Source organism: Myotis daubentonii, chromosome X, assembly GCF_963259705.1.
Source record: "Myotis daubentonii chromosome X, mMyoDau2.1, whole genome shotgun sequence".
Classification (NCBI taxonomy): Eukaryota; Metazoa; Chordata; class Mammalia; order Chiroptera; family Vespertilionidae; genus Myotis; species Myotis daubentonii.
Genome location: NC_081861.1, coordinates 99,505,652 through 99,577,495, shown reverse-complemented (window position 1 = coordinate 99,577,495; position 71,844 = coordinate 99,505,652). Strand labels below are relative to the sequence as shown.

Here is a 71,844-nt window from a genome sequence, read left to right as displayed (position 1 = left end):
GATCATACACCATGACCAAGTCGGATTTATCCTGGGGATGCAAGGATGGTACAATATCCACAAATCAATAAATGTGATACATCACATAAACAAATTGAGAGATAAAAATCACATAGTCATATCAATTGATGCAGAAAAAGTATTTGACAAAATTCAACACCCTTTCTTTTTTTTATTAAAACTTTATTGTTTAGATTATTACATTTGTTCCTCTTTCCCCCCCCCCCATAACTCCCCTCCTCCCAGTTCCCGCCCCACCCTCTGCCCTCACTCCCCACCCACTGTCCTCATCCATAGGTGCACGATTTTTGTCCAGTCTCTTCCCGAATCTCCCACACCCCTTTCCCCCCCAAGAATAGTCAGTCCATTCCCTTTCTATGTCCCTGATTCTATTATAATCAACAGTTCATTCTGTTCATCAGATTATTTATTCACTTGATTCTTAGATTCACTTGTTGATAGATGCATATTTGTTGTTCATAATTTGTATCTTTACCTTTTTCTTCTTCTTCCTCTTCTTAAAGGATACCTTTCAGCATTTCATATAATCCTTGTTTGGTGGTGATGAACTCCTTTAGCTTTTCCTTATCTGTGAAGCTCTTTATCTGACCTTCAATTCTGAATGATAGCTTTGCTGGATAAAGTAATCTTGGCTGTAGGTTCTTGGTATTCATCACTTTGAATATTTCTTGCCACTCCCTTCTGGCCTGCAAAGTTTCTGTTGAGAAATCAGCTGACAGTCGTATAGGTATTCCCTTGTAGGTAACTGAGTTACTTTCTCTTGCTGTTTTTAAGATTCTCTCTTTATCTTTTGCTCTTGGCATTTTAATGATGATGTGTCTTGGTGTGGTCCTCTTTGGATTCCTTTTGTTTGGGGTTCTCCGTGTTTCTTGGACCTGTAAGTCCATTTCTTTCACCAGGTGTGGGAAGTTTTCTGTCATTATTTCTTCAAATAGGTTTTCAATATCTTGCTCTCTCTCATCTTCTGGCACCCCTATAATTCTGATGTTGGTATGCTTGAAGCTGTCCCAGAGGCTCCTTACACTATCCTCGCATTTTTGGATTCTTTTTTCATTTTGCTTTTCCAGTTGGGTGTTTTTTGCTTCCTCGATTTCAAATCATTGACTTGATTCTTGCGCTCCTCTGGTCTGCTGTCGGGAGTCTGTATAATATTCATTATTTCAGCCCGTGTATGCTTAATTTCTAGTTGGTTCCCCAATATAACGTCGAGGGTCTCATTAGTTTTCTTGTACATCTCATTAAGTTTATCGGCGGCTTCTAAACAGTTCTTGAGAGACCTTAAAAGTGTGGTTCTGAACTCTATATCTTCCATTGACAATTTTGTCCTGTTTCTTTGTCTCCGCATTTTGTTATGCTTCCTTGGTGCACCATCTAGTGGTCTTTGTTCGCAGTCTTATAGTTAAACCTTGATTGTTGTAGCTAATACCAGGGAGGGTTTGACCTCCAGGCCAAGTGGCTATGAGAATCAGCTGTGTCAGCAGTGAGAGAACTTCTGTCCTCTAGGGAGGTGCTAATCTAGCCTTTGCCTGAGGCTATCCGGCAAATGCCTCTGTGCAGGGCTTGGGCAGGGCGGGTTGCACAGGATCAACAGGGTGGGCCGGAGAGAGCAGTTATGGCGGCTCTCAGTCCTGTCCCCAGGGGCTCTGCCTCTCTGAGTCCCAGCACCCGCTGCAAAGCTGGGAGAGAAAGCTGCACTCGCTCTGACCAAAGCCAGACAGTCCCGCTTCTCCCGTTTGAGTCTGGGTCCCTAAAGACTCGCCTGGATCTGGAGCTCAGAGTCTGCGACTCCCTCCCGATTGAAAACGCCAACCGCGCCCTCTGCCACCAGCCCGCTCCTCGCACTCCGCACCTCAGAATTTGACTTCAGTACTGTGCCTCCTCTGAGTGTCCGTATGCGTTTCTCTTTCCTCCTAGTTGTAGGACTTCCACTCAGCCAGCATTCCTGTGGTTCTGGGTGATGTCCTTTCCGTCTTTTAGTTTCACTTTTGAAGTAGTGGTTCAAAGCAGCAAACTCCGGCGTTAACCTATGCCACCATCTTGGTTCTCCAACACCCTTTCTTGATAAAAACTCTCAGCAAGGTAGGAATAGAAGGATCATACCTCAACATAATAAAAACCATATATGACAAACCCATAGCCAACATCATACTCAATGGGTAAAAAGTAAAACGATTTCCCTTAAGAACAGGAACAAGACAGAGATGTCCACTCTCAACACTCCTGTTCTACATAGTACTGGAAATATTAGCCATTGTGATCAGACAAGAAGAAGAAAGAAATAAAAGGCATCTAAATTGGAAAAGAAAAATTAAAACTGTCCTTATTCGCAGACGACATGATACTGTACATAGAAAACCCTAAAGACTTCATCAAAAAATTATTAGAATTAATAAATGAATTTGGCAATGTAGCAGGATACAAAATTAAAGCCAAGAAATCTATGGCATTTTTATACACCAATAATGAACTTACAGAAAGAGAGACTAAAAAAGCAATCCCATTTACCATCACACCAAAAAAATTAAGACACCTAGGAATAAACTTAACTAAGGAGGTAAAAGACCTGTACTCAGAAAACTACAGGACACTGAAAAATAAGATAGAGGAAGACATAACAAATGGAAGAACATGGCATGTTCATGGATTGGTAGAATCAACATCATCAAAATGTCCATACTACCCAAAACAATCTATAGATTCAATGCACTCCCCATTAAAATACCAATGGCATATTTCATAGACCTAGAATGAACATTCCAAAAATTCATCTGGAATAAAAAAGGACCCCTAATAGCTGCAGCAATCCTGAGAAAGAAGAGCAAAGTTGGAGGGATCTCAATACCAGATATCAAGCTGTATTACAAAGCCGCTGTTCTCAAAACTGCCTGGCATTGGCACAATAACAGACATGGAGATCAATGGAGTAGAATACAGAACCCAGAAATTGACCCAAACCACTATGCTCAATTAATATTTGACAAAGGAGGCATAAACATACAATGGAGTCAAGAGTCTCTTCAATAAATGATGTTGGGAAAATTGGACAGACACATGCAAAAAATGAAACTAGACCACCAACTTACACCATTCACAAAAATAAACTCAAAGTGAATAAAGGACTTAAACATAAGATGGGAAAACATAAAATACTAGAGGCATCCACAGGCAGCAAAATCTCAAACATATGCCAAAGCAATTTCTTCACTGATACTGCTCCTAGGGCAGGCGTGGGCAATCCCTGGCACGCGTACCAAACATGGCACGCCAGTAATTTTTGCTGGCAAGCGAAACCCTCTCTTATAATCTTCCATTTACATTTTTTTCTTAATATCGACTTTTTTATTTTTCAGATAAATTCAGTGTAGGTGCATCTTAGATAAATAAATAATTTTACATAACAAGTTATCTTAAGGACCATAGACATGGATTGATGAGAGAGGGGAAGAGCAATTTCAATAGTGTCAAAAAGGAACTATTGAGGACTTGGAATGCCATACCAGAAAATTTTTTCTGTTAAAAAAACTTTGCAACACGTCAAACTACAGCGGGGAGGGTTGGGCCAGGGGTTAAGAGATCACCCGAAGAACTTGTATGCATGCATATAAGCATACCCAATGGACATAAGACACTGGAGGTAGAGGAGGCCGGGGGAAGGTCAAGAGGCAAAAAAAGAGAGAGACATATGTAATACTCTTTGTAATACCTTAAGCAATAATACAAATTAAAAAAAAAACTTTGCAACAGCATTACTCTCCATGTTTTCATCCACATACACTTGTGAATTTTGTTCTCAGTGATGAATTTTGTTAAGTTTCGTAATAGCAGTTGCCTGACGGATGAAAGTAGTAGCTTGTGCATATCTCTGAAAGTCACGAAATATAAACTTGATGTAAAATCTCTGTCATCAGTGATGCAGCAGCAAAAGTCCCACTGATAATATCAAACGGAGTCATAAAGTTTTCTGTTGGACTATCAGTGTACATGTATACATTAAAAAATAAATATATTTTTCATCATCATATACTGTGTTTTTGTCACTCGAATGAATTTTATTATTTCTTCAAGGTTCTTCACATACATACAACTCAAGAGATATCAAGTAGGCGTAACATGTTCTCAAAAAATTAGGGTTGGCACACAGAAGAATTTTGAGTCAGAGATTTTGCTGGTTTGGGCACACACTCACAAAAAGGTTGCCCACTCCTGTCCTAGGGCAATGGAAACTAAAGAGAAAAAAATAGGACTACATCAAAATAAAAAAAAAACAACTTTTGCACAGCAAAAGAAACCATCAACAAAACAAGAAAGCCCACTGCATGGGAGAACATATTTACCAATGTTATCACTGATAAGGGTTTAATCTCTAATATTTACAGGGAACTCATACAACTTAACCAAAGGAATATGAACAACCCAAGCAGAAAATGGGCAACAGACCTAAATAGGTATTTTTTGAAAGAGGACATAAGGAAGGCGAAGAGACATATGAAAACATGGTCAGTCACTAATTATCCAAGAGATGCAAATCAAAACAACAATGAGGTACCATCTCACACTTGTCAGAATGGCTATCATCAACAAATCAACAAGTGACAAGTGCTGGTGAAGATGCGGAGAAAATGGAACCTCTTGCACTGCTGGTGAGAATGCAGACTGGTGCAGCCACTGTGGAGAACAGTATGTAGTTTCCTCAAAAAACTAAAAATGGAACTCCCATTTGACACAGTGATCCCACTTCTAGGAATATATCTCAAGAACCTAGAAACACCAATCAGAAAGAATATATGCACCCTCATGTTCATAGCAGCACAATTCACTGCTGGGAGCCGGTCCATCCTTGTTGCTTGACACAGTCGCTGCAGGAAAGAAACATCTGCACAGCATATGTTTCAAGGGACCTGGCATATATGGCATACTGTTCTTAATATGTTTGCTCCCCTCCTTGGCGCTATGTGTTTTTAACCAAGGTCACCTCTCCGAGAAAGGTTGTTTCCCCAGGTAGGGATTTTCCCCTGAAGTTAGGGAGGGAACAAAACCCCTTAACTATGTGCCAGGCGGGTAGTTAATCACTTTAACTATGAACAATCACGCTTAAGCTACATAATCTTTACTCCCTGGAATGGAGATAAGAAATGCCCTAACCTTTGGAATAGAGATTGATAGGATTGGAATCAACTGGTATAAATACAGATGTAACAAGAAAACAGGACACAGAACCTAGAGACATAACCTAGCAAGAGAACATGGCAAAAGATCCTGGACAGAACCTGGCTACAGAACCAGTCTGGAGAACCTACAGAACCTGGCAATAGAACCAGGCAAGAGAACCCAATCATGCTGATCAACTGAACGCTGCCTCCGTGTCATGCCTTCTTTGCCAACTCCATCCACACCTTTGGGGACCCCTGGACCTGCTGGGGCAGGACCCCAGCAATTCACCATACCTAAGATATAGAAAAAGCCTAAGCGCTCATCAGCAGATAAGTGGATTAAAAAAAACTGTGGTACATCTACACAATGGAATACTGGGCTGTGGTAAAAAAGAAGGAGTTCTTACCATTTGCAACAGCATGGATGGAACTGGTTAGCATTATGCTAAATGAAATAAGCCAGCCAGAATAAGATAAATATCACATGATCTCACTCATTTATGGAATATAATGAACAACATAAACTGATGAACAAAAAATAGATCCAGAGACAGAGAATCATCAATTAGAAGGTCAAACCTCATAGGGAAGGTAGGGGAGGGTGGAGGTAAGGGGGAGAGATCAACTAAAGTACTTGTATGCATGCATATTAGTACCAATAGACACAGACAACAGAAGGATGAGGGTATGATTGGGGGGGTAATGGGGGGATAATTACACATATGTAATACCTTAATCAATAAAGAAATTTTAAAAAGAAAACAACATCAAAAAAGAATAGTAACTAGATCTCTGAAAAGCATTTCAAAAAATCACTAATAAATGTCATAAAGATTAGTAATACATACATTGCTTCTGCCCTCAAGTAATACATATATTCCAACCATCATCTATTCCAGCAATTTTCAACCCTTTTCATCTTATGGCACACTTAAACTAATTGCCACAATTCTGCAACACACTAAAAACTTATACTTGTTGCCAATCTGAGACAAAAAATTGGTATAATTTGATTCATTCACACCAATGGTTATTGTGCTGGCTGTTGCCATTTTTTATTTGACATTCTAAAGAAAAAGAGGTCAGTGCCCCTGACTAAATATTGTAGTCATGTATTATATGTTTAAAAAATTCTTGTGGCACACCAGTGTGCCTCTCACGGCACACCAGTTGAAAATTGCAGATCTAGTAGGAGAGATAAGATAAGAATATAAATATAACAGGAGCATTTACAATTTACTATGTTTCAGTTTACAGTTAATAATAATTCAGTTTAAGTTAATAAATGTTTAACATTTTATAACACCTTCTGAGGGAAATACCAATATGTAGCCCATTTTAAAGGTGTACATAAGAACTTCAGCAACTTGCTCAATATCACATAGCTAGTAGTTACCAAAGTCAGAACTTCCAACAGTTCTCAACCTGTGGGTCGTGACCATCGGAAAACACATATAGCATATCAGATATTAACATTATGATTCATAACAGTAGCAAAATAACAGTTATGAAGTAGCAACAAAAATAATTTTATGGTTGGGGGTCACCACAACATGAGGAACTGTATTAAAGGGTCGCGGCATTAGGAGGGTTGAGAACCACTAAGTCTGGCTTAACAATTGTTACTTTTTTCTCCTTTTTATTGAATTTTTTGGGTGATACTGATTAACAAAACTATACAGGTTTCAGGTGCAAAATTCTACAAAACATCATCTGTATAATGTACTGTGTGTTCACCACTCCAAGTCAACTCCCCTTACGTTACCATTTATTCCCCCTATATCCTCTTCTACCTGGCTCCAACCCCCTCCTTCTGACAATCATCACACTGTTGTCTGTGTCCATTAGTTTTTTTGTTTTGTTTTTTGCTCAATCCCTCCACCCCAACCCAGCCCTCCAACAACCTTCAATAACTGTCAGCCTTTTCTCTATCTATGAGTCTGTCTCTATTTTGCTTGTTAGTTCATTTTGTTCATTAGATTTCACATATAAGTGAGATCATATGACATCTATCTTTCTCTAACTAACTTATTTCATTTAGCAAAATGCCCTCCATGTCCATCCATGCTGTTGCAAAGGGTAAGATATTAGTTCTTTTTTGACACTAGGCTATTTGGGGTACTAACAGAAAGAGGTAAATGAGTAGCTGTAGGATTCAGAAGAGCAAATGAGCCCTCTGTGATGTGGAAATCAGGAGGAGGTGGCTTTTAGGAGGGTGGTGTCATGAAAGATAAGTAGGATTTCAATGGGCGAAGGTAGTAGAAGTCTAATTAGAGGGGGAAGCATGTATAAAACCCCTGTGGTGGTAATACTGGGGAAACAAAGCATCTGCTGTATAGACTGGTAAGAATTGGTTCTAACATCAGTCTTGATTTCATAGGAAATAGTGACTTCACAAGAGGCATAGCCTGAGCTGATGGGTGATTACTAAAGAACAACGTGGTAGTGGCAGCTGAGAGTGGACAGATTGTGCTCAGTGAAGTCTAGAAATGAAGGCCTAATTTAGACCCATGACAGCTGAGATAGAGAGGAGAGGATGGATTCAAGAGATGCTTAAGAGATAAAATCAACCAGAATTCAGTGACTGATTTCTGTGGAGACTGAGCAAAACAAAAGAGTCAGTGGTGACTTCATTTAGGAGCCTGATTGGCTGGTAATGCCATTAACTGATATGTTGACTCATTCTGGCTTCAGGAAATTGAAAAAGGCAGTATAACATTATCTGTATATCAGTCTTTTGAGCCTTGAAGACTATAATTCTGTTCACAGGCAAATTTGTTTCCTCGGAGAAAAATTCCTTTCACCTGTCCTCATAGATCCTATTTCCAACTTTTATAATCATTTTCCTTTGCTCTCCTATGGACATGCTCTAATTTCTGGCACTCTTAAAATGCAAGGCACAGACAGAGTGGTGAGAGTGTGATAGAGAGAAAGAGAGGGACAGCGAGGGAGAGAGAATGTGAGTATTGGGCTAAAGAGGCTATGGCATAGGGATATGACCTGAATTCTAACCTTTAACTTAAAGGAGACAATGACAGAAAGGACATGTGGTTATCTTACCTCATTAGTACTGAGATTCTCATGTCAGAGCCTTGTTCATGTTGACAAGGAATCAGAGAACAATAAAGAGGTGATGGACCCTTTAAAGACAAGGTACCCCAGTGGGGCTTAACTCCAACTCAACCTCATGTCATCTGAGGGGTCTTGGGAAAACCTCTTTCATTCCAGGTACTATCCTCTGCTGTAGATGATATTTTATTATGTTGAGCCATATCAAATTGCCAGTACTCAGCTAATTTTGACTGGCACAAACAGCAATATCATGTGATTCGACTTAGTACTTTCATTTATTGTAGTTGTGTACCTGCTTATCATACCACTTTCCCAAAGCATGCGTGTGTGTGTGTGTGTGTGTGTGTGTGTGTGTGTGTGTGTGTAGATTGGCAGCTCCTTTATGGCTGAAACATGTCTGGATCTCTGAAAAACAAAAAGATCTGGATTTGCTGTGGTTGCTGATTTCCATGGTAGAAATTATTTTTACTGTTGCCAATTTGATCTATCAATGTGATGTCACTGAATATGGAGTTGCAAAGGGATGAGTACAGCCTTAACCGGTTTGGCTCAGTGAATAGAGCGTCAGCCTGAGGACTCAAGGGTCCCAGGTTCGATTCTGGTCAAGGGCATGTACCTTGGTTGCGGGCACATCCCCAGTAGGGAGTGTGCAGGAGACAGCTGATCGATGTTTCTCTCTCATCAATGTTTCTAACTCTCTATCCCTCTCCCTTCTTCTCTATAAAAAAATCAATAAAATATATTTTAAAAAAGAGATGAGTACAATTGGCTCTTGAGGGCTGGTAAAACTCTACAATCTCTATAGCAGTTAACATATGATCTCATATTTAGCATGATGGCAGTGATTGTCAATTTGAAGATAGAGCCTCCTCCTGAAGAATTCAAGCAGCATAGATGATGCCAGAAATAATGACAACTATTTTGGCACCTTTTTATGTTTTATCAAATACTTGTCATATCCATATCACAGGAGGGAGTCAGGGCAGGAATTAATATTCTTACCTTATGGTTGAGGAATTTGGGGTACAGATAAGTGAGAGGAGTGCCCAAGGTCACACAGTCATGGGCAAACCACAACCAGGCAAATCTCTGATGTTACTTCCAGGAGATCAGGCAGACACTCCTACTACTATTGAACTCTATTCACTGGAGCTCTGCTCCATCTTGACCTATGGAGAAGATATTTCCTGATTCATAAGACAGGAGCTTGGATACTGGAGATTATTTTCACCAGCTGTCCACAATTATCCTGAATAGTGGCTGCCATGAACACAACCAGCTGGGGAAGAAGCCACATGAAGCCATCTGTAGTTGTGTGTTCTACTGCCTAAGACAGGAACATGTTCAGCCTTGGAGGGAGGGAGGGAGAGAGAGAGAGAGAGAGAGAGAGAGAGAGAGAGAGAGAGAGAGAGAGAGATATTGAGAGATTGAGAGATTGAGGAGTTGGGGTTATTATGAGGGTAAATTACTTTAAGTATAACTATTTTTCAAAATCCTAAAACACACACATATGTCAAAAATAAAAATCTAAAGCCATTGTGTCTGATGACTGGACTGTCACAGTGTAGGATCTGGCTGCTGGCAGGTGCAAATGGTTTTTCATAGGGTCCTGGCTTTATAGATGAGATGAGCTCATAGAAAGCAGACAACCCATGCCAAAGCATTTGAGTAATTCTACCACCTTGCATTTCTATAGACTTTTACAATTTTTAAAAAGTACTTTTACATTTAGCATCTGCATTTTCCAATATGATGGTCTCTGCTGGAGCATAGAATTGGTAAAAGGGAAGCTGAGTAGACATTACTGGCTCCATTTAGGAGGTGGGAAAACATGCTTAAGCCTGTAATAGACCTATTCAGATTCTCAAGGACTTGCCTATTGTATTCCTGGCTTCTCCCAGCACAGGCCTGCTCCAAGTCCTTTTTTATGTTACTTATAGATCTTTAATAAACATTTGTCTTTGATAGCAAAATATGGTATACATAAAGATGCTAAAATAATAGATTTTTTAAAATATAGCCATAAAATGCATAATGTAGAAATCCCATTAATATCATGAGAAACAATCGTAGTCCTCAACCCAAGCCACTTTTTTAAACGTCTAGTTAAGTGGAGTCTCTCTTTAGACTGGCCTACCACTAAACCCAGCCCTAGAGGTGGTATTATAAAAATTTTACAAATGCTTAGCTTTAAGGCTTGGCTGCTTTGAAAATAGCCCTCAAGGTAGGAACCCTGAAAAAAGCATTTTGGTGAGTTCTTTGTACCCTGTATTCAAATACAGCTTACTGGCCTGCACAAAAAGCTGTTAGGAACTTATAAAAGCCTAGTCTTGGTACCAAGTACCAGACACAGTTCTCTCCTTTCTACTCTCCTGTTTGGTCCCACTGTTCCTCATTTTCTCCTTCCTTTGCACCTTGGCTTCTTATGCCCAATTTAGGCTACTTATTTGGATGATGGTTTTAATCTTGTTGGTATAGCTCAGACCTTAGCCTGCTCTCCTAGGTACAGCCTGATAAAGGTCTCTTGGCTCTAGGCACTTGTAATTTCTGGTAAAAGAAAACCATTATAAGTCTCCATTTCTGTCCTCCTTTGGGGTGGGGCATTGTACCTTGAGCCTGAATGCTGACAGCCCTGGATTTTCTGGGACTCTCAGGTCCAGCCCCCAACAGATACAGTGCTCAATAAAAGAAGCATGAGGGGCCCATGTTTTTACTTGCCCAGCTGCTGAGGCCTCCACAGATCATGACTAGGTTGACTGGATTCTCTCTCACTACAGGGTACAAAGTGAAGATGGCCTATGTGCTAATGATACAAGCCACAATAATAGCTAAGATTGTCTACTATCTGGGCAGGGCCTACATAGGCCAAGCAATTAACAGAGAAACGTTAGACACATTCCTAATCCCTACAAGTTACGGATTATATCTCCCATTTTACAGATGAAGATACTGAGGCTTAGAGAAGGTCTCATTTATCCAGTTTCACATAACTGGTAGAATCATGGAGCCAAGAATAAGACACAGTTCTGTTTGAGTCTAAAACTCATAATACCAGTTAATCTCTTACAGGTTTGCAGGAGTAAAGACAAGTGCCTAGGTAAATTTGTCCAAAGTATTATACTTAGCATATTAAAATGAATGAAATTACTTACTCTATGGTGATGATTTTTAAACTTTGTTATTATTTTATTCCTAAACAAATGCCTATTTTATTTTATTTTTAAAGAGAGAAACACCAATGTGAGAGAGAAACATGAATCGGTTGCCTCCCATGCATGCCCAGACTGGGGATGGAACCCACAACCTAGGTATGTACCCTGACCAGGAATGTAACCAGCCACCTTTTGGTGTACCAGATGATGCTCTAGCCACCTGAGCCACCGGCCAGGGCACAAATGCCAATTTTAAATAGTTATTTGAAAATATCAAGTAAAACAGTGGCCCTACAACCTTCTGCCTAGGTTAAGACATCCTTGAGAGATCGTGTCTTGTTCTGGGACCCACACTTGAAAAGAGCCACAAACGTTTGAGTTTGTCCAGGAGGGAGTGAGAAAGCTGGGGAGGGGGATAACATCTAAGACATAAGAGGAAAGGTTGGAAGGAACTGGAGCTATTTAGCCTTGAAAAGAGACTACTCCAAAGGACATGAGTCAAACCATGTCATTCTCTGATCTCATCTAACTCAAAAGAAGAGCAAAGGTCTTTACAATGGTCTACAAGGCCCTTTCCAATGACCTCACCTCAACATTACCTCTGTGACCTCATCTCCTATTACTGTCCCCTCACTCACTCCACTACAGCCACACTGGACTCCTGGGTATTCCTGACATGTATTATCTGTTCTTGCCTCAGGGCTTTAGCTCCTCTCTAAAATGTGACCTACTTAATGAGTCCTTTCTTGACCATTCTACTTTATTTTTAAAATTTATTTTATTGAATTTAAAGGGTTGAACTTGGTTAATAAAATTATGTCTATTCCAGGCATACAATTCTACAATACTTAATCTGTATATTGTATTGTGTTTACCACTCCAAGTTAAGTCTCCTTCCATCATCCATTACACCCCCTTTACCCTCTTCTACGTCCCCCAACCCCCTTGCCCTCTGGCAATCACTATACTGTTGTCTGTGTCCATGGGTCTTTCTTTTCTGTTTCCTTTGCTTAATCCCTTCACCCTTCTCACACAGCCTCCCACCCACTCTGCTCTGACAGCTGTCAGTCAGTTCTATGTATCCATGCCTCTGTTTCTACTTTCTTCATCAATTTATTTTGTTCTGCATATAAGTGAGATCATATGGTATTTGTCTTTCTCTGACTGGCTTATTTCACTTAGGATAATAATCTTCAGGTCCATTCAGGCTGTCGCAAAACATAAGAGTTTCCTTTTTTGTTTTACAGCTAAGTAATATTCCATTGTGTAAATGTATCACAGGTTTTTTATTCACTCATCTACTGATGGGCACTTGGGCTGCTTCCAAATCTTGGCTATTGTAAATAACACTGCAATAAACATAGGGTGCATATATTCTTTTGAATTAGTGTTTTTGCTTTCTTTGGATATATTCCAAGAAGTGGAATTGATGTCCTAAAGCAGTTCCATTTTTAATTTTTTAAGGTAACTCTATACTTTTTTCCACAGTGGCTGCACCAGTCTGTGTTCCAACAAACAGTGCATGAGGGTTCCCTTTTCTCCACATCCTTGTCAACACTTGTTTGTTAATTTATTGATGGTAGCCACTCTGACAAGTGTGAGGTGATATCTCATTGTGGTTTTAATTTGCATTTCCCTGATTATTAGTGACATTGAGCATCCTTTCATATGTACTCTTTGGAGAAGTGAATATTCAGGATCTTCGCACATTTCTTAATTGGATTGTTTCCTTTATTTGATGTTGAGTTTTATAATTTCCTTATAAATTTTGGATATTAAGCCCTTATTAGATGTATCAGCAAATATTTTCTCACATTCAATGGGTTTCATTTTCATTTTGTTTATGATTTTCTTTGCTGTGCAAAAACTTGAGTTTGATGTAGTCCTATTTATTTATTTATTACTTGCCTAAGAAAATAAATCAGAAAAAAATATTGCTAGGAGAAATGTTTGAGATTTTACTGCCTATGTTTTCTTCTAGGATTTTTATGTTTTTGAGTCTAACATTTAAGTTGTTAATCAATTTTGAGGTTATTCTTGTGTGTGGTGTAAGAAGGTGATCTAGCTTCATTTTTTCTGCTTATATCTAATTTGCCCAACACCATTTATTGAATAAATATCTTTACCCCATTGTATGTTTTTGCTTCCTTTTTCAAATATTAATTTACTATAAAGGTGTGGGTTTATTTCTGGACTCTCTGTTCTGTTCCATTGGTCTATATGTCTGTTTTTATGATAGTACCAGGCTGTTTTGATTACTACAGCCTTGTAGTATAATTTGATATCAGGTAGTATGATTCTACCAACTTTGTTCTTTTTTTCTCAAGATTGTGTGGCTATTCAAGGTCTTTGGTAGTTCCATATAATTTTTTGGAATATTTGTTTTAGTTCTGTGAAATACGTTATTGGTGTCTTTTTTTTAAAATATATTTTTATTGATTTAAGAGAGGAAGGGAGATGGAGAGAGAGATAGAAACATCAATGATGAGAGAGAATCACTGACTGGCTGCCTCCTGCACACCTTCCATTGAGGGTCAAGCCTACAACCCAGGCATGTTCCCTTGAATCGAACCCAGGACCCTTCAGTCCACAGGCTGACACTCTATCCACTGAGCCAAACCAGATAGGGCATGCCATTGGTGTCTTGATAGGAATTGCACTGAATCTATAGATTGCTTTGGGTTGTATGGACAAACCAGATCCAGCAATACCTGAAAAGATCATACCCCATGATCAAGTGTGATTTATTCCAGGATATGAGGTTGGTACAATATCCACAAATCAATGAATATGATACACCACATAAACAAAATAAAGATAAAAACCACCTAAGCATATCAATAAATGCAGAAAAAGAATTTTATAAAATCCATCACCCATTTATGATTTTTTAAGATATATTTTATTGATTTTTTTTATAGAGAGGGAAGGAGAGGGATAGAAAGTTAGAAACATCGATGAGAGAGAAACATTGATCAGCTGCCTCCTGCACACCCCCTACTGGAGATGTGCCCGCAACCAAGGTACATGCCCTTGACCGGAATCGAACCTGGGACCCTTCAGTCTGCAGGCCAACACTCTATCCACTGAGCCAAACCAGTTAAGGCTATTTTATGATTTTTTTAAAAAAAAACCTCTCAGCAAAGGGGGAATAGAGGGAACATACCTCAATATAACAAATGTCATATATGACAAACCCACAGCCAACATCATACTTGATGGGCAAAAATTACAAGCATTTCTCTTAAGATTGGGAACAAAAAGGGATGTCTGCTTTCATCACTCTTATTCAGCCTAGTACTGGAAGTCCTAGCCACAGCAATCAGACAAGAAAAAGAAATAAAAGGCATCCAAATTGGAAAGGAAGAAGTAAAACTGTCATTATATGCAGGTGACATGATACTGTATATAGAGAACCCTAAAGATTTCACACAAAAAACAAAAACAAAACAAAACAAAAAACTGCTAGAACTGATCAATGAACTCAGTAAAGTAACAAGGTACAAAATAAATATTCAGAAATCAGTTGCATTTTTATACACCAATAATGAACTATCAGAAAGGAAAACTAAGTAAACAATCCCATTTATAATCGCTTCAAAATATACCTGGGAATAAATTTAACCAGGTAATGTAAAGGACCTGTACTTGGAAAATTACAAGACACTGAAGAAAGAAATTGAAGAAGACACAAAGAAGCGAAAGCATACACCATGTCCATGGATAGGAAGAATTAATATGATTGACCACTCTATTTTAAGTTGCAATCTTCTGTCTCTCCTTCCTTCATTTTTCCCCGTTGTACCATCACTATCTGACATACTATGTCTTTTACTGATTTATTTTGGTTATTATCTGCCCTCCGAAAATAATCCTAATGAGTATAGGGTTTTTATCTCTCTTGTTCACTGCTGCACCCTCAGCAACTAGAAAATAACCTGGCATATAAATGTACTTAATATTTGTTAAGTCACAGAATATCTCTCCTGTCGTATCCAAAAGGGCTGTTATAGGGCAAAGAGTGTAGACAGCAGACAAAATCTATGTGGTTCCCAGGGACTAAGCTAGGCTAATTGCAGCTCAATGTAAGAAGAGATATCTTATGCCAGTGAAGGCAAGCAGGAACAAGACAGACAGCATAGGACTAATGTAAGCATCAAAGGGGGAGGATCTAAAAAGGATTTAAGCCTGAGATTCTATGTTCTCCAACCTTCTCATTTATAGGTGAAGAAACTGAAGCTCTACGAAATTACCTGTTTTTTCATCAGTTACAGGCAAATCAGGGACTAGGATTTTGGTGTCCTGAAATCTAGGACAGTGAAATCATTTAATAGGCAGTATTTTTGTGGTGGTGTAATTTCTGTAAGTGTTCATGTTTGTTTGTGCTTGTTGTCCATCTATGCTCTGCCCCCATTCTTTTGCTCCATGGAAATAACCAGACTCTTGATAGACTTCTTGCAAGAGGGATTTCAGTGTAGAAAAACAGAAGCAGGCTGACGCCACTGAATCTATCATTCTTTTATAAAAACCTGAAATCCCCACTGAGAAGATACTGTCATAAAGAAAAAGAATGAGCCTTTGGAAAGGCCTGAGAGAGAAAATGAAGAGAGATTCCCAACATTCCCAGCCCCATCTGGAAAGGAAGAGCTCTTGAGTGTAGGGCAGAAGGAACTCAAGCTCTACTCACAGAAGTGCTTCAAAGATGGAGAGGAGATGGCTCTAATGTACCCAGAGGGAGGCAAAATCTAAGTCATCATGGCTTTCAGCTTTTCCTCCCATACTGACGGCATGGAAAATGAGAATCTCAATGGTGACTGTTATAAATATTAGTTGTCTTTGCCCTAATTTCTGAGTAGCACAAGCACTCCCTAGATTCCAGTGCCACTCTTAGGAGATCCCAGTCATAAATAACATAGAATTTTCTGCTTTCCTGTTAGGATGAGAAATTTGGAGCCAGAGGTCAAGGGGTAGGGAGTGCTGGGTGAAAAAGTGAAGGGATTAAGGAGAAACAAAACCTCATACACATACAACAGTATGATCATTACCAGAGGGAAGGGGGTGGTTTGAGGAGGCAGGAGAGGGGAAAGGGGGATAAATGGTGATGGAGAGAAATACGACTTGGGGTGGTGAACACACAATGCAACATACCAACAATGTATTATAGAATTGTATACCTTAAACCTACATAGTTTTATTAAGCAATGCCACCCAAATAAATTCAATTAGAAAAATAAAATAAATAAAATAGCCCTGGCCAGTGTGGCTCAGTTGACTGGGTGTCATCTCGTTCACCGAAAGGTTGCTGATTCAATTCCTGGTCAGGACATATGGCCAGGTTGCAAGCTCGATCCCTGGTAGGGGACTTGCTGGGGATTGTAGGGGATTTCCACTCTCACATTGAAATTTCTCTCTCTTCCTCTTCCTTCCTCTTGCTAAACAAAGAAACAAACAACTAAATAAAATGCAAATAGCAAAAAAACAACAAACTTACTTTAAAGAAAACAAACAAGGATTCCAGTCAAGATGCTGGCATAGGTAAATGTGGTAGTAGCATCCTCCCACAAACACATCAAAATTACACCTAAACCACTGAAAAACCATCATTCAGAACTACCTGAAATCTGGCTGAATGAAAACCCTACAACTAGAGAATTAAAGAAGAAGCCACAGTGAGACTGATAGGAGGGGTGGAAATGTGTAGCTTTTTTTTTTAATCAGAAGAGCTATCTCAGCTGGGGAGGTCTCCTGTGAGGAGCAAGAGGTCCCAGCCCCACACTAGACCACTAAGCACAGGGTTCCAGTGCTGGGAAATAACGTTCCCGTAACTTCAGGCTGTAAAAACCAGCGGGGAATATGGCTGAGTGACACATTCTTGCAAGAAGGATTTTACAGTGTAGAAAGCAGAAGCAGGCTTTCTATACAGAAAAGTCACACAGAGGCTGCTGGTGTCCCAGGCAGTTCCTTATAAAGGACCCATTCACAGACTTACTTGGACTCACTCCCTCTGAGCTCCAGCACTGGGGCAGAAGCTTGAAAGGATCCAGAGACATATGGGGAGAAACTAAATTATCTGGCATCAAGGCCAGAACTGGGGACAGCTTTCTCCCAGACAAAAGTACTGGTAGAGGTCATTGTTCTTTTGCTGAGACCTCCCTGCCACAGTGCTGACAGGCAGTCACCATATCTGAGTCTCCATCAACCTGATCTACATGTTCTCCTGGCCCTGGTTACTCCCTGAGACCCCACTCCACCCAATATGTACCCCACCTAAACTATTTGCAGTGGCTTTTTCCATATGAATGGCCATCCTAGCTCAGGCTTCAGACTTTTCTAAAATCTCTCAAACAAACAGCAGTTGGCCTCAGTGTGCCCTGTATCTCTCAGTAAGTGGGCCCAGGCCTGGCATTAGCAGCAGCCTGCCTTGGTTCACAGCTTGGCCTCTCCCGGGCACCTCCAAGCACAACACTAGTAGCAGCCATCTGCAGATCACTCTGTGGCTTATGCTAGGTGGTCCCAGGCATGGCATAGGCAGTAGCTGACTTTGCACCTCTCAGGGGGCCCCAGAACCAGTACACCCAATGGTCAGCTTCAGGCTGCTGCTAGAGGCATTGCTGGCATTCACACCCTAGCACCCATAATGTACAACTAACCAGCAGTCTTACTCAAGTGCAATGGAAAAGCAGGAAATCTGGAGCCCAGTGATCTGGCTGTGAACTTTGGCAAGGGTCTTAAGCTAACTGAGGCTCAGTTTTCTCATCTAAAAATGCAGGTAACAATGTCAACCTCATAGAGTTAAGAACTACAGATGATAATGTTAAAGTGTATACTGCCTGGAACATATCAATGATATTATTCATTCTGCACTTGGAGAATTATTAGCAGAAATCTTTCTCTTCCACCACCTTTTCCATCCCAACCTGCCCACCCTCTTTCTCTCATTCTGACTTGCAGTCAATGTTCTATATTACCATAAGCAAGTCATTTCACTTCTCCATGCCCTTATTTCCTCATTTGTAAAGCAGAGTTAAAATCATCTGCTTTGCTCACCTTTTTCAGGGGCCTTTTAGGTGAAAATAGAGATTGTCGACTTGAAAGTGATACCCTCAGGTCACTTGCACTTATTGACTAGGTGTTGCTCCTAGAAACCATGAAGCACAGTCTGTATCTAGGAATTATCTAGGGAGAGAACACAGTCAGTAGGGTCCCAAGCCCAGTCATGATGGGGGCAATGGAAACTAGCAACTTTCCCACAAGACCCTCCAAAAGGCTTTCACAAAGGTCTCTTATCTGCTGAGTTTACATCTGCTGTAACAGAAACTGAGAATCAAGGCAACCCATTTGCTAAGCACAATCCCAGCCCTCAGATGGACCAGCAATGGAGCTGACTGTGGTTGTTTTCTTGATGATCTAAAGAAGGTCTTAAGAAGTTTCCTCCACCAATGCCCCTTTCAGCTTTGCAAAGGACTCCCTTGGTGGCCACCAGTCACAGAAGAACAGGAGGCACTCTTACCCCTCAGCTCGTCCAGCAGGCCCAATGTATTAGTCATGTGGGGTACCACAAAAAAAGAACTCCACTCAGGCCAAATGAGTCAGAATCAGGGTGGACAATAGGTAGCTGAAAAAGTTTCATTGGTCTGAGTTAGCCCAATCTTCCAACTTGTTTATGGAAACTAGTGTAGTCAAATCTATGTCCATGCCACTCACATATTATTGATAGAGAAACTGAGACTCAGAAGGAGAAATGATTTGTTCAAGTCTCCATTGATTAATGAGGGGGAAAAATTAAGGCATAAACCCAGGCTTCCCTGATTCCAGAATTTCAAATGGATGTAATAAGACACCCCAGAAAGTGTTGCTCCAGAAGATCCCAAAGCAAACCTGACTTTCTTCTTTCTTCCATGAGCAGGCCATGGTAGAGTATTCAATTTCTATAAGCTATCAACTCCCCTCCCAGGTGGTTCTCTTGATAATTTGATTTATTTTGGCTTTGTTTGACTCATGAGGTCCTGGAGGCCATCAAGCTTCTTTGCTAGTCTGGGAAGGGGCCCCAGCCCTCGAATTGTGTCTGTGGCAGCACTGTCCACAGCACTTTCAAGCAGCTGCTATTTCAGGCCTTCTGGCTTTGACATGGCAATTAGGTGGAACTCAAGAAAGCCCACCATCAGGTGTCAGACACCCTTGCTTATCAGGGGCCAAAGACAAGAATCTAGATTAGAGAAACCAAAGCCATTAGCACAATCACCTTCTCCTGGTTGATGGCACAGGTATGGCTTCTTGATGATCTAAGGAAGGACATGATCCCAAGGTGACTGGGTTATTACTATGGTACACCTCTGGTGCCTACCAGATGAGATGCCCTCCAATAAGGGGCAGAAGCCACGTGCTCCCCACTCAGCCCCATGGCTGAATAGGTGAGGCAAGCAGCTGCCTGGCCAGCCTCTCATCTCTGTCCATAGCCTGGTGAAGGATGCCATTCTTATAGCTTGCCTGAAAGACCCACCATTAGACACATCCTTTTGATGGGGTCATCAGTAGGAGGTTCACCTCCTTGCTGCCTCTATTTCTCTTTAAGGAAAAAGCCAGAAACTATGGGACACAGGCATGCTGCTATGAAAAAAAAACACACAAGAATGCACTTTAGTGACTGGGGGGGGGGGGTCCCTCTTGAACCCAGTTTATTAGCATTCAGCAAAAAGAAGTATATGTTGTTACAAACAGGAAGTTCATAAAGATATCCAGATGTCAGTGAGAATTAGGATTGGAGAGGTCACAATCCAAGTGACTCCGTGATGTCTCAGGAATAGAGAAGGGGAAGCTAGGGCACATCTAGAGGCCATGCTCCCCTTTCTGCACTGTGAGGAGAAGACCTCTTATATCTGGGGGTGGGATTTACTGCAGTTCCTAATTTCTTCCCTCTGTCCCCCAGCCATTTTATTTAACATGAGCTAAATATACATTCCTGGTTTCTTCCCTCCCACCCCACCCCAGTATACAGCAGGGAAAATAAGCACCAATAGTAAACAGGAATAATTAAAGCCCCACCTCTCAGTAAGCCCAACCTTTATACATATACATGCCATATGAACTTTCTTCTTTGGAGTGACTATAGGATAAAAACGTGGGGATCAGGCCAGTAAACCATCACCCTGACAGTCACTATTTCCCAAAGTACCATCCATGTCTGAGCTGGAGGAGGGGAGGGGAACAGGAATGGTGGTAAGGGAAGAGATTCCCCCAAAGCAGCATGAGGGGTCAAGCAGGTCCCCAATGTCTCTTCTGGGTGAATGTCCCAATCAACTGAGCTCCTGGTAAGTCCTATGCAAGGGTTTCCTCAATAAGATGGCTAATTCTTGATGCTTCAAACATCACTGCCATCTGTCTCCCCCAACTTCTTGTGGAGACAGGATGTGGTTGAAACCCTCTGCTCTCCCCAATGAGTGGAGAATATTCCTGTCCCCAAAATGTTCCTTTGGAGAAACTCAACATGACAAACAGTACAACATGGGCACTCTTGTTTCAAAACAAAAGCACAGAGCATAAAGAGTAAAAAAGAGAGAGTGAGGCAAAGACATGAGTACTTTTAGGTCTACAAAGAGGAAAGGGGCAGGGTCCAAAAGGAAAATAAAATAAAATAAAGCCATAAAACACTCCTGGTTCCACATGCCTGGCATTTGTCTCAGTACCTGGGCATCTTCTGTTGCCCCTATCATGGAAGGAGGTGATGAACAGTGCGATACATCAGGGCTGGGGAGAGGGGGAGAGTGAGGGCTCTGGGCAGTTGAGATGCCAGCCCTCTGCACAAGCAGCAGCAATTTTTGTGTCATCATTGTTTTGTTTAAAAATGTAAACAGCACCGCTTAAAAATAAATCAGAAAAGAACGACTGATAAACATTGTTTTCCATGATTAAAAATGCAAATAATACAAAAATAGATAATTGACTTTTGAATATATATATATATATATATATATATATATATATATATAATTAAAAACAACTTGAAAGCAACATTGACATGGGTAAACTTGAAGTCTCCCTGCTAATCCCCCCATGCCTCCCTCTAGCAATTGGGTCTGGCCAAGGGCAGGTTGGGTGGTGGCATTGGCAAGGGTGGGTAAGTCGCTGGCAGCAGGATATGGGAAAACATACCCTGCATGTGAGAAGCTACCTTCCTCCTTGGTATAGCACAGAGGAGGGAGACTAGTGTTGACCAAAGCCTTTGGCCCAGGAGACTCATGAACTGGTTGGGCAGAGCAGACCCTATCTGGGCACTAAGGCAGGGCTTCCTCAAAGTGCTAAAGCACTGAGAAACTGACGGCCCTGGAGAGGCCTCCTAGGTGGCCTTGTCTATCGTCACTGGTCCCCAATGAACCAGTCTCTTTTGGGAATTATCACGATCAGAGCTGTCTGGCACTAAATAAGCCTGCTGGGTAGAGAGATGAGGGCAGCCACCTCCACTCAAGTCATATCTTCCCTTGAAGTCTCATCCAAAAGCAGTATCCCAAGACCTTGCAATGCAGACATGGTGTTTGTCTGGTCACAACCTAAGTATGGACTTGACATTGACACCTATATTCAGGGCATATTTGGTGTCAGCCAACAAGCACTTGGGAAGAGGCCTGGAGCTTGGCTGGCTCTCCCAGGGTCACCCTGCACTGCCATCACATGTCCCTAGCAGGTCTTTCTTCCTCTTCAACCTGCAGCTGGGATTTGGCCAGGAACTACTTAGACCCAGAATGAGATTCTAGAGGAGTCTGCTTCTGTAGCCATGACCTCTAACTTCCCCACTTCTTATAGTGAGGATCCTATCCCTGGGCTGGCCAGGACAGTGAAAAAACTTACAGGCAGCAATGTCCAAACCATAAGCTGCTACTCAGTCCTAGACCCCATTCTGTGGTATGCAAACTTCCAAAGCCCAGAAATGTATGCCTGGGCTATGATGGCTCCCATCAGAGGCAGCACCTCTTGCTGCCCTCTTGTCACTGAGGGCAACTCTCAGCCCCTGGCTAAATGCTGAGCACCTAATTTTTCTCTTCCCAGATAGGCTGATGGCCCATTGAGTTCTGGAGGCTGGTGATGGCTCTATTACCTGCTGTGGCTGCCACAGTCCACATTCAGTCAAGAGCTTGAGCTGCCCTAAAGCACAAGCAGAGACAGAGGAGGCAAGTGGTGGGTTTTCCCCTATTGTAAAGGCATTTGGTGAGTGTTTACTTCCTGCCAAACAGTCAGGTCAATTTCAGCCCCATCTTCCTAGGGAAACTTTGGTGAAAGGACAGGTTGGAATTTGGGCACTTCTCTGCTGGAATGCTGTGCTTGGTGTGAGGAGGGCCTTCCTCACCCTATTTCACTCTCCAGCTCCATAACTGATACATTTCTTCATGATGCAAAGTCAGCCTAGAGAGCTGGTCTGGGTCCCTTGTGTGGTAGTGTTTAATGCCATGCAAACTTATGTGATGCTTCTAGGGGTACAGCTACTACCAGCCAAGCCTGATTTGTGGGGAGGGGCACTGGGCCAACCCCAATCTGAGAAATGGTGACAAAGACCAGTACAAACATATCTCCTGGCAAAGGAGCAATTTGTGCAAAGTCACCTTTGGGACTGGAGGGGAGAAGGCAATGGCATCTATTCACAAGCCAAATTACCATCTCAGGAGCCCTGTTGACCTCTTCTCTTAACAGGCAAGGAAATGGGGAGGGGTAAGTGCAAGAACAGGAGTGGCCATGGGAGGAGCAAGGATCATAATTTGGGTCAACACATCCAGACAAAATATGTTCCATATGCTATTTCCAATAAAGAAATTTAAAAGGAACCCTCTCATATTGGTGATTGAGAGGCTGAGCCTGGTAAGATTAGCCTGTTGCAATGTCTTCCTGGCAGGACTTTTCCCCACCAGTATTTCTAAGCTAGTTTAACATTAGAATTGTGTGGATGCAGGAGAAAAGAGGGTGCATTCATTCCATAAAAGGCTGCAACTGCCATCTAAATGAGCATCCTGAAGCTTGGCAGAGTGAGGGCAGATCACAGTCTTTCCTATCAAGAAGCCTGGTCCTTTGATGATGCTAAGGACTTAGATAATTGGAAAATGAAAATTCTTGAGTCCAGAACAACAGCCTAGATGTCTTTGTTATCCGTTCTTGGGAGTGCTGTCCAGAGCCTCTTTACAGCATATAAATGAATGGGTGGGCAAGGCATAAGGAACTTTTTGTGTTTTGTGGGGGAAATTTTCCCTTCTAAGAAGCTGGGTTGCCTCGAGCTCTGCAAAATCTGAAATCCTCTTTCCCACTGAATAGGACAAATGGACCTCCATTTCCTATCCTTCCCCTGGAACCTGCAAAAACCCTAACTCCTATAGCCAAGCCTAATTTAGGCTGCTTCTCTTCTCATATCTCAATTAAAATAATGTATTCTTTGTGATGAAATTATGAAAATTTCCTTTGGAGGAAAAAAAGAACCAAAATTTAAAAGCACCTGCAACTTTGGAAGTCACAAGCTTAAGAGAGGAAAAAGAAAAAAATCCTATCATTCCAGAGCTCAAAACTTACAGCAGTGTCTATAATAGAAGCCCTATTTTGTCTTCTGTTTGCAACTGGATTAATTTGATCACTCCATTAAGGGGATTAGCATTTTTTTTCTTCATCCCAAGCTATGGCAGGCCAGATTTAAAGGCCCCATCTGGTTATGATGCCAAAGTCCACAGCAGTAAGCAGTGAAATATATGCTACATGATCCTTTCTAAGGACAGCTAGCTGGGACAAATAGATTATAGTCATTTGATATAATAGTGGCAGCTATGCCAAGACAGGATGGAGTGGGGGTGGAGAGGGTCTGTACCATAATTTCACATTGCTAACAGCAAACAAGCCCCCTGTCCCCACATAGAAGGCAGTGCAAATCTGGCTGTTCATCATTCACTGGGTAGTGGGGTGGCAGGGGGCACTAAGGGTTCAGCCTCTGTCAAGGATGCATGCTATATATAAACTCACTAACTTGGCAACTGGAATAGGCACAAAATTACAGCATCCCAAACCTTACATGGGTCACAAGAAGAAACCCTGAAAGCAAAAATTGGAGCACAGCAGCAGCACCCTCCTGGGGCAGATATACTGAGCTGAATGTGGCCACAGATGGCAGAAGAGGGAAGTGGGAAAATGAAGGTGAAAACTCATAGGAGTTTTTCTTGGCCAAAAGGATTTTCAACCCCCACCCTCAAACCCCTCTGCCCAATCCCTGATCCCCATTCCCATGCTCAGGCCCCATGCGCCCACTCCAGAATTGATGATGACTGCTCAGCTAGGTTTCCATTCTGGTGGAGAGGCACAATGCTCAGCCTTCTCCTTTGACAGATCAAGGCTGGAAGCCCCATAGTGAATGGGCTGAGGATGCAGAGGTTCAGGCTGGATCCTGGGCAGCTGAGGGATGCCATGGGTAATGCCCACAGGCTTGACCTGGGGTAGAGGGCTGGAACTGAAGCCTCCAGAACTGGAGGAGTAACTGGGCTCATCAGCAGACAGAAGCTTATCTCGAGGCCTGGCCCTTACACTTTGGGAGGCCTGTGGCTGGAGCTTATAACAAGGGCCCATGGGAAGGGGTAGGTGCGAAGGCCGAGCTAGTTGAGGCCCAGATTCCCCGGCTGCCCTTGACTCTGGCTCTGATACTGACAGCAATACTGACATAGCCACAGGAGGTACGCAACAGGCTGCTTGCCTATATGGAGACTGGCTAGAAGGCCCATCCAACTGGCTGGTACTTATCCAGGCAGGGGCTGTCTCCACTGGGAGAGGACAGGGAGCCCAGGAAGGCCAGTCATAGGCCCCGGGAGGTTCAGTATAGAGGGACAAGGGGCTGTCTCTGCCCCATTCTTCCTCGTCTTCTTCATCTGAATCTTCCTGTTGAGCCTGAAGCTCATCGGGGTCCACGTAGCCCTGGGCAAGGTGGGAATTGGATAGTTCCTGCTCCAGGGTCTCTGCAGTATCAAGGGAGCGACTCCTCCTGTTGAGGGCCATGGCAGCAGGTGGGGGTCGTGGGTGCATGCCAGGCAGTCCCAAGTATCGAGGGAGACTACTCACACCCCAGGGCAGACCTTGGTAGAATCGGCTGCGGTAGTTGTTAAAGGCATGTTTCTGGTAGTAGCCCAGTTCAAAAGCTTCCAAAGAGGCTGCAAGGTCCTCATCATTGTGTAATTCAGGATTCTCTTCACATTTGCCTTCCCCATCCCGTTCTACATCAGCAATGTCAAAAGTCACCATGGGGGGCAGCTCAGGGAGGTTTTGAGTAAAGGATGAGTCAGAGTCAGAGCTACAGGACATGCTGGAAAAGAGGTTCCCATTGCTGGTGAACTCCACAAGGGCTTGTGAGAAACTCACAGTGGCATTCCCTTCCTTCTCAACCTCTTCTTCCTCTGGCTCTTCAGGGGGTGAATAAGTAGGGTAGGCCCTCCTGGGAGATCCTCCAAAATTTGCTTCTTGCATGTCTGGCTCAAACATAGCATCACTCTGGAAGAGCTGCATCAGGCAGGTACTTTGATCTTTCTTGGAGCAGGTTCCCTCAAAACGCTTCTCCAGAGGACGGAAGTCCCTCCAGTCTGGCTCGCTGCTTGCAGTGGTAGGGAAAGCTGACGTGGTTCCTCGGTGTGAAGTCTGAGAAGCCCCTGATGCCCCTACCACCAGGCCCATCACTGATGGGCCTAAAGGTCTCATCTGATACTCCATAATGGGCTTCTCTTGCCGTACCTGGAGCTGTCTGACTTGGGCCTCTCGATCACGAGCCTTTCGGGCCTGGGCCTCCCTAGCACAGGCCTCTCGGGCACAAGCCTCCCTGGCATAGGACTCTCGGGCTCGGGCCACTCTCACATGAGCTTCCTGGGTATGGGCTTCTCGGGCATGAGCCTCCCTTGCATGAGTTTCTTGGGTATAGGCCTCCCTGGTGTGTGCCTCCCGGGCCTCTTGGGCTTCGAGCTGCTCCCGCCGAAGTTCCCAATACAACAACTGCTTCTGTATGGTCACTAGCCGTTCCTCTTCTGTCTCCATTGTCCCAGGTGGCCGAGAAGAAGAAAAGGGCTCAATGTTCAAGAAGGGGTCAAATATCTCAGAGCTGCGACCATGGAGGTCATAAAGGCAGTCATCCCCAGGTGGGGAGTTCTCAAGACTATCATCTGGCTCATAGAATTCATAGAGGGCATCTCCACTGTAGCTGTCTCGGGGCAGGCAATCCCTGCGGATAAGCCCCAGAGCCTCCCCTGAGTCATCCTCAAATCCAGGTGTGGTTGAATCATAATATCCCTCATCACTATTGGGGGCAGATTCTTGCTGGTCACTCTGAGGAGTCAAAAGGTCTCCAGGAGCTAGGCAAGGATAAGACCGAACTGGGTCAAACAGCATGTAGCCCTGGTGGCCTGGTGAAATGGTGGGATGGTAGCCCAGATTCATATTGGGTCTTGGGTACATCTGAGCACTTGCCCACAGATATTCTAAGTCATCATCTTCTGCTTTGACTTCTTCTTCCTCCTCCTCTAATTCAACATCCTCTTCCTCCTCTTCTTCCTCATCATCATCATCTGGCAAGGCCATCTCCTCCCCACCTCCTTGATAGGTAACCAGGCAAGAACTTCGCTTGGTCCCATCTCGGTTGGCCCTCTGGCCTCCAGAGGCCATGCTGTCTGTCATACTGTCCATGTCCTGCTCTGCTATGATGTCACCACAACCTGTCAGTGAGTCAAAACTTTTAAGGGATGTGACATCTCCAAAGAAGAGGCTCAGTTGGTCCCCAACAGGGCCATTGAGTAGATTTATATCCCCTACCAGCACCTTCTCCCCTGTTTCTAAGCTCTGAGGCTCTTCTGGGACACTTGCTTCAGGGGCAGGCTTGGACTCCAAGAGTTCTGAGGCACAGACCCCCATTGGTTGCTCTGGATTTTTACAGGTTGTCTTCTCAGTGGCTGCTGGAGAAAGCTCTGATGCTGAATAAACTTTTGGTCCAGGGGCATCTTGGGGTTTGGAATTTTCCTTTCTTGGGTCTTGAAGGGTTTCCTCAGCATGGGACAGAAGGGCTGAGCTCACGTTCCCATGAGGCCTGGCTCTGGCCTCCTCAGGTCCCTTGGCTCCTGGCTCACTTTGCTCAGCACCAGAGACCTTATTCTTCCGGTGACGGCGAATACTGCTGAAAAAACCTTTCAGGCCTTTCTTTGGCTTGGTCACAGAGGAAACCTTTTCAACCCCAGCTTTCTCTATGGCTCCAGCCACAGACATCTTGCATTTGGAACCTGTCTCCAAAGCCCCATGGGCACTCTGAGAACTGGGAAGTTGGCAGGGTGACTCAGGCAAAGGTAAGGAGAGGCCAGTTCCTTCACTGACAATGTCTTCTTGGCTACGGGCTGCTTCACTCAAGCCATCATGGGTCCTGCTCTTGCTAATACCCTTCTTGGAGCTGCTTTTCCCAGAACCTTTGCTCCGTCCCCCTCCAAAGAAACTAGGCAGGGTACAGATGCCCTTCTTGCCACCAAAGAGTTTCATGGCAGTTTTCTTCAGCCTACCTGGGCCAGATGAGGGTGGCTCTGACCCTGGCCCTTCTGTTGTCTCAGCTGCCTTGTTCTTGGCTCCTTTCTCTGACCCTTGGTTCTGGGTATCCACAGAGGCTGCTGCTCCCTTGGCCTGAGTAGCTTCATCTTTTCGGGTCTCCATGGTGATGGGGACAACTCAGGTATGTTCAGCTGAAAATGCAGCCTTCTGGCTTCTGGGCACTATTATAACATCATCAGTCAGGAAGCATCATAGTTGGGCCTGGAAGAGATAAGATAAAAACAGAGACACAGTATTGGTGAGCAAGCATCCAGGCAGAGTTTGTTTTCACAGGTGTCTGTGGTTTCAGACTTGAGTGGAACCAGAAAGAAAGAGAAAATGCAGGGCAAAACTTAATGCACTCCATGTGCTTGGCTTGCTGCCCCAACCTCCTCTGGGCCTCAAGACAGCAAAGCCCTACAGTGAGCAACAGGCAGTCATCACCCCTACCCTCTTTCACTGAGCAGGGGAACTGCAGATGTGAGAAAGGCCCAGTGGTGCTAGTGGATGTGGGAGGAGTTATCAAAGGGAGTATGTTAGGGAGAGGCAGAAAAGGCAAGAGGTAGGTCAGCTCTGATGACATAGAATTTTTGAAAAGCATCTGGCAAAAATAGCTCATTGAGTCCTCACTGAGCTCTGCGCAGTCCAGGCATCGAGTTCACATTAGCCCAGACTCTCACTGACATTTTTCCTGGGGCAGGAAAGACAAGTATACCTGAAGTTTCACCTTGTCTTCGCAGGCTCCCTAAACTGCTGGCAGGACCATGCTCCATGACCTTCAGAAACCCAGAGTAGGAGCCTCACAGACTCACATTCCAGAACTGCAATCCAGGATCTGCTAAGAATGCATGGTGGCCTTGAAACAAGGAATTCTCTGGGCTTCAGTATCCTCTTCCCAAGAAGCCTAGCAATATCGCCCCCATAGTGGTTATCTGTGGGGTAGGTCTAGGTCAGATTCTGTTGACTGTCCTGCTGGGAAGAGATTTTAATATGGCCCTTAGTCACTGGAACCCCAAATTCTACTTTAGAACCATGAGGCAGACTATTTCTTCTCTATTCTTCTCATTATTTTGGCCCCCATGTAGCTCCTCCATGTATAAAGGGAACTCCTTGAAGGCACAACTCCATATGAGTCATATTCCTGGCCTGGGAATCAGGCTCTCAACATGTATTTAAATAAGTAAACCTAGTGCAAGGCACAACTTTCTGGTCTAGGCTCACAATCCTCAAAACGTCCAAATTCTAGAGATGGAATAAAAAGAAGGGGAAAAACCTACCACCTACCCCTAGCTACAACACACGTTGCCCCTCCAGGACTGATGTATTCACTCCAGTCACTACAGCTGGGCAGTGGCTGGATCAGTGAGCAGTCTGCTAAAACCCAGTAACCCTTCCCTGAAAAGTCCCTCACCACTATGTCCCTCCTCTGTAAGTAGCCGTTAGCAGACAGGGAGCCACGATAAGGGAAGAGAGGCAGAACAGCTGCTGGGAGCCAGAGAGAGAGGTAAGCACCACTTGAAGTAGAAGCAGCTGTCTAATACATCATCCCTGTGATTGATTGCTACCATAATAAGAGTCATGCATTCACCTCCAGTGGGAGACAGTGGACCAGCACTGGGGGTGGAGAGAGCCTCTGACCTCATTAGAGGACCCCTCCTGGAGCCTTGATCCTGTTTGGCAAACACTAATTTTTTTAAAATATATTTTATTGATTTTTTACAGAGAGGAAGGGAGAGAGATAGAGAGTCAGAAACATCGATGAGAGAGAAACATCGACCAGCCGCCTCCTGCACATCCCCCACCGGGGATGTGCCCGCAACCCAGGTACATGCCCTTGACCGGAATCGAACCTGGGACCTTTCCGTCCGCAGGCTGACGCTCTATCCACTGAGCCAAACCGGTTTCGGCACAAACACTAATTTTGTACCTTGAGCCTTGCTTGGCTTGATTTGAATCATCAGTGTGATCAGGCTTCCATCAGGGGCACTCTGCAGAACTGAATACTAAACTTGGAGCAAGATAATGTCTGGCTATGCAGAAAATAAAAGAGAAAAAAAATTCATCTGATACCCTCTCTGCAGAAATTTGTATTGCCATCTGCTCAGGTTAGGGTATTTTTCCTGTGTGACATATTTTTACGTGACATTGTTCCAGTTTAATCCTGCAACTGAAAGCCCCAGTACATAGTGCAGCCCCCATCCTGCAATACATAATCATACATACACACACAATGACCCAAGAGACCTGACCCCAGGGTCTGATGGGTGTAGGGGCCCTATCATATATTTGATCCCCCTACTTCCCAAAGCAAAACCATCTGTTTTTACCTCAGCCCTGAAATTACTGTCATTATGGTGTGGGAATGAGAGATGGGGTGGCAATAGTGCAGTTGTTTGTGAAACTGTATTCCCCTTTGTGGAATTCATGAAACAAACCTCTACTAACATTGGTAAGTGATAGACATTGAGCACAGTAATGCAAGGCGAGACAAGAAGGGGGAACCCCTAGCCCTTGCTTTTGGGAAATTCCTATGCAAACTGGTAGAGAAATCTATATGTAACAATCTGAAAGCACAGCATGATACAGGCCTTAAGGAAAAGCCCTTATTATTTCTTAAGCTTTGGTGGAAGGTTATAATTCTTCATACCTTGTTATCATATCCCAGGATAAATTTGAAAGGCAAAAAGACAGACCCTGGGCTCAGAAAAGCTACACTGAAGAGAAGACATTCAATAAGAGTAGAAATGGCAGTGATTTAGGGGGAGATATGGGTGAGACTAGTAAGTTTGAATTGGCATCAAGGAAGACCACAGGCCAAGTGAAAAATAGTATGGGCCTAGATTTCCTTGTGAATCAAAGGCTGAATTGTCCTGCTGGGTTTAGGGCCATGGGGCAGTCCCTTTGACCTTCTGCTGCCCTTATTGCTGTGCTCCATTGGGGTAGAGGCCAGCCCACTGTTCTCTATATTGTCCTCTTCCCTGCCACAGGCATCTGTAGTATGTTTTGAAAGTAACCATGGGCCACAGACTGGTGTCCAGGCAATGCTAGGGGATCCTGAATAGGCCAAGGCAACCTCTGTGAAGTGGAGATCAAACCAGCTCTCCTATCTATCCCCCCTCATCTACCCAGTCCACTGCAGTGGTGTGGGGATTAAATGGGATAATGGACACCAAAAGCACTTTATAAACTGTAAAGTACAGTGCAAATGAGAAAGACCGGCATTTCTGATATTATTACCACCTTCCTGGTCAGGGCCCAGTTACTTAGGAAGTAGCAGACCATGTGTAAAAGGCCACTCCTTTGGGAGAGTCATTTACTGAAGGGAGCCTGAGGGACCACCTGTCTTGGCCCTCACTGAGGAGGAGCCAGGTGTGAGGGGATTTTAAAGACCTGTCTGGATTTGTACAAAGTCCTCTCCTAAGGGCAGTTTTAAAAACCCTGTGATTGTGTAGTGGGAATGAGTGAACTAGGCAGGATTGTGTCCTGGGACTGAGATTCCCACCCTCTAGCTTCAGGCCTTCTTCCTAAGAGGCCCAAGGTTGTCTTTGCTGGCAAGAGCCAGCCTTGAAATTGTGCTATCTCTCATTTCCCTGCCTAGTTCTTCTCAGGGCCATGTACTCCCCATAGCCACTCACAATGTCTCTGTCTGCTTTCCTCCAAGACAGTAAGACAGTAGGTGGCAGTAATGACTCATAGCTGGTAGCCTCCTAACCCAGTCCCACCTATCCCCTTTGGCTCCTTGCTACTTTCCTTGCTACCCCTCCAGGTCCTAATGCTGTCCCTCAATGGGCTATGCTGTCTTTACTTAGGGCCATACAGTTCAATGTCCAGGGGAGTGAAGTGGGTCAGAAGGCAACAGGGACAGCAAGAGACAGATTTTGCAGATTCCCCAGGCTGGGACTGACTCCCATCTTGGTTCCTGCCAAGAAAGTGGTCCTGCCAAACACAGGGCCTGTAACGCTTAGGTTTTTCAACCTGTGTGGCTGTCTAAATTTCAGGTAGACTGTTGGGTTAAGGGAACCCTCTAAGGTTAGTTTGTGGCCCCAGACAAGAGCTATTTGCTGCAGCTGCTGCTGTCATGGCAGGGAGTGGGCTATGCCCATCTCTGCTCCCAGGGCCAGCTTCAGTCCATTCTGGGACCAGTGGAAGGCTGGCTACTTGCACAGAGCTTCTTCCTTCCCCCTCCTCTCAAAACACAGGCAGAGCACCAACCACAAATCTGCCTCAGGGACCCTTCTTGGTGAGGAGGAAATGGCTGCAGCCTTGCACTTTCCAGCCCAGCTTCCTGGGGCCAGCTCAGCCAACTTAGAGAAGGCTGGGTTCAAGGAAGAAATATGTGGATTTATGCAGTAGCTTCAGAGGCATGGCCTCAATAAGCTACCATTCCTCAAAACTCCTCCAAGCAGTTTTCCTGGGGGCAAGCCCACACTGGGCCCACCCTATCATTGTGCATGGAGATGGGCTGAGGAAGGAATGGAGAGGAATGAGGAAGGAATGGAGCCCTGCCACTGCCCTCAACCCCAGAAACTCAGCCAGTTCTGCACTGTAATCAGTTATGCCTGACCTGGGAGAAATCAGCAGGTTCTTTTAGTTTCCTCAACTGAAAAATGAAGCTATTGAGATGTCTACCTCTTAAAGCTATTGTAAAGAACAAAACCAATGTACATTAAGTATCAAATACAATGCATTATATAGCAGAGGTTAAAAAACATAGCAATGAATTTTTAAAATATTTATTCAAATTATAATTGGACAAATTGTAGCATCAAATCTACCTCAGGCAGGGTTGAGTAGGGTGCTTCCCAAGGCTCTGTGGATAAGTCACCAAACCACCTTGGACCTCAGTTCCCCCAAATGGTAAATGAGGGCAACCTTACAGGAGGCTTTAGTTTCTCTTTTAGCCGAACTTTAATATTTAGGGACCAAAAAGTAGCCCCCAGTCAGCTACTGGCTAACAACTCTGGATTATCTGGGAATTTGACTAGCCCAGGCCAGAAAGGTCAACAATTCAAACTCAGCTAAAGTACCAATATCAAAGGAAATGCAAATTAACAGATATCCTGCACCCAACTCAGGGTACTTACAAGTTTATAAAGTGCTGCCCACTCCCTCACTCACTATTTGCCCTTCTCAGAAATTCCCCTGATGGGGGATGGTAACTCCTTGTCACAGAGAAGGAAACTGCCTAGGCTTGGAAAAAGATTTGCCTAAGGTCATACAGTGGGATAGTGATAGAGCCACACCAGCTCCCAGGCCCCTTGAGTTCCATCCATGACATTCTGTGCTGGCCCCCAATCAAATGAGAAAGACTGAGAGCAAGGATTGTGCAGGAGCACGTCACACAAGAGCCATCATCTCCTCCTCCCCTCTCATTCCTGTCCCAGCCCAGCTGAACCTTTTCTCAGAAACATTTCCAGTTGTCACTGGTTGCCACTGTTTTGGCCCCATCTAGCACATTCCAAAAAGCCTGCTGACCAGAATCCAAGGGCTGCCAACCCAACCAGTGGCCACTCTCCTCATCAGCAACTCCTCCACCCCCACCCTCACTACCAAACCATGACACATGTTCCTTTACTCCGTTTCCCTTGGGAAATAAGCTTGAGGGACCAAAACAAAGATTCAAACAGAAACCTGCCAACTGGGATAAAGATGCAAAATATGAGCTATTGTTTAAAGAAAATGATCTATGAGAATATATGAAACTTAATCACCCATTTCTAAAGTCCACAGACAAGGTCCACTCTCAAAACATTGCTCAGGGCCTGAAGGAAGGGCTGCCTAGCTTGGCACCTTTTGGCAAAGCTGTAAAGGCTGCTGGCAGAGCCCCACCTAAGCTATCCCTGCAATAACCCCTCCACTAATTTTCAGCCTTTCTGTTGAGGGGCACCTCCTCTCAAGAAGGCATCCCACCAACTCTAGAGGCAGCACAGACATCTACTGGACCTCTCTCCCCTGCTCCTACTCATCCACCATCAATCAGTCTCTCAACTGAGTTATTAACATACTCACCCTTGGGTAATTCATTCTGAAAAGCCTCAGCCTGCCCAGTCATCTCTTTGGGATGGACCCTCCTTTATCCTGTATTCACTACATCTAGCACAGAACAGGAGCTCAAACAACACTGGTTCAGAAGAATTCCAATTCAGCAAAAGTTTGTTAGCCCAGAACTAAAATGCCAGCTTTACTCCTTACAGGCTGTGAGGTTTGAGAAAATGGTCTAACCTCTCTGAGACTCAAATACCTTATCTATAAAATGAAGAAAATGCTACCTATTATGCAACGCTGTGGTAAAGATTCAAGATGATAAATGTAAAGGGCAACTGGCTGACTACATACTGAACAGATGTTCAATAAAAGACCCTGGTGATGGAGCTTCTTGCAGCCACTTTTGGACTCTAGCTCCTCAGCTGCTACACCAATCCTCTAAAGATGACACAAGCCTTTTAGCTGGTCTCCCTCTGGTCACACTGCATGCCACAAAGTTGAATTCCTACCCCTTGCCTCCCCGCTTCCATCTCATCCATCCTGCACACCCTTGCCAGATTCAGTTTCTTATAACCCTGATTTTAGCACATCACCCTGCTACTTACCAAATTATTTCACATTGCCTACAAAATTTGGGCCAAACCCCTTTGCCTGACCTTCAGGATTTGCTCTCCCTGCAGCCTCCTCCAGGTTTCCTGGCTTTACTCCTCTGCCCCTTAGGCCCAGCCCCCAATACACAGGGGCTTATTCATTCTGGGAGATATGGTCACCCCAATATCACCTCTCCCAAGAAATGGGCCTTCCTGTGTGTCTTCTTGGTGCCCCAACTTTCTCCTCAAGCTGCTGAGGTTCCCTGCCCAGCTTGCCTGGAACAACAGGAACTCTTCGGGCGACCTACTTGCCACTCCCCTCTCAGGCTCCCAAATCTCCTTAGAGAGGAATGTATCTGAGATGGATGCCTTGCCTGCAGAGTAAGGCTTCCACTACATTAGTACTAACACAGCAATAGTAATACTGGAGACTGGAGATGGGCACCAACCACCCCCATCCCAATTCAGATGAAAAACAAGAGAGCAGTTAACCTTAGGCAAACAGATGTGATGAGGCAGCCAAAGGAAGCCTGCAGAGGAGAAAATAGGCCAAGTGAACAATGGAGACCCCTGACTTTCCTATGTATCCACTCCCACGTACAAACCATAAACTATGTGAGAGGCCAGTTAAGGCAACTGAGGCTTGACAGGGGACCAGGATCAGTGTGTTTTGAGGAAGAAGCCTTGAATTAGGGGACAGTAGCTTTGTGCTTCGGTGTAAATTGGGCAAATATCTTTTTTGTTCTGGGCCTCAGTTTCCCCATCTAGAAACGGAAGATTGGGCCAGGGGTCCACTTGCCCCAGGTTTAGTGAGAAGCTGGGGGAAGGGTAGTTCTGTGCCCACGTTTATAGCACCTGCTGAGTCAGGAGGTTTGATGGGGGCATGTGATTTTGGTGGTCTTAAGCTTCTCTGGGAGGCCTGGATCCCTGGCTCATTGAGCCCAGTCCACCACTTCAAGACCAAGATGCACTGTGGCCCAGCTTTACTTCTCACACCTGTACCCCACAGCTCTACCCAACATAACACTCTTTCAAAATTCACTAGGCCTGTCCTGTGAATATTTTATATTTGTCCAGAGAGGAGAGGTACCACAACAGGTACAGTCCAGCCCTCTTCTCCCCCCCCCACCCCTGAGAAAAGCTGCAGCCCTAATAGGGCAGGCTGAGAAGTGTTGGCTGCAGAAGGGGGCTTAGTATCTGCTTGGAAGCCACAGGGGGGGAAACCTGCAGGAGATGAAAGCTCTACAACAAGAAATGCAGATCAAAGGGTCACAAAGACCCCTGCAACACTATCATGCCTGCCTCTTATTCTACCAAGATTCCTTGAGCCATTTTCACCATTGCCCATATTATTCTCTAATCCCAAAAGGGGAGGTTCAGGGGAGCAATGCACCCTCATTCAGCTGGCACCTGCACTTCTGCAGTGGTCCTGGTTTCCCTCCCTGCCTTGCCAGGGATACACTTACACATACACAGGTTTGAAAAATAAGACCAAGAAAAGGAGATGAAAGGCTCTGTGATTATTTATTCAGAGTACCAAAGTTGGAGGTTGGAGAAATGGTTTAACACATATGAAACCTCCAATGGATTGTTAAGCAGAAGAGCAATGGTGCCAGTTGCCCTCAACTCCACCCCCAACACACACACACACCACAGTTTAAGTATAGCATGAGAGGCTCTGATTAGCTCTGAGAACTTCCTGGCAGCAACATGGGTAAGGTGATACAGGAAGGCAATGAAATACCACCTCTGGGAGTTTTACCTTTATCACCTATCTTATCTGCCTGGACAAGATTCGAAGCAGGGGAACTTATGGAATAACACTGGGAATGCCTTCTTCTAGCCTCAAGTAGCCTATTTGTAAGTGAGGGGGGCTGGAAGCCCCTTTTTCCTTTTTGGTTTTGTAAGCAAGCCAGTGACCTGCCAGGCTTCTGCTATTCTCCTCCTTCCCTTATTCCCCTGGAGCAGCCAGCTGAACAGGGCTGTTCCCTCCTCTACTCCCCCACCACACACACACACACACACACACACACACACACACACACACACACTTTCTAAGAGTGTACATGTAATAGTTCTTAAGGAATTTTTCACACCTCCACTATGCTAGAAGAGAATCATTGGACTGGCAATATCTTCCAACTACTTCCCTCCCCTGAAAGTTTTAACCCCCTTGACAGGCTGCAGACAAAGATCAAGAAGCACAAAAGAGTCATGTTAGGGGAGTAGGGGCTCCCAGATGGGGCCCCCAAGCTAACCCAACACCCCTTCACTCTTGAGGAATGGGTGAGGTGAGGTGAGGTGAGGTGAGGTGAGGTGAGGTGAGGGGTTGGTTAATGAGGTGTGTTTTGAACGGAGGCCATTGGACACAATGGAATAAAGTGGAAATAGCCACTGCACAGGAAGCAGAAGCCTATCCCCCTATTACTAAATGCTGTGTGACCTTAAGCAAGTCCCAGTTACTTTCCAGGGCTCAGGATTCCCATATTTAAGCACTTAAGTCCAAACTGGTACTCCATGAAGGCCTGTATAGTTGGAAGGACGGAGATCAGCAGAGGCCTGAGGGACACTTAGGCTCCACTCCGTTGGTATGTAGGCTCCAGGCTCTCTCCTTCCCCCTCCCCAACCCCCACAAGGCAGAAGGGAGACTGATACGGTTCAACTTCCCTCTAGAGATAGCCAACCCCCCCAGTTCTACTTCCAGATCCAAAGGTGACCTCTTACCTGCCCAACATATGACATGCTTCTAATCTTTGTCTAAGACTCCACACTAAAACCCCAATTTATTATGGCATATTTACACACACACACACACACACACACACACACACACACACCAAAACCTCCTAATTCCCCATTCTTTGATGGTCCCTTTCCCCATGATCAGATCCCCATTCAATACCCTGGCATCTGGGAACCCCCACCACCAGGCACCAAATATCTTGATATCTTAGAGTCATACAATCTCAACCAGAAAATACCCAGTCATCTCACTTAGCCTGCTTGCCAGCAACACCCCTCCTATTCCTAATATTGCTTATACCATTACTCTTTACCTTGCCAAACCCCTCTACTTTCTGGAAGCTTCCTGGGATAATCCTCCTGCATATAAAGATCTCCTATCTCACCATGTTTTGCTTCTAAACTCATGAGCCAGCATCCGAAAGTATGTGTGGTCTGGGGTCTGGACAGTCCAGATCCTGTGCTTGCTGTTGAAGAGATATATCATGATTTTTCTTCTTATAGTTTCAACCCACACCCTTTCTCTATCCTCATTAGGCATATTCAACAAATACCTGAGCCTTGAGTATCATTTCTCTAATCACTTTCATATGGGTCAGGACAAGTGCAAGTTGGAGTGGTAAAGGTCTTCTTGAAAGCTCTACAAAGAAAGCAAGTCCTTCTGGAGCATTTCTTAACTTCTTTGCATTGCTAAGCTTTGATGGGGTTGTGGCAGAGTTCCAGGTTGCATTTACCCCTCTGAGGGGTTATGAAAGAACTCAAGACATCCATGTTATCAGAGACAAAGTAGAGGCAGGGAAACTTAATTATAGTTTGCCTACTATTATAATTTAAGCCCCGAAATGCCCAAGAGACTCAGGCAGCTTGGAAGAGAAGTCATCATGGGTTGCAAGAGACAGGCAGGAAAGGCATTGAGAAGGCCCCAGAGCTAGAGCCAGAGAGGAAAGAGAACTTGGACATGTAGGGTGAGTGAGTTTGGGTATGGGGAAGAGAGTTAAATAGGTTGCATATGTTAGGTGGTTGTTGGTTGGAGGCAGGGCTGAGGGCTGGCCCAGCCCTGGGCTGAAGATGCCCAACTGCAAGTGAGGGGGTTTGTGTTGACACTGGTCAAGGTGGGAGGAGATGAGAGTAGTATGGTACCTGCATTACTTGCAGGTGTCAGAAAAGTACCCAGCTGGCCTTCCTCCCAAATGAGGGATTTACTGGGTCTCATTGTCTCCTCTCAAATGGTTCTCCACCCTCAGAGGTTGGTCAAAGGTCCATAAAGAGCCTGCAAAGCTCCTGGATTGCTCCCTCTTTCCTGCTTCTCAGGAAGGCCTAGAGTCCATTGCCAGAGGCACACCACCTGCAATGACTGGGCAGTGGAAGAATTAGGGAAAGTGCACTGGGGGTGTGGGACCTGCTGGAATCACCAGGTTTGGGGTGGGGATTCCAAAAGCTCAGGACCTTCCACCCACCCATACCCACCCAGATGCAGCAGGCTGCTGCAGAGGGAGGCCTTTTTTTTTTTTTTTTTTTTTTTTTTTTGGTGCAGGACAAGATTTACCTTAACCCTGCAGCCCAGGCCAAGACGAGCCTGGCCAAAAGGAGGCCAGCTCTGCATGGCCAGTACAGATGCCAACTGGGGAGCCTGGACTGTGGCTGCATGGCAGGCACAGCCCCTCCCTCATGGCCAGGGAGCCTAGGCAAAGTCGGTGGTTACCAATGTCAGAAATGTCTGCAGCAGACAATGACAGTGGCCAGGCGGGCTGAATATTTTAAGTAACTGTGAAGTTGGAAGGTTTGGCTGCTTCTCTAGATCTCTCACAACATTCAGACAGTGTTTTCCCTACTACAATAATTGCTTGCTCCGCCTCTGACACAGAAACCCCCTCCCAGCATCGTGCTTATCGTTATTTTTGAACAAGGGAGGCTGGAGAGAAAAAAACGAGGCCAGTGCCTACTCCCCCAACCCCCCAGTCCCCAGGGGAGAGGAGGCTCCGCGAGGGAGGAGACTAAAGGGCCTTGCAGTTCTAACCCAAGGACTACCTTGAGCTGCAGCTCTATTCCGAGGTCCAGGGAGAGCCTGATCGCCAGTCTGCTGTTCCGCCTGTCCCCAGGGGCGGGCGCCAGATGTGCCTAAGAGGCCCAAGAGCAGGGGGCACAGCTGGTTAGGGTCGCGAGGCTGAGCTTCTCAAGGGAAGTGGGCAGCTTACAGACCAAACTGAGCTCCCCCAGAGAGGATGCAAACAGTGTAGATACCCCAATCGGACCTAGGCCAGCGAGTCTGCTGGGTCCACAGAGGGAAGAGGGAGGAGATGCGCAGAGAAGGGGAGGGGAGGGGCAGCAGCCGGCTGCTGGAATGAGCGATACCCATAACCCAGCTGTTCCACCTAATGTGCTGCAACAAAGCTGCAGAGCTCCGGGCCTACAAAAGCACCTCTGGGGGTGCTGGCTGGCCGCTACCCTCCAGGGACTTGCACGGCAGCACGTGCGGGCCTCCTCCCCGCCTCCCAGAGTGCCTGGAGGCAGGGCCGAGGCTAGCCCGCCCGCCTGCCCGCCCTCTTCCCCCACCCCCCACCTCCTTCCACGGTGGCCCACGTCCAAGGGACTTTGTTCTGGCCCTCACCGGACAGTCCTCAAAGCGGATTCCAAAGGGGAGCAGAGAGCGGCCTGGATGCCGACCGGCCCAGCCCTAGAGCTCCTCTCTGGGCGGCCAGACCGGAGCACGCGGGACTGCACCACACCGCGGGCTGGCGGAGCCTCCTGGCTACCCCCACCGCTTACCCAGCCCGGTTCGTTTTCCAAGCCGGTTATTGTCTGCTGCGCCGCCTTGGCCCAGGCTGTATCCTCGGCTGCCGTGGCTGAGAGAGCAGCCACCGCTGCTTCTGCCGCCGCTGTGGCTCCAGTCACCTCCTGCACTGGCTCCCCTTCCCCAGACTCAGGGCAGCTCTCCATGCCCCCCTTCCCCCCAACTCCACAGCCACAGGGTGGGGCGTCCGCGCCCTGATTGGCAGGCGTGTGGTCCAATGGCCAATGTGGGAAGGCGTGCTTTGACCCGCCCACTGTTTTCTCCCTACCTTTCTCTTTAAATGCAAATAAGCCTGAGCTTGGTGTTGGCTGGGGACTAGGAGAGTGCAGAACCCCTCGCTGGGACTCCTCACTCTCGCCCCCAAGCCAGGCTAGTGGCTGCTTGGGACTCCGCGAGCTCCTGGTGCCGGTTCAGCCCCAAAAGGGCTAGCTGGAGCCCTGGAGCTCAGTTTCGGTTTTGTATGAGTCTCATTTCCGTGGTCGCAGTGCAATCCTTCTGTGGCGCCCTGGCTGCCAGCAGGCAATTTATTCCAAACCAAGAGACAGGCGGAGAGAGGCGGGTCGAGTGGCTGGGGAGAGCCAGGGGGAACTGCAGAGCCCTTTGGAACCTCGCCAGGCCCAACCTTAAGGCGTGGAGAAGGCCCCGCAGCCCAGGCTTCCAGGCCGCTGAGAGGAGGGACTCACCTGCCAGGAAAGCCAATTGCAGTGCCCGCGCCCCAGCTTCATCCGCCTCTTCGGCACACCAGGGCCTTTAGGGACCATCTAGGCCAACTTCCACCCGTTTACAAAGGGCCTGCTGCTGCCCAAAGTTGGAGAGGTGCATTCCCAAGGTCACCCAACACAACAGCGACAGGGCAGACTTGGAATTCAGAACTCGGGGCCCCTGCCGTCCAGGGCTGCTTTCACTTTTCTTCTCTGGAGAGATCTGTTTTCACAATTTGACCCTCACCTAAATTTCCCACCTTTCACAGAACTAGAGGGGATTCTCAAGGTCTACAGAGGCCCCCCTCAAACTTTTAATGGTAAGTCAGGCTTTGTACAGTTTCCTGTCCCTGGAAAGTCTGGATATTGAAAACAAAAAAAAAATCTTGTCTGAGCCCAAACTGGAGGTCTCAAGGCTGAGGGCAGACTGAGGAGGCCTGTGGATGTGGCAGGGAGCCAGCCTGAGCTTGGGTCTCTAACTAGCTTGAGGCATTAGTGCCTACCAGGGCCAGGTGAGCTGAGGCAACAAAGAATCCAGTTCTACTACTAGTTCAAGAATATCCAGAAAGCCCAGCCCTAAAAATCTGTGAATGTCTTAAAACAGACGTTATAAACTTATGCACAATAATAGATACAGAGGCAGAGCTGCCTCAAACTGATTGTCAAACTGCAGCAGGGAGGGTTGGGGCGGGCAGGAGGGAGGGGGGTAAGAGATCAACCGAAGGACTTGTATGCATGCATATAAGCATAACCAATGGACATAAGACACTGGGGGATAGGGGAGGCCAGGGGACTGTGAAAGGCTGGGGGGAAAAAGGACACATATGTAATACCCTTTGTAATACTTTAAGCAATAAAACAATTTAAAAAAAAAACAGATGTTGGGGAGGACATGCAGGGGGATTAGATGGCCTGCCATTTTTACATTGTAGGAGGAGTGTTCTCTGCTGCTCTACTGGGTCCTTTCTGACTTGAAAAGATCTGGCTGCTAAGAACAGGAACAAGACAGGGATGCCCATTCTCACCACTCCTGTTCGACATAGTACTGGAAGTATTAGCCATTGCAATTAGACAAGAAGAAGAAATAAAAGGCATCCAAATTGGAAAAGAAGAAGTAAAACTGTCCTTATTTGCAGATGACATGATATTATACATGAAAAAACCCTAAAGGCTCCATCAAAAAACTATTAGACTTAATAAAAGAATTCGCAATGTAGCATGATACAAAATGAACGCCAAGAAATCTATGGCATTTCTATACACCAATAGTGAATGTGCAGAAAGAGAGACTAAAAAAGCAATCCCATTTACCATCGCACCAAAAAAATTAAGCTACCTAGGAATAAACTTAACTAAAGAGGTAAAAGACCTCTTCTCAGAAAACTACAGGACGTTGAAAAAAGAGATAGAGGAAGGCATAAAGAGATGGAAGAACATACCATGTTCTTGGATTGGTAGAATCAACATCATTAAAATGTCCATACTGCCCAAAGCAATCTATAAATTCAACGCACTGCCCATTAAAATACCAATGGCATATTTCACAGACCTAGAACGTACTCTCCAAAAATTCATCTGGAATAAAAAATGACCCCGAATAGCTGCAGCGATCCTGAGAAAGAACAAAGTAGGTGGGATCTCAATACCAGATATCAAGCTGTATTACAAAGCCACTGTTCTAAAAACTGCCTGGTACTGGCACAAGAACAGACATATAGATCAATGGAATAGAATAGAGAGCCCAGAAATCAGCCCCAACCAATACACTCAATTAATATTTGACAAAGGAGGCAAGAACATACAATGGAGCCAAGATAGTCTCTTCAATAAATGGTGTTGGGAAAATTGGACAGATACATGCAAGAAAATGAAACTAGACGACCAACTAACACCATACACAAAAATAAACTCAAAATGGATAAAGGACTTAAATATATGACGGGAAACCATACAAATACTAGAAGAATCCAAAGGCAACAAAATCTCAGACATATGCCGAAGCAATTTCTTCACTGATACAGCTCCTAGGGCATTGGAAACTAAAGAGAAAATAAACAAATGGGACTACATCAAAATAAAAAGCTTCTGCACAGCAAAAGAAACCATCAACAAAACAACAAGAAAGCCCACTACATGGGAGAACATATTTGCCAATGCTATCACTGATAAGGGTTTAACCTCCAACATTTATAGGGAACTCATACAACTCACCAAAAGGAAGATAAACAATCCAATCAAAAAATGAGGAAAGGACCTAAATAGACACCTTTCAAAAGAGGACATTCAGAAAGCCAAGAGACATATGAAAACATGCTCAAAGTCGCTAATCATCTGAGAGATGCAAATCAAAACAACAATGAGGTACCATCTCACACCTGTCAGACTGGCTATCATCAACAAATCAACAAACGACAAGTGCTGGAGAGGATGTGGAGAAAAAGGAACACTTGTGCACTGCTGGTGGGAATGCAGACTGGTGCAGCCACTATGGAAGACAGTATGGAGTTTCCTCAAAAAACTACAAATGCAACTCCCATTTGACCCTGTGATCCCACTTCTAGGAATATATTCCTGGAAACCAGAAACACCAATCAGAAAGGATATATGCACCCCTATGTTCATAGCAGCACAATTCACCATAGCTAGGATCTGGAAACAGCCTAAGTGCCCATCAGTAGATGAATGGATTAGAAAACAGTGGTACATCTACACGATGGAATGCTATGCTGCTGTAAAAAAGAAGGAACTCTTACCATTTGCAACAGCATGGATGGAACTGGAGAGCATTATGCTAAGTGAAATAAGCCAGTCAATGAAGAAAAAATACCACTTGATCTCACTCATTTCTGGATAATAAAGACCATTATAAACTTATCAACAAAAATAGATACAGAGGCAGAGCTGCCTCGAACAGACTGTCAAACTACAGCAGGAAGGCCCGGGAGGGTGGGAGGGCAGGAGGGGGGTGGGTAAGAGATCAACCAAAGGACTTGTATGCATGCATATAAGCATAACCAATGGACATAAGACACTGGGGGGTAGGGGAGGCCAGGGGAATGTCAAGGGCGGGGGGAAAAATGGAGACATATGTAATACTCTTTGTAATACTTTAAGTAATAAAAAATAAAAATAAAACAAAAGAGAAGATCTGGCTGCTAGACTGGGAAGAGGAAGACTGCTATCTCTGCATATGTGGTGCTCTGGAACTGACATTGCTGCTAGAGCTGGGATCTGGCTACAGCTCTGCCTCAGACTTAAAGTATGACCTTGACCAGTCTATTTTCCTCTCTGCACCAGTCCATCACTCCATCTCCACAAGAAGAGGGTAAGACTTGTCAAGTTCCTTGATCTCTTCCAGCTCTGACAGTTCAACTGAATTCTTTCTATAATTTCCATAATGTTCTATGACCTTCATGACATGCTTTACATTCTAACAAAAATCAGCAATTTGAACATCAAACCTTCTAGTCCCAAGTCTAAATGAATGACAGGGAGGAGGGAGCTGCCACTGGATGGCTCATTGTGGGACTTTTTTTGCCAAGTACCTTCTCCTTCCTAGCCTGAGTTTCCTCAGATGATTGGCTAGACAATATTATTTCCCTGGAGCTCTGGTTTCTTGCTTTACAAAGTTCTGATTCTCAATTGTTGAACTTGATTTGGAGGTGTCCTTTTTCCAGTGTCTCTTTTATAGGCTTCCTCACTGCCTTGTGCCTCTGGTTGTTTTCCACCTGTTCATAATTCACCCAGAACCTTGATTCACTGAAATAGGCCAAAGATTACAATTTGGAGAAGATAGTTTCCAAATCTTAAGCCCAGGGAAACAGGTCCAGGATAGTGTCAGGGAGAGAGGTGTGCTAGTCAAGTGGTGGGCTTGAAATAATCCTGAGGTGAGGGGGCACTGTTGCACTGCTCTTGTCACAGGGGCTAGTCCTCTATGTCCTCTGCTCAGCTGCCAAACATTCTGCCACACCAGTCAGCTTTGGGACTGACAGATATTAAACATTAGGTTGTGCCTAAAAGAAATTGGCTTCAGAAAAAAAGAGAGTAGTCTTTGACATGCTAAAGTGGTCTCCCAACTGGTCCTGATATTTCTAAGTCTTGGGAGAAGATTATGTATGTGCACATTGTTGTGGAATTGGCGTGAAAGAAGAAACAGTTGAGCACTCAGAGGTATCAGGAAAGAGGCCTTTAATCAAAGCAGCACTGCTGGCTCAGGGGACTCAAAGATCCAAAGCCTGAATGGCTAATACAATAAGATTGCTCCTTATATATTCCCCCTAATTACTGGGCTTCTGTGGTGGGTTTTCACAGCTCCGCCTGAGTCAGTTAGAATGGGGAATTTAGATTGTATCTAAATGCCTAACCTGGATGGCACCAGTAACCTCCCTCTAGCTAAGCTGTTACATCCCTGGTTTATGGCCCTTATAAATTGGGAGTATTTAGGTAAATAGGTCTTGCAAGACCAGATAATTAAGGAAGGGGCAGTGACTTGATTATAGGCTAACAAGAATGTGCAGTAGGATACTGATTAACTAGGTACAGAGTCAGGCTGCTAGCCCCCTACATTCTTTCACAACATAAAGGGGGACAGGATGTGGGAGGAGGCACAGCTCCTTGTTTGTATGGCCCACTCCTCCCCAGGGGCAATAGGAAGAAAAACCAACTGTGGGCATAAACTTGTACCTCTAAATGCCTTCTTGAAGAGGGAGCCCTACAAGTCCCCATTCCACATTCTGACTGACACCTGATCAACTTCTTTGGTCACTGTTGGTGGGGAACAAGAATATTTTCTTAAGTTTTTTTCACTTACAAAATGAAGATAATCCCTCTGCTGCCCAGCATCTTGTGACTGCACTAAAAAGCCCATGAGAACATACATGCAGGCTATCTGGAGGCAACTTCATAAACTCAAGTAGACAGACTGATCCATATGACTACAATTCTCATTTCTTTCTTCATCAAAGATTCTATGGGCACCTTTTCTTTGCCAAGCCTGGTGATAGGCATTGGGAAGAGGGGATACAGTGGTAGCATCCTAGGAGAAGGGGGTGCTCTGAGGATGGAGTTGTGAAATGAACTGAAAACCCGACTAGAGGCCTGACAAAGGTGATCTAGACCATTGTGGATTAAGTGATTCCTTCTCCCCAGTTTGGGAGGGGAATCAGACAAAAGTTCCCTGGAGGATGGCCTTGGTGATTATGTCAAGTCAGAGAAATAGGGGAAGGATTCCTGCTCAATCCAAAGCCCATCAGTGTGAGAGGGTATGGCAGTTTGTCAAGACCTAGGATTCTGGACCCTTGGGGCTGAGTATTTGTATAGGGAGAGAGGAAGAGTTGGAAAAAATGGTAAAAAGATAGGCCTGGGGCCAAAGGGTAAAAGACAATGACTGTCCAGCTAAATTGAGGCTCAGCTAGCTGTTTGTCTTTCCCACGAAAGCAAGCAGTATAGTGTGGTGGCTCTGCTATCAGACTGCCTGGGCTGCATGCTGGCCCCACCACTTAGGAACGGTGTGAAGTGGGCAGGTTATTTCACGTCTCTCAGTTCCATTTTCTCTTCTGAAAAATACGATAAGTAATAGTATCCATGTCATGGAGTTGTGATGAGAATTAAATGAATAGTCCATGTGAGTGTTTAGCACAGAGCCTGATACATAAGAAGCTTTCAATAAATATTAGCTGCTGCTGCTGTTATTGTTGTTGGTCTGCTTATGATCCAATATAGAGATATTCAAAGTTATAGAACTCATAATATGACTTTGAAACCACCTTTTGATATAAACACACATGAGCCTGTGGTTCCTTATACACAGATTCCTTTTGATTGTGCAGAGCTAGACTGTTTCTTAGGGGAGAGCATCTTTATCCATCTTTGTAACCTCAGCACCCAACAGAGGGTTTAGCACAAACTAAGTGCTAAGTATATGTTTGCTGCACATAGTAAAACAGCGCATCTTCAGGTCTAATGTCATGCTTAGTTTCCAGCATCTACCAGTGAAGTGTGATGTTGCCACTGTTTGAGCTCCTCCTCTATGCCAGTGTTGGGAGCCATTAGAAATATTGGCTTAGACAAAGCCATCTTAAAAACTATAAGTTTCTGGTTCCTCCAGAAACTCCTAATTACCAGAAACCACCTGTGTCTTGCAAATTGGCCAGCAGTTAAAGATAAACTACCCTCACACAGCCCGTTAAATCACACATCCCCACTGATAAACACACAGCCATCCAGAGCCTGCTAAATCACACATCTCCACTGATAAGCACAGCCATCAGGAGCTTAATAAATTTCTAGTAATAGGTTACTGCCCATAGACCCCTTTACCCACTCCCCTTCCCTAAAACAGTATATATTCTGCCGCGGTGAGAATAAAGTTGGAGGCTTGATCAGGACTTGTCTTGCCTCCATTCCTTCGTGTTCCTTGTTTGTTTCATTCTCCTAGGGTGTCTTATTCTCCTAGGGTGTCTCTTCGTTCCCCCGTTGTTGTCCCGCGGGTCGGGACATGCCAGGCCCTGTGTTTGGTGCCACACACATAATGGTGAACTAGACACAGCTTCTGGCTTAAGAGCAGTCAGTGTGGTGGAGGAGGCACACAAACCATCAGACCAATGCCCTGCAGTTTCCAACTTGGGCAAGGCACTGGAGAGTGTGGCCATCCACTGAACTGAGGAATATAGAAACAGGATTAGGAAAACAATGATTAGAACATTCCGAGTTTCACTTGTCTGATATCCCACCTCTAGACCTTTGCACTTGCTGTGCTTTCTGCCTACAATGTTTTTCCTCTGAATACTGACATAGTTTGTGCCTCATTTCCTTCAGATTTCTACTCCAATGTCATTTTATTTTACTGAGACTATCCCTGGACACTTGTAATATAAAATAACAATCCCCATTCCTACCGCCTTCACTTTCCAGTCCCTTAATAGTCTTTTTTCTTATCTCTGGTAAATTTACCAACTTCTGGTAAATTATTTTTATTGTTGTTTATTTATTTATTGTTATTTTAATTGTCTATTTCCCATCATGATAATGAAAGCTCATGAGGGCTAACAGAAAATTAACAAAATACATAAATAAAATATACTAGTATAGTGTATCAGATGGTAATAGTTGGTATGGAGAAAAATAGAGCAGAAAAAGGATACAGGGAGTATTGGTCGGAGGGTGCTACTTTAAACAGTGTAGTTGGGATAGGCCTCACTAAAATATCTGAGGGAAGTGAGGGAGTAAACAATGAAAGTATCTGGAGAAACAGCATTCCAAGCAAGTGCAAAAACCTTGAGGTGAGAACATGCTAGAATGTTAGAGGAATAACAAGGCAGCTGGTACAGCTGGAGGAGAATGAGTGTGAGGGAAAGTGGTAGGAGAAGGGGTCAGAGAGGACATGGGAGGCAGATGGTGTATGGCTTTGAGAGTTATTTTAAAGACTTTAGACTTTGTATGATTTTGAGCTTAGGACTGGCATGCTCTTAGTGAAATGTCTAGGGGGCTATAGCAGCAAGGGAAGAAGAAATGAGACCAGGAAGGAAGTTACTATAGTTATCCAGGTGAGAGATAATGGTGGCACAGACCAGGGTGGAGGCAATGGAGGTAGCAATAAGTGGTTGAATTGTGGATATATTTGGAAGATAGAATTGATTAGTTGTTGGTGACACCAGGAGCCCACAAAAGCCCTAAGAGGGAGGGATTGCCAAAGTGAGACCTGAGCCAGGAGAGCTGGCTCTCCCAGAAGTCACGGGAGACACAGGTTTTTATGAAAGATGGCATTACCAAGATGTATGTGAAAGATACTGCCCATAAGTCCAACAATATAGAAAAGATGCCATTGGATGTAGATCTGGGAAGTCACTGGTGATGTGGGCAAGGCCAATAGGATCAGGGTTTAGGGCAGGGGTGGGCAAACTTTTTGACTCGAGGGCCACAATGGGTTCTTAAACTGGACTGGAGGGCCGGAACAAAAGCCTGGATGGAGTGTTTGTGTGAACTAATATAAATTCAAAGTAAACATCATTACATAAAAGGGTACGGTCTTTTTTTTCAATAGTTTTATTCATTTCAAAGGGGCCGGATTCGGCCCGCGGGCCATAGTTTGCCCACGGCTGGTTTAGGGTGTACACCAGACTGTAATAGGGTGTCAAGAGAATGGTCTGTGATAAAAGAGAGAATATATGCAGCCTGTGAGTTTGCTTATATGCTGATGGGGAAAATCAATCAAGTTTAAGATATAGGAGGCAATGTAACTGATGGGTGGGAGGCCCTGGGTAGGTGTTGGGGATGGAATCCGGAGCCCCTAGAGTTGAGAGGAAGGATCAAGACAAGAGTGAAGGATGGGTGTATACACTAAAGTTTGTTGTTATGGGAAATTAAAGATGTCATATCTGAAGACGTCTACCTGCTCTGGGAGGTCAGAAGCAAAGTCCCCAAAGTGAGAGGCAAAGCAGTAGTGGAGGAGTTTCAAGGAACCTTGTTAATATTGGACACAGTTTGAAATAGTTACTGCATAGAATGGACAAGTTGATAAAGGCTTAGCTGGGACGTCCCCCAGGAATGTACAGCAATCCCATTTAGTTACATGAGATCCTGATTTCTAGGTATGTGACCTTGAGTGAGTTACTTAACCTCTGTGCCTCAGTTTCTTCATATAAAAGTGTTCATGAGTAAAATAATGCCATTGAATTAAATGAGTTAGTCCATGCTCAGCAATTACTGAGCACAATGCTTGGCAGATAGTAAATGTTCAACGTATACTAACTCTTTAGATTTCTATGGTAATTAATTATTTCAATTTCTTCTATGTTGTTCATTAACCCGGGTCTTGGAGAGGATAATGGTTTAATCCAAAGTTATTTTGTTACTGGGTAAAAGATTGAAGTGATTGAATGAACACGGGATCAAAGATAGACATAGAAGGAAGTGAATACAGGGAAGTGGGGGCAATTGGAAAGAAAGCAGAGAATCATGTGGTGTCTGAAACACAGAGTCTGGCAGAAAAGGCCTCAATATATATCTGCTGAGTGAAAGAATGGAAGATTCTGCAGGATCAAACCACAGGGATTAGGAATGTCACTTCTGGAAAAGTAGGTAACTCTAGCTGGGAAAGGGACCTGCATATTCAGGTAAGGCCAAGGGGGTGTTGGTAAAATGGAGGGCACATGATGCTATGAGAGTCAAAACAGGGTTCTCCGGGGCTACAAAAGCAATGAAACCCCTGTAGAGTTTGGAAATAACCAGAAGAAGTAGGGAAAGGCAGAGCTATCCCACATGCCCAGCCCTTCACTCTGAACTTGCCCCAACCCCTTCAGCCTTTCCCCAGTGCCTGGGTCTGCCAACTTTCCCTGACTTGCCATATCACTCATTAGTGCCAACTCTATATTGGGGGCTGGGGCCTCTGACAGCTAATAGGATGCCACTCCTCTCAGTGAGAGGCATCCCGGCATATGCACTGCCCAAAGAAAACAGGTCACAAATGACAGAAATGGAGGAAAGCAAACGACTGAATATAGAGTTCAAAACCACACTTTTAAGGTTTTTCAAGAATTTTATGGAAACTGCTGATAAATTTAGTGAGACCCTGGAGGATATGAAAAAAGACCAACTAGAAATTAAGCATACACTGACTGAAATAAAGAATAATATACAGAGATCCAACAGCAGACAAGAGGATACCAAGAATCAAGTCAAAGATTTGAAATACGAAGAAACAAAAAATACCCAACCGAAGAAGCAAAAAGAAAAAAGAATCCAAAACTATGAAGATAGTGTAAGGAGACTCTGGGACAACTTCAAGCGTACCAACATCAGAATTATAGGGGTGCCAGAAGAAGAGAGAGGGCAAGATATTGAAAACCTATTTGAAGAAATAATGACAGAAAACTTCCCCTACCTGGTGAAAGAAATAGACTTACAAGTCCAGGAAGTGCAGAGAACCCCAAACAAAAGGAATTCAAAGAGGACCACACCAAGACACATCATAATTAAAATGCCAAGAGCAAAAGACAAAGAGAGAATCTTAAAAGCAGCAAGAGAAAGACAGTCAGTTACCTACAAGGGAGTACCCATACGACTGTCAGCTGATTTCTCAACAGAAACCATGCAGGCCAGAAGACAGTGGAAAGAAATATTCAAAGTGATGAATAGCAAGAACCTACAACCAAGATTACTTTATCCAGCAAAGCTATCATTCAGAATTGAAGGTCAGATAAAGAGCTTCACAGATAAAAAAAAAAAAAAAAAAAAAAAGCTAAAGGAGTTCATCACCACCAAACCAGCATTATATGAAATGCTGAAAGGTATTCTTTAAGAAGAGGAAGAAGAAAAAGGAACTCTTACCATTTGCCACAGCATGGATTGAACTGGAGAGCATTATGCTAAGTGAAATAAGCCAGTCAGAGAAGAATAAATACCACAGGATCTCACTCATTTGTGGAATATAATGAACAACATAAATTGATGAACAAGGACTGATCCAGAGACGGAGAGGCATTGATTGGACTGTCGAGCCTTGGAGGGAAGGTAGGGGAGGGTGGGGGTAAGGGGGAAAGATCAACCAAAGGACTTATATGCAAGCATATAGGCCTAACCAATGGACATGGACAACGGGGAGGTGAGGGCATGAGCGGGGGGTGGGGGGGTATAGGGTAACGTGGGGATAAGGACACATATGTAATATCTTAATCAATAAAAAATATATTAAAAATAAGTCACAGGAATATAACTTACAAAATGGTGACTACAGTTAATAATACTGTATTGCATATTGTTTTTATTGCTTAAAGTATTACAAAGAGTATTACATATGTCTCCTTTTTTTTTCCCCGCTTGACAATCCCCTGGCCTCCCCTACCCCCCAGTGTCTTATGTCCATTGGTTATGCTTATATGCATGCATACAAGTCCTTTGGTTGATCTCTTACCCACCCCCCTCCTGCCCTCCCACCCTCCCGGGCCTTCCTGCTGTAGTTTGACAGTCTGTTCGAGGCAGCTCTGCCTCTGTATCTATTTTTGTTGATAAGTTTATAATGGTCTTTATTATCCAGAAATGAGTGAGATCAAGTGGTATTTTTTCTTCATTGACTGGCTTATTTCACTTAGCATAATGCTCTCCAGTTCCATCCATGCTGTTGCAAATGGTAAGAGTTCCTTCTTTTTTACAGCAGCATAGCATTCCATCGTGTAGATGTACCACTGTTTTCTAATCCATTCATCTACTGATGGGCACTTAGGCTGTTTCCAGATCCTAGCTATGGTGAATTGTGCTGCTATGAACATAGGGGTGCATATATCCTTTCTGATTGGTGTTTCTGGTTTCCAGGAATATATTCCTAGAAGTGGGATCACAGGGTCAAATGGGAGTTGCATTTGTAGTTTTTTGAGGAAACTCCATACTGTCTTCCATAGTGGCTGCACCAGTCTGCATTCCCACCAGCAGTGCACAAGTGTTCCTTTTTCTCCACATCCTCTCCAGCACTTGTCGTTTGTTGATTTGTTGATGATAGCCAGTCTGACAGGTGTGAGATGGTACCTCATTGTTGTTTTGATTTGCATCTCTCGGATGATTAGTGACTTTGAGCATGTTTTCATATGTCTCTTGGCTTTCTGAATGTCCTCTTTTGAAAGGTGTCTATTTAGGTCCTTTCCTCATTTTTTGATTGGATTGTTTATCTTCCTTTTGGTGAGTTGTATGAGTTCCCTATAAATGTTGGAGGTTAAACCCTTATCAGTGATAGCATTGGCAAATATGTTCTCCCATGTAGTGGGCTTTCTTGTTGTTTTGTTGATGGTTACTTTTGCTGTGCAGAAACTTTTTATTTTGATGTAGTCCCATTTGTTTATTTTCTCTTTAGTTTCCAATGCCCTAGGAGCTGTATTGGTGAAGAAATTGCTTCGGCATATGTCTGAGATTTTGTTGCCTTTGAATTCTTCTAGTATTTGTATGGTTTCCTGTCATATATTTAAGTCCTTTATCCATTTTGAGTTTATTTTTGTGTATGGTGTAAGTTGGTGGTCCAGTTTCATTTTCTTGCATGTATCTGTCCAATTTTCCCAACACCATTTATTGAAGAGACTATCTTGGCTCCATTGTATGTTCTTGCCTCCTTTGTCAAATATTAATTGAGCGTATTGGTTGGGGCTGATTTCTGGGCTCTCTATTCTGTTCCATTGATCTATATGTCTGTTCTTGTGCCAGTACCAGGCAGTTTTTAGAACAGTGGCTTTGTAATACAGCTTGATATCTGTTATTGAGATCCCACCTACTTTGTCCTTTCTCACAATCGCTGCAGCTATTCAGGGTCTTTTTTTATTCCAGATGAATTTTTGGAGAGTTCGTTCTAGGTCTGTGAAATATGCCATTGGTATTTTAATGGGCAGTGCGTTGAATTTATAGATTGCTTTGGGCAGTATGGACATTTTAATGATGTTGATTCTACCAATCCAAGAACATGGTATGTTCTTCCATCTCTTTATGTCTTCCTCTATCTCTTTTTTCAACGTCCTGTAGTTTTCTGAGAAGAGGTCTTTTACCTCTTTAGTTAAGTTTATTCCTAGGTAGCTTAATTTTTTTGGTGCGATGGTAAATGGGATTGCTTTTTTAGTCTCTCTTTCTGCACATTCACTATTGGTGTATAGAAATGCCATAGATTTCTTGGCGTTCATTTTGTATCATGCTACATTGCGAATTCTTTTATTAAGTCTAATAGTTTTTTGATGGAGTCTTTAGGGTTTTTTCATGTATAATATCATGTCATCTGCAAATAAGGACAGTTTTACTTCTTCTTTTCCAATTTGGATGCCTTTTATTTCTTCTTCTTGTCTAATTGCAATGGCTAATACTTCCAGTACTATGTCGAACAGGAGTGGTGAGAATGGGCATCCCTGTCTTGTTCCTGTTCTTAGGGGAAATGGTGTTAGTTTTTGTCCATTGAGTATGATGTTGGCTGTGGGTTTGTCATATATGGCTTTTATTATGTTGAGGTATGATCCTTCAATCCCCACCTTGCTGAGAGATTTTATCAAAAATGGGTGTTGAATTTTGTCAAATGCTTTTTCTGCATCAATTGATATGACTATTGGTTTTTTTCTTTCAATTTGTTTATGTGATGTATCACGTTTATTGATTTGCGGGTATTGTATCATCCTTGCATCCCTGGGATAAATCCTACTTGGTCGTGGTGTATGATCTTTCTGATGTACTGCTGGATCCGATTTGCTAAGATTTTGTTGAGGATTTTGGCATCTATGTACATGAGGGATATTGGCCTGTAATTCTCTTCCATTGTGTTGTTTTTACCTGGTTTTGGTATTAGGGTGATGCTGGCTTCATAGAATGAGCTTGGAAGTGTTGCTTCCTCTTTGATTTTTTGTAGTAGTCTGAGGAGGATAGGATTTAGTTCTTCCTTGAATGTTTTGTAAAACTCCCCTGTGAAGCTGGTCCTGGGCTTTTGTTTGCTGGAAGCTTTTTGATGACTGCTTCAATTTCTTCCATAGTTATTGGCCTATTGAGATTTTTAGATTCTTCCTGATTAAGTTTTGTAATGTTGTATTTTTCTAGGAATATGTCCATTTCCTCCAGGTTGTCTAGTTTGTTGGAATAGAGTTGTCCATAGTATTTTTTAACAATCATTTGTATTTGTGTGGGATCCGCTGTTATTTCGCCTCTATCATTTCTGATTTTGTTTATTTGGGTCCTTTCTCTTTGCTTCTTGGTGAGCCTGGCTAGAGGTTTGTCAATCTTGTTTATCCTTTCACAGAACCAGCTCTTTGTTTCATTGATTTTCTGTATTGTTTTTTTTTGTCTCTATGTCATTTATTTCTGCTCTAATATCTATTATCTCCTTCCTTCTGCTCACTCTACGTTTTTCTTGTTGCTCTCTTTCTAATTCTTTGAGCTGTAGATTTAGATGATTTACTACCATTTTTTCTTGTTTGTTGAGATAGGCCTGTAGAGCTATAAACTTCCCTCTCAGGACTGCTTTCATCGTGTCCCAAAGGTTTTGGATTGTTGTGTTTTCATTGTCATTAGTTTCCAGGATGTTTTTAATTTCTTCTTTGTTCTCATTGGTAACCCAATCAATATTTAATAACATGCTATTCAGCTTCCAAGTGGTTGAGTATTTTGAGTTGTTTTTATTGTAGTTTGTTTCTAATATTACGCCCTTGTGGTCTGAGAAGATGCTTGGTATGATTTCAATCTTCTTGAATTTGGGGAGACTTTGTTTGTGACCCAATATGTGGTCTATTTTTGAAGATGTCCCATGAGCACTTGAGAAGAACGTATATTTTGTGGCTTTGGGGTGAAGTGTTCTGAAGATGTCAATTAAGTCCATCTGATTTAGTGAGTCATTTAGGATTGCTGTTTCTTTGCTGAGTTTTTTCTAGCGGATTTATCCAGTGATGTCAGTGGTGTATTAAAGTCCCCTACTATGATTGTATTGTTGTCGCTCTATCCCCTGATACCTTCCAGGAGTTTTCTTATGTGTGTGGGTGCTCCTGCATTGGGTGTATATATGTTTATCAGGGTTATATCCTCTTGTTGTATTGATCCCTTTAGTATTAGGAAGTGGCCTTCTTTATCTCTTGTTATGGCCTTCACTTTGAGGTCTATTTTGTCCAATATAAGTATCGCTACCCCAGCTTTTTTTATTTCATTTCCATTTGCCTGAAAGATATTTTTCCGTCCCTTCACTTTCAGTCTGTGTGAGTCCCTTCTAATGTGGTGGGTCTCTTGTAGACAGCAAAGATATGGGTCATGTTTTTTTTATTCATTCAGCCACTCGATGTCTTTTGATTGGACCATTTAGTCCATTTACATTTAAAGTTATTATTGAAACGCTCTTGTTTGTAGCCATTTCTATTTTTTTGTGGCTTTTTTCTTTCTGGGCTTTTTAGTTCTTCTTTTTACACCAGTCCCTTTAGCATTTCTTGCATTGCTGGCTTGGTAGTGACAAACTCCCTTAGCCTTTTTTTGTCTGTGAAACTTCTTATTTCCCCTTCAATTTTGAATGATAGCCTTGCTGGATAGAGTATTCTTGGATTCAGTCCTTTGCTTTGCAACACTTTGTAAATTTCTGTCCATTCTTTTCTGGCCTGATGTGTTTCTGTTGAGAAATCATTTGATAATCTGATGGGGGAATCCTTTGTAGGTAACTCTCTGTTTCTCTCTTGCAGCCTTTAAGATTCTGTCTTTGTCTTGTACATTTGCCATTGTTATTATGATGTGTCTTGGTGTGGGTCTTTTGGGGTTCATCTTGCCTAGGACTCTCTGTACTTGTGTAACTTTTTTCTTCCCCATATCTGGGAAGTTTTTTGACATTATTTCTTCAAATAGATTTTCTAATCCTTGCTGCTCTTCTTGTCCTTCTTGCAGCCCTATTATGCGTGTGTTACTTCGTTTCATGTTGTCCTGAAGCTCCCTTAGGCTCTCCTCCTGCTTTTTAATTTTTTTCTCCAGTTGCTGTTCAGATTGAGCTTGTTTCTCTGCCTTATCTTCTAATTCACTAATTCGGTCCTCTGCTTCTTCTAGTCTGCTGTTGAAACTTTCCATGGTGTTTTTGATTATAGCTATATCACTTTTCATTTCTTCCTGATTCTTGCATAGGTTGTTGATTTTCTCTTCCATCCAGTGAATGAATTGTACAACCATTATTTTGAATTCTTTTTCTGTCATGTTGCATGCTTCAACTTCATTAATTTCCTTTCTTGGCGACTCCTCATTGTCTTTCCTCTGGGTGTTGTGTCGTCTCTTCATTCTGATTATCTCCCGATGGTTCAAACGTCAAGCTGCATGGGCCTGGGCCGTGTGCAGTGGGAGCCTCACTCCACCCTAGTGTCACTGAAGAGCTCTGACACTAAGATGTGTGGTTGTTGTGGGTTGGTGGGAACCAGGCTCGCTCAGAGTCAGTGTTGTCAGCGCTCAATGTGTCCTCGTACGTGCCCTTAGAAACAGGGACCCTGCCTGCACCGTGCTGGAACAGAGACCCCCCCAGAGCATGTTGAACACCAGAGCCCCCTAGCATGCGCCAGGAGTTAGAGTTCCCCAAGAATCCAGTATCAGAGTCTCTGTTGCTTCGCGCAACCTTGCCTTGAGAATCAGGGTCCCTGTGTGCCCTTGCACCAGGAATTGGAGTCACTGGCTCTTAGTATGAATGCACAGGGAGTCAGGATCTCAAGCGCAGGTTATAAGAAACACAGTCAAGTCACTGGTGCTTGGTGCTGCCTCCTGCCCAGAGATTCGGGGTCCCTGGGCCTTTGCTACACGGGACAAATTCCCGGTGTTCGTGGGATTGCTCCCAGCCCAGGGCTTCTGGAGCAGGCAGTGCGAGCAGGACCAGTTTCCAGTGTTCGCACGATTGCTCCCAGCCCAGGGCTCTGAAGCCGGCAGTGTGCGTAGGATCAGTTCTCGGTGTTTGCACGTTTGCTCCCAGCCCAGGGCTCCTGGAGCAGGCAGTGCAAGCAGGACCAGTTTCCAGTGTTCGCACGATTGCTCCCAGCCCAGGACTCCTGAACCCGGCCCTACACGGGATCAGTTCCTAGGTGCTTGCACACTTCCAGGCTAAAGTTCCTGGAGTGCTGAGGCCCCGCAAGGGCTGCCTGCAAGCCTGCGGGAAGGGGGGATGGGCTCTGTTACTCATGGATCTGCTGTGGGGATTTCTGAACTTTTGGTGTCCTCAGGTCTGTAGCTGTGGTCATAGGTCTCTGTCCCCAGTGGCTGTAGGATCCTGGTATGCGACTGAGATCAGACTGGGTGGTGCTGAGGCCAGGATCCTAGTCTCAAGCAGCTCTGTTTCCCAAGATGGCGTGGTCGCGGTGCCTGTGCTGGCCGCCCAGGAGTGTCCGCGCAGGGAGCGGGACTCCGCCGCCTAAACCTGCCCAGTTTAGCAGCCCCTTAGAAGACCTGCAGAATCTAACTGTCCCTAGCTCATACACACACACACCACACGTCCACACACTCCTCTATCACTTCCTTGCGCTCTCACACTCTCTCCTTCCCTACCTTCCTGCTGGTCGCCATTTTCTCCTCCTCCTGTATTGCATATTTGAAATTTGCTAAGAGTAAAGATCTTAAAAGTTCTTATCACACACAAAAAAATTGAACTATGTATGGTGCCATATGTTAACTAGACTTATTGTGATCATTTAACAATATATATAAATATAGAATCATTATGTTGTACTAGTATAATGTTATATGCCAATTATACCTAATTTTTAAAAAATGTAATGCTGCCATATCTGCCCTGGGAAATCAGAGAATGCATTTTCTGTGCATTCAGCAAGTAATTTCCTATTACTGTGCATACCCCACTGAAGAACTGAACTTTTCAAGTCTAAAAAAAAAATAGGGTATTTAGGGCCTTCTCCAGTCTAGTCCATGGCCTATTATTGTTCAAATACATTGAACTCACACCAACCTTAACTGGTTATCCAACTGCCCTGCTTTTTCCCACTTCTATGTCTTTGCTCACTATAGAGCAAACTGTAGAACTCTTTCCCAAAGAGTTCTCTCCGTTGATACATTTTCTTTCTTCTGTACTGTTTAAAACCCTTTCCACCATTCAATGCCAGACCAAATACCATCTCTTCCATCTTACTTTCCCTCAAGATAGCAGATGAAGGGTATTTCTCTGGTTTCTGAAGTCCAATAGACTATTTTGCACTTTGGATCTAGTCTTTAGGGGTTCCCTTTCTGAATAAAGGAAAATAATTTTGCCATTGCAAGGGATAATACAGACTGATCAGTGGCATGTGAAGAGCCGAGCCAGCCTCAGACTCATGGCAATGCCAGGAAGGAAGGGAGGGAGAAAGGGAAGAAACAAGGGAGGGAAGAAGGAAGGAAGGAAAGAGAGGTCAAAAGGGGACAGGGAGAGATGGAGAGAAGGAGGGAGAGAAGGGGCCTTGCTCACCTGAAAAGGTTAAGATTTGTCTTTTTCAGAAGCTGGTGAATGTGGTAGGAGTTGTGAGGGAGAGAGTAGGTTATCATCTGGGATCAATGCTAATAAGAGAGTAAAGGCCAAGGGAGAGATTTTACTCCAGGAACAGTGACATCACCTCTGCCTCCTCCTCACACCTCCTAAGGAAGATTGTCTCAGAGGATCATCAGAATTTGAGATGATCCTTTCCACCCCCTGGCCTATTGTCTGGATGGGAATGGTTAGACCTGGGGAGTGGAAGGGACTAAGACACCAATCCTTGAAGTTGTCTCTGCCCACCAGCAGCACAGGCAACTGGAAATATAATAGCTAATAACATGGGCACTTAACTTAATCAAGGTCTCATTCTGCTCGTCTGGGAAATGGGGATAAGAATTTCAGCTCTCCCTCTCTGTCTAGAATTTGGTATGCTCTTACATTTTCCTCAAGTGCAAGTCTTCTGAAATTCCCAGAATATCCACATGCGTTCATGGGTCAACCAGAGAATGTGTCCCAGATACCACAGGGGAGGCTACCCTGGCCAGGCCCATTTGAAAGATACACTTTCACAGGGGCCTAGAGCAAATGGGGTTGGTGAGGTTGACTCCTAATCTCCAAGGGCCTTGAATGGGGAGGACAAAGCCAGGAGAACTCACCTGTAAGAAGATAGATGGGGATGTCTGCCCTGAAGCCCTTTGTCTATGCTTACAGCCGAGTCCTTCAGTTCTCTTGCTCCTTGTTGATAAACAATTGCACTGCTCTCCAAAATACATAAGAATGAAAGTGTGGAAGTTGAGTGTGGCAAGACCTTGGAGATAGATGTCCAGTTCTCTTGCCTTCCTTCCTAAAGTCTCTCAGGCACGAGGAGCTAGGGAGAGTGGAGGAGGTAAGAGGTAGGAGACGCAAGTCAGTTCAAGCCCCCATTCCCTGCCTCCCTTCCCCAGTGATAGATCATGATGCGGGGAATGGGGGGAGGCTGTCAAGGCAGCTCCCATGAAAAGCTCTGAACATTTATAGTGTTTCCCAAAGTACAGATGGTCTGGGCTCTCCTCCTTCATTCCTTCATATTGTGTCTCTTTCACTGCACATTCACATCTCCATGCAGGTATCATGCAGGAGAAATATAAGAAGGTACTGTAGAAGGATAAAGAGTTAGCAAAATGAAGCTGCTTGGATTTGAATTTGCATAGTTATCTGTGTTGGATATGTTTTTCTCCTTCCCCTGCTTTTCTCCACATCATAGGGGACTGACAGTGATTTCCAGAATCCCTCATCAATCATCTTCTGGTTGGGTACAACCAATGAGAACACTGGTGGGAGGGTAGGAAAAATGGAGAAGCCAGGGTATTTAGCCTTTTTGCTTCTGGTGGTATCTGCTGTGTATAATCTATGACTCTGACTGTCATTATACTTCCAATTCTGCTGTGTGACCCCAGCTACTGAACCAGATCACACCATCTCCTTCCACTGTTCCTTCACTGCTCATCTTCCCCTAATCTGCCTTATATTTCAAGGGGCTAAACCCTGTGGGCTATGTTTCCCAGGCTCTCATATTAGTTCACTTCCAGTTCCCCCAATGAGAGAGACACTGGAGGCAGATTAAAGGGCAAGAATGAGGGAAAGGAGAAGGTATTTCTTCCTTTCCTATGGTTTGAGCAACATCTCTTTTCAATGGTTCTAGCACCTGTGGACAGGCTTTTGATTCCACTTTCCATCAGGTGACCCCTGTCCCTGGACTCTGGACGTACTTTCCCCCTCCCTCCTTCAGCTTAGGGATGGTTTTGGGCTCCTGGTTCCACTAATGGCTTGGTTACCTTCCCATTCTGCTCAGATTCTCTGCCTATCAGCTATGTAACCAATTTTCTTTTCTGCATTACATTGTGTCATAAATACTTGGTAGTTTATTTTCCCAGTTTGATCTTGATTATAAATTGGACTAGTGGGAATGCAGCCAATTATTTAAGGTTAATGAATGTGGGGCTCCTTGGTCACTGACTCAAAATAATAGGGAATTGGGTGACAGCCCCTAAAAAGGTGTCTTGCAGCAGCCAGAGAAATGGAGGCAGGTACAGGGCTGAGCAAGCTAATGCTACCCTTTTACCTAGTTTAATTCTTCAGGACTTTGCTACTAGAACAACACAACTCCAAATTCTCTCGAGAATGTTGGTGGGAAAGTGTGGGCCATTGAGTTAGTTTTCACTTTTTATCTTACACTGGTCAGAACTCATGCCTGTCAAATGCCAGACCATTACCATCCTTCCCCATGGCCAACCAGACCACTACCCCCAATAAACAACCCCCTCTACACACACACACAACAGACACCAGAATTTATTTTGTAAGTTATTTTATTGTAGAGGATAATACAGGAAAGCAGCTCCAAATGAGTGGGAGGAGCTATAGTGCTCTTCAGTTATCTGGGTCCTCGAGATGCTTTGGAGATATCATGGGTTTCTGGGTAGGTTGCAAGATTACAATTGGTGTTTGAGGTAGCTAATCAAAACAGGGGGAATATCCAGCTGGTCAATGGCTTGTGGCTTATTGGCCTGGCAGAAAGCTCTGCGGATAACTATACGGGCCTGCGACAGTAGTGTTCGTGGAGTGGCTGCAGCAAAGAGAAACAGGTCATGAGAAGCAATCCTCAGGGCAATTCTCCCACCCAAGGCTACATTCACACTTCCCTTGCTCTTGTAGCCCTAAATGTTCTCTTCCTTTTAAGAAATGTCCCCCACCCTCCTTTCAATGTACAGCACCAATAGGGACACACTGAGGACTAGAGAGGGCAGTGCCAAAACACGATACCAAGCTACTTCTATCTTTCTACCTTATGTTAGTGATCTTGACCCTAATAAGGAATATGTAACCTCTTCTCCACTGGGGCTCCAGTAGAGGAGGAAGATGGTGTTTTCTGCAATTCATCTCAGAAGGGTTGGCTTGGGGATAATTTGGGGCCCTGAGACCTTCATACCAGGACCCCTATAGGACTGGTCTGCTTGACACTCACCTCGGGCCTGTAACAGTAAGATGGTGCCTTTATCATTTTTCCTGTCCATGTCCAGTGGGACAGATGGAAGGTATATGTTAGCACCAAAATCAATTAACAGCTGAATGTACTCGGGATCACAATTACGGTGGAGGCAGTTTTCAAGGAGGGTGCGTGGCTGTGGGACACGAGCTAATAGGTACTGGTCGGTACAATTGTAGTTAGGATCTGCCCCATAGAGCAAAAGCAGGCGGAAACAGTCAAGGTGCCCATAGACTGCAGCCAAAAAAAGGGGACCAGAAAATGAAGTTATGTTTGACACCAAGACTGGTAGTTTAGCCTTGACATTCGGATCTGCACCATGGCCTAGGAGCTCCTGCAGGATGCCAACAGAACCATCACGTGCGGCTGTGAGTATGGGAGAGCAGTTGTTGTAAACACTTCCACTAGGACAAGCTCCAGCTTCCAAAAGCTCACGCACGCAATCCAGATGGCCATGGCTGACAGCGGTAAAAAGTGGTGTCTGTGCCTTGATATCCAAGCTATCAACGTCAGCACCATGGGCCAGGAGTACCTGCAAACAATTAAGGTGGCCATAAGCAGCAGCCAAGCGCAGGGGTGTCCCAGGAACACCCCAGCCACTCCTACTATTGATGAAACGTTTGTAACACTCTTGCCGCAAAAGCTGGTCCAAGGTATAGGAGTCATTTCTGTGTACTGCTTCACGGAGAGCCTGCTTCTCCCTTATGTTTGTGTCCTCTTCTTCCTTGTCAGGCTGCAAGAGGGAGAAGATTTTGCTGATGTCCATGAAGTTCATGTTGGCTTATTAGAGCAGAACCATTCTCATTATGAAGAGGAGAATATGCCAGATCTGTGGGTGCCAAAAACAAGAGACTGACAATCCCCATCAAAAGCCTGGATACCAGCCCTTGCCCCTCACCCTTCACCATCAGGCTCTTCACTTATGGGTCCCCTGCTTATAACACCTACTCTATCCTATTTCAGGCCATGGAGATGGCTGACAAAACAAATGACATATTTTCACAGCTTGGTGTCTTTGCCTTCGCTGTTCTGCCTGCCCTTCAAATTCCCACTTCTGAGAAGCCCTCCCTAATCTCCTCCTCTGCTCAGGGTTTCCAAAGGCTTATAAGTAGACTTCAACTATGAACTTTCTCACCACATTTTCACTTATATGTGCTTCATTACTGTGTAAACTCTAGGTTGAGGACCTCTGTATTCACCTTGTATTCCTCCATTTCCAGTAGAATACACATCATGGCTGATAATTTGGTAAATGAATCTTCCTTAGTTTAAGATGTGGGAACTAATGATGTGGCCTAGGTCTGGCAGTTGCTAGGCCAACAGAATGGTGCTTTGTGATGTAATCTATGACACGCATGTCAGAGGTGACACGCAAACTCATTTTTTTGGTTGATTTTTCTTTGTTTAATGGCATTTAAATATATAAAATAAATATCAAAAATATACATCTTTGTTTTACTATGGTTGCAAACATCAAAATATTTCTATATGTGACACAGCACCAGAGTTAAGTTAGGGTTTTTCAAAATGCTGACACGCCGAGCTCAAAAGGTTCACCATCCTAGCTAGTTTCACATTTCAATATTTTCTCCACATTTTGGCTAAAATGATTCTTTAAAGATACACATCTTATCAGCCTGGATGCCTTAGCCTGGCTCAGAGGTCCCTTATGGGAAATTCTTGACCCACATCTCCAGCCTTACTTTCTACCAATCCTCTACTTATACCTCAGGATTCAGTGATAAGAGAAGAGAAATGATGGATCTCCATAAATATGTTTTCTTCCGTCACATCCATTTTTTTCTGATGGATTAGTTTCTTCAGAGTCTGTGCTTTTATACCACTATAGAAGTCATCACACTGCATTATAACTCCTTCTATATGGGTCTCTTTTGCTCCCATTGCCAATTGAAAGGCCATATAAAGTAGTGGTAAAACATGGTCTGACATTCTGATTTAATCCCAGATCCACCACTTAGTACTGTGTGACCTAAGGCAGATCACTTAATCTTCCTGTGCTCATTTCTTAATCTGTATAAAGGGGACAATAGTAGTACCTGCCTTAGAGGGTTATTGTTAGGAATAAATGAGTTAATACATATTAAGTGTTTAGAATAGCACTTGAATGTAGTACTCAGTATTTTTACTGTGATGTTGTTATCACTTCAGTCTTCTATGACTATTGGTCCCTACCTGAAGTCCCATAATTTCAGAGCTGTAATGCACCTAATAAATCATTTAATTAAAATTGTTAAATCTACAGATGAGAAAACCAAGGCTCATTGGAGAGCAGATATTTTTCCCCAAGGTCATATGGATGACATTGTCAATTGTTTAATTAGCAAAATACCCAGAATATACCTATAATCTTGTGATTTTCAAACTTATTTCACCACAGTGGAAGAGGTAATACTGTATTTATCCCCATTTTCTGGGTGGAGGAAACTGAGACCTGAAAAGATAAGGGGTTTGCCAGATGCCTTACAACAAGGCAATACCAGAGCCAGAAATAGAATACAGGCTTCCCTACTCCCCATCATGTTTTTCTATTGCAACTTGGAAAAATGAACACATGACTCTCCCTTGCCACAAGCAGATTCATATTGCAGTTCCTAGAATCCTAAGCTCTGAGGGCTATGCTGAATTCCAGGGACTTCATGGAATGTTTCTTTTCAAATCATTTTTTTCTGACAGACAGAAAGGATGCCCTTCTTAATATTCTGGAGGTGGGGCAGGAGTTGTGTTCAGGGAGATGGAGAAGGCAGGGAGTGTGGAGGAAAATTTGAAGCTCTCACCAAGGTCATATCATGAGCCCACAGCAGGGTCTATCTAATGAGCCGCTAGAGCAGCGGTTCTCAACCTGTGGGTCGCGACTCCTTTGACGGTTGAACGACCCTTTCACAGGGATCGCCTAAGACCATCCTGCATATCAGATATTTACATTACGATTCATTACAGTTATGAAGTAACAATGAAAATAACTTTATGGTTGGGTCACAACATGAGCAACTGTATTTAAAGGGCCAGAAGGTTTAGATCCACTGCTCTAGAAGGAAATCAAGCCATGGCTCCCAGCTAGCTTGAGCACTTGAATAAATTGTGCCTTAATAGATGGGATAACAAACTTTAACTACTCTACTTTTTTAACCTCACCTTGTTGTGTTTTATTAATCAATGTTATTATGTGATCTTTCTGTACAAGGATTTCCTTCCTGATCTCCAAAGTGCCAGGGATTTCAAGTGTGTGTGTGTGTATGTTATTGGCCTCTGTGGAAATCTGGTTAAATCTGGTCCCATTTCAGAATGAATTTTAATATATAAAATACAATACATAGGATTAAAGGAAACAAATTATATTGAAATACAGCTATTAAAATATTTTTAAAACTGCACGATATAGTTATAAATGTTCCTTATAATCACATTAAATAATAAGATCTAATAATTTCTATATTGGTGATAAGCATAAATGAAAATTCCAGAAATCTGCCACAGTTGCCACTGCTCTTGCCTCTATGCAAAGCACTGGGCCCTGGTGGGCCCTCCTTGGGGAGCCCCTACATAACTGTAATATGAAATATCTTCACTTTTTCTCATGACCAAGTTACATGAATTAGTAATACTATTGCCATTTGCTGCCCACATTCATCCTTGAAAGAAATGGTAAATTTCTAGTTAGAGATTTGGGGGATAAAAGGTAATTGTTTGTCCCATCTATGTTTTGGATCCTTTAAATTCTAAGGCCCTCTTGAAAGTATATTAATCCAGGTTAAGAGCTCATAATGGAGAGTGGCTAGTTTCTGTGGGCCCTAGAGGAATCCCCCGGGCACTATTAGACTATTTTTAAGACTCACCTTCCTCCCACATCCTGAGGAGCTCTGTCTGCCCTTCTGCCCTGAGATCACCCTGCTGCACTTCCACACAGACTCACAAATACCACACAAGGACATAAAGATAAATAGAAAAACTTCCTGAGTTGTATAAGGGCAATTTATCTAGGAAGTAGGTCTATTTATATCCCAAAGCTTAGGCGACACATCCCCTTAGGGCAGACACAGCAGGTAGCCATCATTGTATCCCTGGTTCCCTCTGCAGGCAGGGTTCCCTATAGAACTCCCAAATACCCCCAGAAACCAGACCCAGTAAGAACAACACATGAGCCTGCAGGTTCACTAATCCATGGAAGTGTTGTGGGATCCTAGGTTCCAGGTACTTACCGGGCTTCTGCCTGAAACTGCGCTGCCCACAGTTGCCACCACTCTTGCCTCTATGCGAAGCACTGGACCCTGGTGGTCCCTCCTTGGGGAGCCCCTACTGCCCCAAAGCTGGGTCAGGACAGACTCTCAGTTCCCACTGTTAACACTGCCTGAAGGCTAGGTGTTAGCCCCTGGACTGACTAGGTCCAGGGTGCTAATTTTAGGCTGCCCTCCACCCCCCAGGGCCGTGTTATCTTACTAGTGTCATTCTGGGAGTGATCCCAGCCAGAGGAGGTGGGGACATCCACAGGGAAGTCCTGGAAGGACTGACTGACAGATAGACAGGTGCCTGGTGAGGCCAGGGCTCAGACCCCTAGTGTTTCCCTGTGTATCCCTTTCCCACCATTCAAGTGGGCTACACGGAAAGACCCCTGAGCTTCCTTCCTTTGGGCCAGACCTTCCTCTGTGTATGGATCTCTTTTCTCTCCCTAACGTAGCCTTGCTGTATTTCCTTTTACTTTTTGAAGGTCCAACAACACATCCCCTTTCCCTTCCCGTACCCCCACCTCCACTCCCAAGAGAGAGGAGGAATGGAGAGATTTCCATACTGATATTTGTATCAGTAAAGTTTTCTGAAGTTTAATAAGGTCCTGATAATTTACCAAGACCTCTCAGTCCACTAACACTCCAGGCTCAGCCTGAAGAAAATGCCCACAGCCTTCCCACTCTTCTCACACTTAAGGCACCTAACCAGATGAATGTGTCCAGAACTGGGAACTTTGTAAATAGCTCTGCTCTTAATAGTATCAGTTTATCTCCTTGGTTGACTTTAAATGAAGTGGTAAGGAGATACCTTTAGAAATAGTCACATTATCTATATTAGGTGTGACCCAAAAAGAAGCTGGGAGCCAGCTTCTACTTTCCTCTGGGAGGAAAAGCCAGCCTAGTATTTGGCATATAGACTACACCACAGATAATCTGGTCATGCTGAGAAACTCAATTGAGAAACTATCAAGCAGCCACTATGTGTAAGGTTCTAGATGCAGGAAGAATATAAATAAAAGTAGGATATGGAGTTCCTGAAAGAGTTTATAGTTTATTAACACAAACAGACATAGAAACAATTATATTTCACATACTGCAAAAATGCCAGAATTAAAAGTTGCTTATAGTTACCTTGTGTTCATTTCAATTCCCCAATTAGCCCAGGGGATTATTGCAAAGTTCTGTGTCCCTAAATGCCACCAAAAACAGTAATACCTTGACTTTTCCTGCAAAGAGATGCCAGTCTATACAGAACACTTGTCCCAAGACATCAGAGTCCTCTTTCCTTTCTAATCACCAGGGAAGAGAAGGTTCCAGTCAGGGAAAATGAAAAGACAGTGAGGGACCAGAGAAGTTTTTGGATAAAGCACTAGCAGCCCTATTTCACATGACTACTTTGGTATTAGAATCTACATATAAATTCTAATTAGAAAGGGATTTTTCACATTTATGAGAAATGTTCAATGACTTCTGCTTAAATGCTTCCAATAGTAGGGTACTCTCTTCACCCAGAAGCAGCACATCTCATTATTACACATCTCAGTTAGTCCTTTTTACTGCTAAGCCTATATCTGCATCTATGCACTCCTGAGGTTAACTGTTGATCTCATCTTCGCTCACCCTTAAGACCTCAGAAAACACAGTAACTTTCATTGCCCCAAAACAAGCCCTTTAGGGGCCTGACCTCAGGTATTGTATCCTTCATGTCACCTTATCTCAGGAAAAGCAGTCCAGCTCCTTCAACTATTTCTTTCAAACTACTACCTATTCAGTCCCTTCCACAGTCTTGTCGACCACACACATGAAGTGATCACATAGCCTGCTTACACATTGATAGCACAAGGGAGTGCATAGTAGAACAGATTACTCCTTTGGAAAATGTCAGTGTCCCAGTGAAGTCAGTGATTCTGAGATCAAAAACATAAAACAAAAACAAAACATGTCTGCTTCAGCTTAGTTTGAGCCAAGGATCTATAGCTAGCTGTTCATTATTTGAAGCCTCATGCAAACCTCATTAGCAGCCAATAAAGTGTTATGATGTTAAAGGTGACACAGTAGGGCATAATTCTTTAAAAAAAAAGATTAGTAGGATTTTTAACAGCAATTTTTATTAGGTAAAAATGTCTATTCACATGCAGTTGTAAAAATAACACAGAGATCCCCTGTATACTTTACCATTTCCTCTAATGGTTCTTGAGTACACCACCACAAGCAATATACAGAATAGTTCTATCACAATAAGGATACCTCATGTTGCTTTTTATTCATTTTTAGAGAAGTAAAATGAGAGGGAGAGAGGGAGAGAGAAAGAGAGAGCGAAATATTAATGTGAGAATGAAACATTGATCAGCTGCCTCCTGCAGGACTCCTACCAAGGATCAAGCCTGGGACCCAGTCATGTGCCCTGACTTGGAATCAAACCAGCAACCTTTCTGTGCACAGGATGAGCCACACTGGGCAGGGGTCATGTTGCCTTTTAATAGCCATATCCACTTCCTTCCCACTCCTCCCACCTTGGTCCCTAACTCCTGGCAACCTCTAATCTGTTCTGCATTTCTATAATTTTGCCATTTCAAAATCTACACTACTAAAAGACAAACATGCAAATTGACCATACCTTCGCTATGCCTTAAGCTATGCCCACCAGCCAATCAGAGCGACTATATGCAAATTAACCCAACCTAGATGGCGGCTGGCAGCCACAAAACTGGAGCAAGCAGGAGGCTTGGTTGCCCCAATGATGGAGGAAGCCAAGCTTCCCGCCTGCCGTGGCCAGCTCTGAGCTCCACTCAAAGCAACAAAGTTTCAATTATAGAAGGTAAATAAACCCCAGATACCTGCTTTCAGCCAGCCATGGCTACAGAGCTGGAGTGAGCAGGAGTGGGTTGCCCCTGGCGATGGAGGAAGCCAAGCTTCCCTCCTGCCCGCCCTGGCCAGCTCTGAGCTCCTCTCAAGGCTACAAAGTTTCAATTATAGAAGGTAAATAAATCTCAGAAGAAAAAAGAAAAAAAGGAGTGGCTGGGAGGTTCCATCGCCAGGGGCTTGGCCAGCCTGAAAATGGCCCTTGGCCCCTCACCCAAACTGGCCAGGCACCCCAGTGGGGACCCCCACCCTGAAGGGGGTGTGACCAGCCTACAAACAGCCATCAGCCCCTCACCCAGGCTGGCAAGGCACCCCAGTGGGGACCCCCACCCTGAAGGGAGTGTGACCAGCCTGCAAACAGCCATCAGCCCCTCACCCAGGCTGTCCAGGCACCCCAGTGGGGACCCCCACCCTGAAGGGGGTGTGACCAGCCTGAAAACACCCATCAGCCCCTCACCCAGGCTGGCCAGGCACCCAAGCGGTACCCCCACCCTTATCCGAGACACCCTTCAGGGCAAACCAGCTGGTCCCCACCTGTGCACCAGGACTCTATCCTTTATAATAAAAGGGTAATATGCAAATTGACCCTAACAGCAGAAAGACTGGGAATGACTGGTCACTATGATACACACTGACCACCAGGGGGTAGATGCTCAATGAAGGAGCTGTCCCCTGGTGGTCAGTGCGCTCCCACAAGGGGAACTCTGCTCAGCCACAAGCCAGGCTGATGGGTGCCAGTACAGGGGTGGTGGTGGGAGCCTCTCCTGTCTCCTCAGCAGCTCTAAGGATGTCAGACTACAGCTTAGGCCTGCTCCCCACTGGCAAGTGGACATCCCCTGAGGGCTCCTGGGCTGCCATAGGGATGTCTGATTGCCAGCTTAGGCCCAATCCCCCGGGGAGTGGGCCTAAGCCAGCAGGTGGGTCCCAGATTGCGAGAGGGCACAGGCCGGGCTGAGGGACCCCCTCCCCCCAGAGTGCACAAATTTTTGTGTACTGGGCCTCTAGTTATATAAATAAAACCATACTTTAAGAATTAGCTTTTTTCATCCAGCATGCACTGGAGAGTCACCCAAGTTGTTGCATGTATCGTTTTGTTGTTGTTACTGAGTGGGATTCTGTGGTATGTATGTCCCATAACTTGTTTAACCACTGTCTGGTGAAAAAACATCTGGGTTATATTTAGTGTATACATTTTAGAATAAGCTTGTCTATGTCTACAAAAAAAAAACAAAAAAAAAACACCTTGCTGAGATTTGGGTAGGAATGTATATATCAATTTTGGGGAAATGTACTGCTTTATTGTGTTGAATCTTCCAACCATGCATATGGCATGTTTTTCCATTTATTTAAGTTCTAAATTTCTTTCTATGTAGTCAATCATGTCATTTGTATATAGCAACAGTTTTATTTCTTCCTTTCCAATATGTATGCCTTATTTATTTTCCTTGCCTTACTGCAATGGCTAGAACTTCCACAAGTATGTTGAATAAGAGTGGTAAGAGTGAACATCTTTGCCTTTTCCCAGTTTGTAGAAGATAAGCATTTAGCATTTCATCATTAGGTTTGATGTTAACTATAGATTTTTCATAGATGCCCTTTTTTGGTTCATGAATTTCCCTTCTATTTGTAGTTTGCTTGAGAGTTTATATCTGGAATGAATGTTAGCTTTTTGTTGTTGTTATTATTATTAAAGGCTTTTTCTGCATCAATTGATATGAGCATGTTATTTTTTTTCTTTGAACCTGTTCATATGTTTGAATATGTTCATTGATTTTCAAATGTTGAACTAACCTTTCATCCTTGGAATAAACTTCACTTGGTATTGGCGTATACTTCTTTTTATACATTGTGGGATTAAGTGTGCTAATATTATGGCATGGAAATTTGCATTTAAGTTGATGAGAAATATTGGTTTGCAGATTTATTTTTTCTTCTGTCTTTGATTTTAGTATCGAGGAAGGATAAAATGAGTTGGAAAGTATTTGCTCCTCCTCAATTCTTGGAAGAGATTGTGTGAATTCATAAGATTGGTTCCTTTAAATGCTTGGTAGAGAATTATTTAATTCTTTTTTAAATTTTATTTTTTTCTTCATTGATTAAGGTATTACATATGTGTCCTTATTGCCCCATTGTCCCCCTACCCTCTCCCTACTCATGCCCTCACCCCTCTGTCGTCTGTATCCATTGGTGGTTAAGCTTATATGCATGCATACAAGTCCTTTGGTTGATCTCTCCCCTTTACTCCCACTCTCCCCTATCATTCTTTAAATGCTTGGTAGAATTCTCCAGTGAAACCATCTGGGCCTGAATATTTTTTGGAAGCTTTTACATAATGAATTGCATTTTAATAGGGCTATTCATATAATCTATTTCATCTTTATGAAAGTTTTAGTAGTTTGTGGTATCTGAAGATTGGTCAATTTCTTCTAAATTATATTAATGAATACAAATGTGTTTATAGCATTCTCTTTTTTTGTAATTAATTATTTTATTGTGCATATTATTTATTTTCAGAGTTAACCCATTGTAATGAATAATTATTCAAAGTGTGTATACATTTTTGGGACACCCTGTATATATATATATATATAAATTTTGCCATTTTAACCATTTAAAAAACTGTGATTTTTTAGAAGTTTTAAGTTCGCAAAAAAAAATGAGAAAAATATACATATATTTCCCATATACACTCTCCCCCTATGCATGTAGAGCCTCCTCCATTATTAACATTCCCCACCAAAGTGGGACATTTATAAAAATTGATGAACCTAGATTGACACATTGTAATCACAATAAGTCCATAGTTTTAATTGGGGTTCACTATTAGTGTTGTACACTTAATGGATTTGGACAAAAATTATATGTATCCATCATTATAGTATGATGCAGAGTATTTTCCATGCTTCAAAAATCCTCTGTGCTCTGCTGATTTATCCCACACACATCTAAACCCAGGCAACCACTGATCTTTTTACTGTCTCCATAGTTTTTCCTTTTCCATCATGTCATCCTATCTAATAAAAGAAAAACATGGTAATTGGCATATGACCGCTACC

General features: G+C 43.9%; 2 protein-coding genes across 6 annotated transcripts; both read right to left on the bottom strand.

The window, feature by feature from the left end:
* Nucleotides 1-14,537: 14,537 nt before the first annotated feature.
* AMER1 (APC membrane recruitment protein 1) lies at nt 14,538-40,472 on the bottom strand. Of its 5 annotated transcripts, none has more exons than XR_009450717.1 (3): nt 40,033-40,471; nt 21,079-28,171; nt 14,538-16,827 (listed from the first exon to the last, which is right to left on the bottom strand). XR_009450717.1 is itself a non-coding variant. In XM_059679826.1 (3 exons), exon 3 carries the CDS (start codon nt 28,070-28,072, stop codon nt 24,683-24,685), a length of 3,390 nt encoding a protein of 1,129 aa, XP_059535809.1. In that variant the 5' UTR covers nt 28,073-28,171; nt 39,295-39,384; nt 39,875-40,472; the 3' UTR covers nt 20,027-24,682. The 5 variants fall into 5 exon arrangements, 4 of the variants coding, with proteins under 4 accessions (XP_059535809.1, XP_059535810.1, XP_059535808.1 ...); XM_059679826.1 differs by lacking the exon at nt 14,538-16,827 and adding an exon at nt 39,295-39,384 and having other exon boundaries at nt 20,027-28,171; nt 39,875-40,472; XM_059679827.1 differs by lacking the exon at nt 14,538-16,827 and adding an exon at nt 39,295-39,384 and having other exon boundaries at nt 20,027-28,171; nt 40,033-40,472.
* A 20,534-nt stretch (nt 40,473-61,006) lies between these two features.
* On the bottom strand, nt 61,007-66,076 carry ASB12 (ankyrin repeat and SOCS box containing 12). Its single transcript, XM_059679141.1, has 3 exons — nt 65,903-66,076; nt 61,665-62,514; nt 61,007-61,265 (listed from the first exon to the last, which is right to left on the bottom strand). Exons 2-3 carry the CDS (start codon nt 62,458-62,460, stop codon nt 61,132-61,134), a joined length of 930 nt encoding a protein of 309 aa, XP_059535124.1. The 5' UTR covers nt 62,461-62,514; nt 65,903-66,076; the 3' UTR covers nt 61,007-61,131.
* Between the last annotated feature and the right edge of the window lie 5,768 nt (nt 66,077-71,844).

Bases quoted from the DNA above. Each gene is read 5' to 3' on its own strand.
- AMER1 (XM_059679826.1), bottom strand. From the start codon at position 28,072: ATGGAGACCCGAAAAGATGAAGCTACTCAGGCCAAGGGAGCAGCAGCC.
- ASB12 (XM_059679141.1), bottom strand. From the start codon at position 62,460: ATGAACTTCATGGACATCAGCAAAATCTTCTCCCTCTTGCAGCCTGAC. The intron at 61,266-61,664 runs GTGAGTGTCAAG...TCTTTGCTGCAG, and splicing joins CTTACTGTTACAGGCCCGAG to CCACTCCACGAACACTACTG.